The following is a 51,748-nucleotide window of genomic DNA, read 5'->3' as shown; positions in this document are numbered from 1 at the left end:
GATATACAGACTGCGTTCCTACACAGTGACTTGGATGAGGCGGTCTACATGCATCAACCTCCTGGATTTGTCAACCCCAATTTTCCAACTTACATTTGTAAGCTCAAAAAGGCCATATGCGGCCTTAAGTAGGCCCCTCGTGCCTGGTTCTCCAAGCTCAGTTCACAGCTTATTTTTCTTAGTTTTCACGAGTTCAGGTTTGATTCCTCCCTCTTTATTTTCAAACAATCTACTCATGTTGTGCTTGTCTTAGTTTATGTAGATGATATAATTGTTATTGGTTCACATCCTCTACTTATCTCTAATTTTATCACTACTCTAGGTAATTATTTTCTTGTTAAAGATATTGGTCATTTGCATTTTTTTCTTGGTATAGAGGTGACTTAAAATAGTCAGGGCCTCTATTTGAGTCAGTTAAAATATATCAATGATATTCTGCATCTCACTAACATGCACAACGCTTGAACCTGTTTCCACTCCTATGTTGACTTCCACCAAACTCACAGCACTTGATGGATCATTTTTTAAGGATCCTCACCTTTATAGAAGTGTTGTCGGATGTTTACAATATTTAGCGTTTACCCGGCCAGATATATCATTTACTATTAATAAAGTTTGTTAGTTCATGCATTGTCCCAAAAATTCCCACTAGCAAGCTGTCAAAAGAATACTAAGATATCTTCGTCTCACTCCTCAATTTGGTCTGCATTTTTAAACATCTCTCGGCCTTCTCTGATATTGATTGGGCTGGTTGTCCTGATGATAGAAAGTCTACTGGTAGGTTTTGTATCTATTTTGGTTCACATCTTATTTCATGGGGATCCAAAAAGCAACCAGCAGTTACTAGATCCTCAACTGAAGCTGAATATAAGGCTATCACAAATGCTACTTGTGAGATCTTATGGATACAATCTCTTTTAAAAGAACTTAGGATTTTTATAACCAAACCTCCAACTTTGTAATGTGATAACTTGGGTACCACGTATTTATCGGTCACTCCAGTGCTATATCCTTGTACCAAACATGTCGAATTAGATTATCATTTTGTTAGAGATCGGGTAGCTGCCAAGACTCTCACAGTTTCCTTTGTTTCCAGCAAGGATCAACTTGCTGATATTTTAACCAAATCTCTCTTCACAACTTGATTTTCCTATTTACGATCAAGTCTCACTATTTGCCAAGTGCCGCTTGACTCACAGGAGGTTGATAAGGCAAGTCAATCTTCAGAAAAATATGAAGTTGATTGCACCAAAAGAAAGGAAGGACCACATGGCACATGTCCAGAAACTTCTAAAATAAAAATACAGAAATTAAAGAGTGAGAATATTCTTGTAAAAACATAATGAGATTATGTGGTACACGTGTCACAATGATAGTTGGTTATGTATTGAGTTGTATAAATGATGTAAATGGCATGGCCAAAATGTAAGGAAATATTTTTTTCGCAAGGAAAAAGGGGAGCCCTTTGAGACATTTCAGCAAACACTTGGTCTGCACTCTTTCTTCTATACTTTATTACCACCAATAAAAAATAGTTTTTTTTATGTATATATTTTTTCAAGGTGATGTCTACTTTTTTATAAAATCTTGCGCGACATTTGTATATTTGGGACTTGTACAAATCATTTCTCCATGACAAAATATCAATGAGCGTATAAGATACTAATTAGTACGTTATAATAATTTTAATTTATAATATATTATGATGAAGATTAAAAGAAAACTAGTATCTATTAATTATGCAGAGAAATAAGTACAACCATCGTAGCATGCATGAATGATACATCACACGTATACATGAAACATATATATATATATATATATATAAATATGCAGTACCAGGAAGGCCTAATTAATTATATATATAATGTATATAAATCTCTAATTGCCAACATATAATATTGCAGCAGCAGCAGCAGCTAGCAGTAAGCTGCTTGGTTGATCAGCTAGCTACTAGCTACCTCAGTTTTTGCGAACAAAAAGGTATCTTTTGTAACATAAGATTCTTAATTCAATTCAATATATATATATATATATATATATATATATATATATATATTATATATATATATATATATATATAGTAAGAATATTCAAAGATAGTACCATTGAGTAGAGGCCACAGTACGTAGCAAGTGGACCATAGGGTTGGACCAAATGGCATGGCATGGCATGGCATGCATGTGATTGGTGCCCAGATTAATGGGGCCAGCTTATGATATATAGTGGCGTGGAAGCACGTAGACCGGCCGTGGACGGTTCGATTTGGTTGGTGGTGATGATGCATCAAATTCGCATGCAGCTAATTAATTACGATGCAAATCTTATCTGGAGATCAAATCTTGAACGTAAGAAACGATTGTTCCTTCAACTTGGATTTGCATCATGATCATCATGCATGCATGCATGCGGCCTTTGTAATGTCATGCTTGAGTTGTGTATCTCGAAGGCTAGGTACTTAATAATTAATTAAGGAGATCATGCTGATTATTTTAATTTGTGGCCGGGAGCTCAGTTATCTCGTTATTAATGCATGTTCAGAATATCCTTTATAAATATAGTAAAATTAATTTAATTTTGAGAAATGCGTGCTAGATTCAATTGTAATTTAGTATACTCCTTGGCTATATGCATCTCCTCAATCAGGCGATCGTATATAATATAAGTAATTGTTATAATGTGCATGATTAATTAGGATATTATATAGGACTTAGATCTATAATGCTTGTTTGAGCTTCATTAATGTATTAGAAATGATATTTACAGTTCTTGAGTGCGTAATTCTCACATATTCCCTTTGAAAAAAACGAGCAAATCTAGTATCCATATGAAAAAATTATTTTTTTAATAGTAATCTCTATTTTTTTTCAAAATAAGTACGTAAAAACTGCATACTCCATGACTATATATAGCATTATCCTGCATGTATGTTCGGAATTAGCTTGGATTCATACAAATTCTTACCCAAGTTGAAAAAAAAATAATAGCATGGGAATGCGAACAATTTACTGACAAAACGGTACGTATACTAACGAAGACCGAAACCAAAATCAATGCAGAAATAGATACGTATTTATACAACTATGTAAACTACTTGATTTAATTAACTCGATCGATGAAATTACTTGTACATACATAGAATTTATATATATATATATATATATATATATATATATATATATATATATATAAGACAAGTGTACTTCTTCTTCCGGGAAATTTCTTGCAAGCATATATATAATACAACCTTATTATCGCCTGTGTCCTAGCTAATCACGTTCATTAATAATACTAAGAAAGGGAAGTTTATTGACCGATTGAGGAATAATATTATATATATAATACAAGCAACCCTGCAGGCCGGTTAGATCGATCAAACAATTAGCTAGCTAGCTAGGGCATCATGCTACGTTTTTTTTTTCTGGGATTAAAAATAATTAATATATAGCAAATTGCCTTACGAAATTAGGGGTATACTATATATATATACACACACGTACGTACGTATACATGAGTACGGCCTCGTTTTAATACTACTTATTAATGATGCATGAGTACGTCCAGCTTTATAATCGAGGTCTAAATTATTAAGTAATTCCAAGTGCTAGGTAGCTAGAATTAGGTAGTACCGTTTGGATATATAATGAGTTGAGATAAGATAAATTAAGATTAAAATTAAATAAAATATATATTATTTTTAAATATTATTATTGTTTTAAAATTTAAAACACTTTCACTATCATGTAAAAGGGGCTTAAGACTACATGCATGTTATTAATTATTATCTAATGATCTCTGATCTCATGAACAAGTAAATTTAATTCCTGTTTCTCACGACGAAGTTAATTAATTTGTACTGAGAAGATCTCGATCCACAGGTTGAGTAGGTGATATTCATCAATGTTATGAAAACCGATCATTAGTACGATTTTAAAATCATAAATATTGGAAGGTATAAAGCTGGCCTGAGATAGATCAGTACGTACATGATCATCAGATACAATTTAATTTATATCCGAACCTAATATTTGGCTAGAAGAAATACCATTATATATATATATATATATATATATATATATATTAATCCAGGTACGTACTCGTGTGTGTGTGTTATATATGGAGCCTTATTTTCAAGATCTGTCATTTGTTTGCCAGGTGATCTGATCGCTTTGAAGCGAAACAACGTTCATTACAAGAAAAATGAGTATTTATGATGAATTATTTGCGACGAGAATAATTATTTGTGATGATAATATATTCTTTTTAATAAAAAATAGTCATTTTAACAGGAAGGGTAGCTCTACAGCTACCACTCCCAGCTCCTACTGGGAGCTACTGTTAATTATAGGATCACTTTTTTTTTTTTACTTTTTCATACATGTATTTTTTAATACTTTTAAATATTTTTTTAAAAAAATTACAATATTATTAAAAAATACTTCATTAATTACTAAGTAAAAAAAATAAAAAATCACAGTAATAGAATAGAACGGTGAGAATAGCATTTTCCTAATAGGAAATAATTAATAACTACTCACAAATAAGTCTTTTTTTGTAATTTCTGGAGACAATGGAGAACAATTAGGTCAGGCAAGTGTACTGATCTGCAATTTAAGATGATCTTTTTGTTACATGATCATATATATATATATATATATATATATATATATACCTAATCGATCGAGGGCTTTCGATCGTAAAATATAAGTGCGTGATCATGTTATAAATTAGGCCGGCCAGCTTGATCAATAACCCCAAACGTACAGTACTCGTAGGTAGTTGGATAAACATAAGGAAAAAAGAATTAGAAGAAGTGATCACATGATGATGGAGACTCGAGTAATAATTAATAGTACTGGGTACTGCTAATTTAGCCAAGTGATCGCAACTAGCTTTTCCATAGGGCCAAAGTATAGATATATAGTGCCACATGCATGTGTCATTATTATTATTACTCTTAATTTGGACCATATATCGCATAATTAATATTCCACCTTTTGTTAGCTAGCTAGGGATCTAAACTTATGAAGAGAGAGAGAGAGAGAGAGAGAGAATGGTGTTTCGCTATATATATATATATATATATATATATATATATATATATATATACACACACACTTGCTTTGCATTAATAGCTCTAATCTTTTTCATCTTGCTTGGTTGTCATATTTAGCTCATAGTCAGGATGGTCCGTACGGAATAATTGAAAGCAAGTCAAAACTCTTAAAATACCGTAAAATTATATATATATATCAATTTTTTAATTATAAAAATATTTTACAAAAATAAACTCATAAATTGACGTAGTTTAATATGAGATATTAGATTGTAAAATTATTTTTATTAGAAAATAAATTTAATATGTCATATAAAATCATATCAATTTGTCGATTTATTTTTATGAAATATTTTTATAATTGTATGTACGTAGCACTTTTCATATATATATATATATATATATATATATATAATAGCTACTTGTTTTTCAATAATAAATTAGTGATATTATTGATTTAAAGCAGGCAACCAAGACATGATGATCGATCCCCGGCCCCAAACACGAAGGAAGAAGATCGATCGAGTTGAAGCAAAAAACATAAAAATTGGAAGGATATAGCTAGATGATAAGGGGTAAAAAATAATATATGGTTCGCCAATTAAATCCTAGTTGGGGAATTCAATTACGAGCTGCTTGTTCCCTTCAAAACAGATGGCTGGCTATTTGGGCCTTATCAATAATATTAATGTTAGGGGGAAATTAGAGAGAGAGAGAGAGATTAAAGAAAGAGTATGATCAATAGCATGTACAGTACCGGCCAGGATGATGACAGGGACAAGCTCACATGAGCCCAACCAGATAATACATGGGTCCTACTTATACTTTCTCTCTCCCGGCCAGTCTCCCTTGTTCTTCTCACTCTGTTAAAGAGAAAAGATAGAAAGGAAAGAATTTATCCAGCGAAAGAAATCGCCCAACTTGAGAAGCTTCCAGCAGGGAGGAACCCTGGTAAGAAAATCACAGCAACACCTTACTATTTTCACTCTCTCTCTCTCTCTCTCTCTCTCTAGTCTCTCTCCTTTCCCAAGGTCAACAACAAGAGGAATTTTACACTCTTTGAAATGTCCATGGGGTGTATAGTTTCGTGTTCGAGTGTTCTTGGTCAAACAAGAATGCACCGGCCGTCATTCATGTATTGAGAGCTAGCTACCCTTCATGTGTTACTCTTTGGTCTGTCTCTGTGCTTTCGATCACAATCTTAACCCTACAAAACATTAATAAAAAAAAAAGATTTTACCTTGAGAACTGGGAGATCGAAGACGACTTGGAACGGTCGTCTTGCTCGCTGTAGCGCCTCCAAAGCCCACCGTCTTCTTGGTCTCTCCATTTTTCTTATTCAAATAACTTAAATTTTGCAGATCCAGCAAGAGAAGCTCAATTGGCTAGTACAAAACATGGATTTGAGGCCACCCAGAGAAGACTTGTCTTGTGAAGAACATGAGCACATGGTGAGAGGTAAGCTCCCTTTCTCCTCCTACTCCTCCTCCCCCTCCTACGAAGCTGCTTCCGATCATGTCAATAAGCTTCACGAGCTCATGGACATGTCCCCAAGAAACCAGGACGATGATGTCAGACGCGGGGACTCCCAGGACGATGGCCTTGGATCCGGGAGCACTATTACCGGGCGAGGCAACAACATCATGGAGAAAGAGCATATGTTTGATAAGGTTGTAACTCCCAGCGATGTGGGCAAACTCAATCGCCTGGTAATCCCTAAGCAGCACGCCGAGAAGTACTTCCCGCTCGACTCTACAACCAACGAGAAAGGCCTCCTTCTCAACTTCGAGGATCGCAACGGGAAGCCCTGGCGGTTCCGCTACTCTTACTGGAACAGCAGCCAGAGCTACGTCATGACCAAAGGCTGGAGCCGCTTCGTGAAGGAGAAGAAGCTCGATGCAGGGGACATCGTGTCCTTTCAGCGCGGTGTTGGTGAGCAAGGCAGAGATCGTCTCTTCATTGACTGGAGGCGCCGCCCTGACGCGCCTGACCCGATGGCATCTGTTCCCAATCTGCCGAGCCACTACTTTTCATTCCACCGCTCTATCCCCTCTGCCTGGAGTACTAGCAGTCCTAATTTGCTAATGCGACCGAGGGACCACTTGCACCTGTCGTCGCAGCAGATGATGAATGTGAACAGCAGCAATAATGTCAATTTTCAACATCCTTACCGGCACAGCTACGGCAATGGCGCTTACTGTAATTATATGGTAAACCCATCACTGATTTACATGAGATCGGCCGCAGCTGCAGTATCCCCACAGCACCACCACCACCACCACGGCCATCATGATCAACCACATGAACATCTAGGGCTGGTGCGGAATATTAGTGCGGTTGACCCACCCTTGGTGTTCGAGTCTGTGCCGGTCGTTCAAGGAAAAGTGGCAGCCAAGCGACTGAGGCTATTTGGGGTAAACATGGACTGCCCAATATCGGAGTCGGATGCATGCGACGTGATATTGTCCTCCACCACAATAGGAGGTCCCCATGCTACCATGACATTGCAGCCTTCCCAACTTTCGTCTTCGTCTCAATCTGTTCTCCCATTCAGGCCATACAATGGTACGCCACTACCAACCGTGCCCACGAACTTGCTCGATAAAGGGAAGGCTTCAATGTCCTTAGATTTCGATATCTAGAGACACCACCAAATTCATCAAGAGGTCTTAAACCGAGTACTACACATGAAGAGAATACCAGGACACATGCAGCCGAATCACTTTCAAGTTCGTTTAATTGGATTTGATTATTTTGTCCCTCAATGCTCATGATCAAGACCTACAAAATGCACAACGGGTTCGACAATGTTTGATTTTGATTCAGTTTCGTACAGAAGGCGGGTTTTGATCGAGGAGTAATGATCAGTACGTTCATGAAGAATTAGCTAGCCAGCATAAGCAAATTATTAATTAGAGGCCATTGGAGATCGATAGATCGAAGCTAGCCACTATATATTATCCATGATCAATTAATGTCTTCTTTTTATTAACTTCATGTAAAAATATTTATGACACATGATAATTTTCATGATATATAGATAAATATTATATATTGGCCGGATGAAGACGTAGAGTACCACCTATATATCATTGCTCCCCGATTTCATGCTTTGTTCCAGCTTCTTCTGCAGGGCCTAGTTTCCCCAATCTGTATCCCAGCCATGGGGCGCCATGGTTTCCCACTGAAACATTCGGATTATTTCCAAACATGTATCTTTTGTTCTCTTTGGCTACCAACTATAGATCTCTTGATCTCTCTACTGCCCTCTCTGTTTACATGAATATTAATGTTCTTTAATTAAGCTGCTAATTAATTATAACGACTTTTCCTGGCTGCTGATCAAGCCAACATGTGCAGTGGCCGGCAAGCTACCCGCCCGATGTTATTGAAGTCTTGTATTATACCCTGGTAGGTTGATGTTCTTGTCGCTGCTTCGTTGGGCACACCCCGCAGGTGTTGCAGAAAAAGTTTTCAGAGCCTTAAAAGGTACCATTACTATCTGATATTTCTGCAATATCTTTGTCTCTCTTTTTCTGGGAGGGGGTGAGTATATATATCCATTATATTATTATATCATTCCAGCTTCAATAAGTTTTGCTTTTATTACTATATATTTAGTTTGATCGATGATCTCTTCATGCCCTTCTCAACTCACTGTAGAACTAATTCCAAGTTCTTCCTCAAAAACTGTTCATTCACTGTACGCGGTATGCCCTCTCATTAATCAATTAGAAACACCATATATTATATATATGATCATATATCACTTGCGCTGCAAAACAAAAGTCACTCGCATATATATATATATATATATATATATATATATATATACACATGATCATGAGTACTAGGACAGACAACTCGAACTTTAGAATGTTAGCAGTCTCTTCATGCCCTTTTGAGTTTTGCTTCGTTTATCATGATCATCATTATATGCAGTTCATGTCTTTTGTCGTAACCTAGCTAGCAGCTTGCTGCTTGATGTCCATGTCGTCCTTGAAATTGAAAGTAAGGTTAAAGATTAATTATTCTGGTTGGTTCTAGTACTAGTACTACTAGTCACAAACTAAACAGTTAAGCAGCCTTTAATTTATTTTTTCCACCAACATTCCAAGCTGGACTTTATTATATATATATTATATTATATGTACAACGTCCTTGTACAAAGCCATCGAAATGAGGGTAAATATTGATGCATGAACCTCTCTAACCACGTTGAAAGTTCCTAATTCGCATGTGTTGGAATTCGATCTGTGCATGCATGCCGCACCAAATTATTTACCTTTGGATAACAGTACTAGTAGTTTATATACACGTACGTTCCTGTTAATTTGATCCCATCATGTCGCATCACATGCATTCATTATATGCTCAGAGGCAATATCAAATTGAAATTAAATTAGTGTATATATATATATATATATTATATATATATAGCTATATAGGATATTGTACATTCGTTATTGACTTATTGTAGCAGTACCTACTCGCGTTAACAACTCGTGTCAAAACTGATCAAATTAATTGATCGAGGACCTTATGATAATTAAATTGGATATTACGAATTGAACCATGCCTTGCTTTGATAATCTCATGAAACTGTACGTCTCGCCGATCAGGACAAAACTGACCACTATTTGCTTCATGATCTTAGAAATCACTCGGAGTTTTGTTTGCCTAAAATATATATGCAGATCTAGTATATATACATTCTGTAATTTGAATATTACTGCATAATTAAATTAGATGACATTAGAAAAGATGGGACTTTTTTTTTTTTTTCCTCTTATGACCTAATTATAATCGCCCATGTGTTGCATCATATATACTTGAAATTAACATATTATAACTAACTGAGTTCATGTTATTAAACTTGTTCATGTTTCATACTACTGCATGTGTGACGTTGGCGCTTAAGCCAATAAAGAGTAAAGGTGCCAAAAATATTAATACTTAAGAGGGCAGAGAATCATGTACAAGATCAACTTCATATATAAGGCTTGTACCTGGCAATATCTCTCTCTCTCTCTCTCTCTCTCTCTCTCTCTCTATATATATATATATATATATATACTCATTGAATGACTAATCAAGCTGCATATATATATATATATATATGAGACATCTTCCCCATTAAGGAGAATATGATCTTCTCCATTACACTTGAGATTAATGGATATAATACATATAGTGTAAAACATTGATCAGTCTTTTGATCATTTCAGATTATGTATCATGCTGACAAGTACTGAATTAATTAAAATACTTCATAATTTACACTAGATATAATATATATATATATATATATAGAGAGAGAGAGAGAGAGAGAGAGAGAGAGAGAGAGAGGTGACCAATGCATGCACTAGCTACTAGTTATATTCCTCATGTTAATTCTGCATAATATCACAGGTTGAACTATATCTGCAGGGAATTAGGGATCAATATTGCAATTAGTCTACAATTTATACGTACTAGCATGCATATTTGCCTTAAAAATTAAGAATGCTTTTCCTTTTTCCTTTCGTTTACTATACTAGAGGTACATAATTTATAATATCCGGCAGCTTGCATAATATATTGCATATATGGTAAAGTACTATTACTCATGCGGAAGCAGTATTATGTTTGAGACAGACTCTAGATCTACATTCAATCACAAGATTAATTTGTAATCCACGCAAGTATTAATTCAAGATATAGCTCTAGCTAGCTAGCTAGGTTGAAAACAGCTAATTGGTTTTACAATTCTCACTTACAGAAATGCATGGTAATTAAGTTATCCTCTTGTTTATTTTCTTTGACTGGAACAAGGGATATTGTTGGCGCCGAGATCAGAAATATCTGATTATGATTTTCATGAGTAGTACTAACTGATCATAATTAATATCTGCTCAAGATCATTAGGTTTTTATATGTTAAACAAGACCCATGCATGATGCATGAGCTTCCATGCATGTTGAAGCCAAAAACTCATGAAGGATTTCAGTGAATTACACACACACACAAACACAAACATATAGACATATATATATATATGTATAGGTCATGTGTATAAAGCATAAGCTGATTATCACTATATTATGCATGTTTATTGAGTATATATGAACTAGCTAGCTTGTCATGATTATCCAAATTAATTGGATACTTCTATATATATATATATATATATATATTCTGTAATTTTACTGGGGTTTGAAGGGGCCGGGCATGATCATTTGCATAAAGAATGATCTAATTAGATTACAACTTGAATACAATTCCAGTACCCCGGCCGGCCGCCTTTAATTGACTCCTGAATCTCGGACTAATTAGGGCTTATTAGATATTCAACCTATTCAAGAGATCAGATTGCCAAAATTGTACACTAAAATGCATGCATGGCATGCAGCTAGCACGCGAGGGCATTATATATATTAGTAGGTATCACAGTATCTCATCTCATCATGTACGTGGTGATCACTGATCAAGGAAATTTTCCTCCGATGATGATATTATTATATATTATTGCAAAGTCCACGTTTCTCTGTTTGATTGAGTTAAGGCTATTTCCTGCAGGTTCACGAAGCTGCCCGTGTGTGTGTGTGTGTGTGTTATATACCCGGCCATTTGTAGTACTACTGAAAATACTCGTGATATCTTGAACCAATGACCCTCATGCATGCATGGCCTCCAACTTTAACAACCAACCATACTTCATTTTGGGGATTAATTATATATATGATCATGTCTGATCAGTACATGATCAATATTTCACTACATGCAGCAAGATTTCACAACATACAACATCAAATAATATCATATTTATAAATAACCATTTATTGATTTGTTATAATGGTAACCTACATGACATCCATGCATCACCTTGCCATGCATGCATGGAACCATTTTCCGGAAAAATGATTATCCTCCATGAAAGATACGCGATTGAACTAAACTTTCGGTTATTAAATATATATACATGAAAGAAATTATTAAGCCCTATTTTCTTTAATTTCTTTTTTCCATTCTCTTCATCTTCAACCTGCAGCAACTTCCGGCCTATTGATCAGTATATATATGACTTTTCCATATTAATTAATGGCGGCCAATTGAAGCAATCCGCCTGCATATTATATTCCATCCCAATTGAGATATTCATGGTTACTCAACTTCATCTTTGATTTCAAAACTAAACTAACCAACGTCTTTAACCTTCTTTCCATGTACGTCCCATTTTAAATAATTAGTTGGGATTGATTGGCTTCAAGAAGAAAATTTCATATATGGGCATAATTAAAGGCTCCATAAATAAGATCTAAGCACGAGCAGTGGCAAAAGATTCATTCAATCCCATTTAAAACTGTAAAACATGCTCCTGTTGAACATAATAGGTCAACGTACGTACTGCTCCACAAGAACAAGCAGGAACATGTTTATAATTTGTTAACTCATCCCAAAGAACTTTTAGGCGGGTAAAATAAGTGCTCACAAAAAGTTTCACTCGAGATAGAGTAGATATGAATTTCTGTAACTGAAAAGTACGAGGACCCTTTTCTTGACAAAAATGTTCCTTAAGATCCAACCAAATCTCATGTACAATAGTTATGTACAAAATACTAATAGAGATATCAGGAGAAATAGAGTTTAAAAGCCAAGATATCACCATATTATTGCAGCAAAACCACGGGAAGAGAAGTGGATTAGCCGAATCCGAGGGTTTGAGGATGGAGCCGTCGACGAAACAAAGTTTGTTTTTCGCCGATAGAGCCATGGCCATGAAACGACACCAGGTATGATAGTTGTCACTGACGAGTGGCTGAGTAACAAGAAGAATACCGAGACTATCACTAAAATGGAAGGAAAAAATGACTCGTAGAATCCTCAGAGACCGATTTGTGACTCGGCTTCATAAGAGAAAACTTCTGATACCATGTAACGATGAAACCCTAGAAAGAGAGGAAGGGTCAAAGCCCTAGCAGAGGAAGAGTTTGGAACGTCTGAAGGGAAAAGTTCTCGAATATACATTTTTCACTTAGTCAATAATAGTCCGCTCGCTACAAGTAAAATGGAAAAGTAAAGAATTTACACTATGTACAAATAAACACTAGTTTACATGACACGTATATTAAGATATAAATTATGTGTGTGTGTGTGATAATCATGATCGATCCTATATATAATATAATATAATATAATATATATATATATATATATATAATTCAAGCATATATAGGAGGGATCGGAGTGAAAGATATTGTGCGAACTGAAGGGAATTTATTATATATACGAATCCTATATATGTAAGCTGTTGGGAGTAGTGATTGATTTTCCAAAGACACCAATGATCTAAACCTAGCCAGCATTCCATCTTATCCTTTGGATAGAGTACTGAAAACATGATGATGGCCTTTGACGGATTTTTTGTTCTTCATTTTTCCTCTCCTTAATAGAAACAATGGTCAACGGAATTACAACGTCGTAAATCATGTTGACAATCCCAAATGATGGATCTATTACAAATTACACCAAATTAATTTTGTTGGACAAAAGTCGCAGATTTTGTGGACTACTTTATAATTAGCTGCATCTGGAAGAATGACCCAATTAATATTAATATTCCATGTTCTTTTGAAAGTGCCTTTTCAATATTATTGTTATATATACCAACTTATAAGTCTTTGATCTAATTCTCATGTATTTATAGAATATATATATATATATATATTTATATATATATAATACATGATAATATACAGCATATATATACATATTATATATATATATTAATATTAATTTGATGGATGCAGTAGAAGTGGACCCTGACCCTAGCTAGTAAAGTAGTAGGTGTAGCATCTAGGATCTACTTGAACGTAGCCAAAGGCTATGATCCACAGACTCATCGGCATCCCGTGGATGAGTCAGTATTAAAGATACAAAATTGCTTGGTGCCATGTAGCAGCTACCATAACTCTTAAAGCTAAAGATGTATGTGTGTGTGTATATATATATATTGATAGAGCTGTGTACGACAAGCTGCTAGCATATTACGAAACCTTGCACAGTAATCCCGTTTTGCACATGTATGTATGTGTACATATATATATATATATATATAGAGAGAGAGAGAGAGAGAGTTAAAAGAGTTGCAAATGCATGGAAACTGCTCTGATACCTGCAGCAACCGAACTGCGTTAATTTCCGCATGCATATATCCACTTTTGACTATATATCACGCGCGCGTCTTTTGGCAAATCACTATTGTACGTACGTACAATCAGAAACTGCGAACCCATAACCCGCCGGCCTCCATCATCTTTTCTTTTCCGAATGGGACTGACTGCATGCCAGGAATTTGCGGTGCTGATCAAAGTCTTAAGATTGTTTTAAGTCATGTAGCTAGGCCAATCTTTACTCTCATTTTCTAATTAATTCATGCCAATTAATTTAATGCAAATTAAGGATTAATTTTATACAATACCTTCCTGATTAAAGTATTTATCTTGTGTGACATAAATTTGAGTACTTATTATATATACATGGATGGCCGATGTCTCCACATTTGATAAAAGGAAAAATTTAATTATAAGCGATTTTACATACTAATACGTATACTCATTCAATATGATTAGTCAGAAAATAGATTTTATTGAAAACAATGCTAATTTAAATTTAGAATATGAAGATAATAATATTACACTACAAGAAAAATAGATTTTTGTGATCATTTAATTGAGGCGAAAAGACTATTTATAACCAAAATATATTAATTTTGATTGTAAATAATTATTTCACTGATATTAACTAGTCACAAATAAATAATTTTCTTATAGTATTAATATATAGATTAATATATAAATTTATTTGTACACAATAAAATTCTAGACAAAAATATCACTTTCAAAGGGATTATCTTCCTAACAGGTGGTAGGTGATGAGCTGGATGATGATGACCACGCTAGCTAGTACAGTGTATATATATATATATATATATATACACACACATGGGAAGAGAGATCATGGATGGATATGGATGGATCAGCTTTTGCAAGTGTCAATATTTCTATATTTCTAGTGCTATGAATCGTGGACAGGCGGGCGGACAAAGAAGAAGGATGACACGTACGTATTTCGAGCCCAAAGTTTAATTTATAAAAGACATGAATACTAGAAGAAGTATTACTGGGCAGCAGAGCAAAGCAAAGCAAAGGATGACGATAAATAAAGTAATGAAACAAACAATCAAGCAGCTAGCAAGCTAGGCATTCGTACGGGCATGCCCTGAACAGAGGGAGTCAGGAGACTCATCCCCACCCTACCTATAAAGAGAGATCGAGCGACTGCTCGTTTTAGGGTTAATAGGCGTAATCAATGACGACAATAAAAAAGTAGCAAATTTATATATATACAATACGCGCGCACACACAAATGGTACTACTGTAAAGGAAAAGTGGGTTTCGTCGTTTAATTCTCTTCTTGCCCTGTCTCTCTCTCTCTCTCTCTCTCTCTCTGTGGAAGACTTTGGCTCCGCCCGCAGGACGCGTGCAATACCCTCCCACTCACAAGACTGCATGGACCACGTTGATATTTCTTTGGTTTTAATGCACCATATTCCCGTGATGTTCTCTCTCTTTTTGTCTCTACGTCCCTCTTCCTTGGGCTCTATATGTAGTTTTTTTTTAAAACATTTTTCGTGGTGAAAATAAAAGGTGTATTGAATCATTGATGAGAGATCGAATGGCATATGCCATGCCAAGCTTTCTTTCCTCGTATCTATTCATAACTAAATATTCCATGAACCCAAAAGTTAAAAAAAAAATAAAGTTGGATAAGATATAGAGAAATATTTTATATCCCATAAATTAACATGTTTTGATTTTGAACTTTAGATTATAAAATTATTTTAATTTTATTTTAAAGTAGATTTGATATATCATATAAAATCATACCAGTTTATAAATTTATTATCTCTTTATCGCCGTAACACTTTATTTTTTAAAGTTATATATATATATATATATATTTTAAAGACGTAGAAGAAGTGAATAATACATTTTGTTGTCAAGCCGTGAAACCTGGCAGGACATGTACTGATCATGTTCATGAGGTTTAAGAGATGATGATGAAGATGATCACATATATATAATTTTTTTGATCAGGGAATAACCAGCTCAAATATTGTTCAAATTAGTTATGAGAGGCAGCGAGTTATGAAGGAATTTATAAATTTTAAGTACTTGTGATACCTTTTAAGTGCATATTATATATCTTGTTGAACTAAATATATATATATATATATATATATTATGAGTAATGTTATTTTTTATTTTATATTTTAAAAATATATTTTTGTAGTCACAGATAATTTTACAAAGATATATAAACTAACAAACTAATCTTATTTGATGTAGTACGTTAAATTATAAAATTATTTTTTATTATAAAATAGATTTAATATATTATATAAAATCATATCAATTTATAAATTTATTTTTATAAAATCTTTTATAATTGTAGTATTTATTTTTTTAAATATTATTATATAATATTAAATATGATCCAACTTAAATGAATTATTATGGCAGAAATTACTTAAATAATAATTCAATTGAATACTCTACATCAATTGATATGGTTGGAGATGAGAAGACAAAAGAGATACAGTTATTCATAATTATTTCGATTGAGACGTATCTTAATTAGGTCTTTTTCAAGGGCTCGTTGGCGTAAAGTGGTTCGAATTCCTAGGTCTAAGTTTCTAACTTCAAGCTTTTTCCTTTCCTTTCTTATCGAGCTTCTTCCCTAATTAGTCTCTTATAATTGGCTCACACCTTGTGGGCTGGCCCTATTAATTCTGAATCATGATGCGATGCTGCAGATCAAAAGATCAAAGAAGATAGAAGAAGAAGAAGAAGAAGCAGCAGCAGCAGCAGCAGCAGAGAAACAAAAGAGGAAGCGAAAGGGTAGCCAAAATGAAGCAGCTAGGAAAAGAGAAAAAGGCTGGTGGGGGCTGCTGCTGCTCAATGTACTGCTACGGCTTTCATATTTCGTGACAGAGCATTAACAATGACAGTGCAAAGAGTGGCAGCAGATCCCAAAAAACAACCGTAATTATGGTGAAATATAAGGGGGCCGGCCGGACGATAGCTACATGTCATGGACTGCACACACTTCACAACACCACATGAACCGTATATATATATATATATATATATATATATATATAATTAATATGATAAGATCTTTTCGAGTTTTTGTTCTAATTCTAGAATTATGACTTAAAAAAAGAGATGTACATGTGATGATATATCTTATTAATATTTATTGTCTGTATTATAAATATTTTTGATAATATTAAGAAATAATAATAAATATTTTAAAACTCTCTGCACATATATCATATGTGTTTTAAGATATGATGCTAGCTCCCATTTATATATATTGATGATGAAGCAAAAGAAAGAAGGGGAAAAGAAGACAGGAAATGGCATGCATGGGGACATGATCAGGGTGGTGAGGGTATTCTGAGCCACCCACCTGGATGGAAGGAAGGAAGGAAGGAATGGGAATCGAGGCATTAATGATCTAGATGCATGGGTCTGATCTGATATATAATTTAGTCCTGATCCAATGCTCTCCCTCATTTATTGCCGAGCATGCACCCAGATTCATGCTAAGGTATCAAAAGTTCAAGAACTGCATTATATGCTGCAAATGCCTCATCTTCCCAGAGCTCCAAACCCTTTCCTTTTTCGTCTCGGCCTGAATCCTGATCTTAACCCCTATTGATCTTGCCTTCATACTGTTTGTATTATTTTAGCCACCTCTTTCCCACTCCATATTTCTCTTTCACTACTTTACCTACCTGCCTTCTTTCTCCTTTCACAATGCTTTATTCATCATTTATGTTAATTTTACTCTATTATTATTATTTTTGGTTCATGTAATTATGGAAGTGTAGATCTAGTGGACCTTTAACTAAATTAGTAATATGATGTTATAGATAGTACTTTGAGGTGTTATATACCGTAAAAATAAATAAATAAATAAAAAAGAAGATAGCATATTGCCAAATTTATAGGTCCCCCCACTTCCCTGACTAGTCACCTTTTTTTGTCCTGGAATGGCTACAATTAGGTGCTGTATCCAAGTACTTCCAAGTTCCAACTGGGTATTCGGCATCTAACCCTAGCCTGCAAGCAATGTTTCATGTGGTACCAGTCATTAAAGCCAGAAAGAAGTAAATACTCTGAATGTGACCATGCATCATGTTCCCAAACCCCCTCCCCCGCCATTGCCCAACCTCTAGTTGAAGGAGGAAGACCGGTTCGAAGGCTTTTTGAACTTAATTTGTGGGAGTGATATATATATATATATATATATATATATGCGCGCGCGCGTGCATTTCATTTCTCGGGATTTGTAAAAGTACAATGCTACTCTTCGTTCTTGATTTATCATTTTTAGTCAAATAGGCTGATATGATACATTTTAAGCGATTTTATAAACTAACAATGTAACACCCTCCTTATATTTTCCAACATTTTCTGCCAATAAACATCCATTTAGTTCATGGGCTAAACGGTAAGAGGTATTTTTCAGGGTTTTTTTTTTTTCAATTCCCTAATTAGATGTAGACAAACTTGAGCTTAGGCAATCTACTACTAAGCTTTAAGCTCCTTATGGTTAACCTATAAATAGTACCTACCTAGCACAGTGCAAACAGTACTCAATCCTGTAAATCACCACAAGACTTGCTATCAAACTCATCATCTGCTCAACTCAAATCCGAATCTATCTTGCCATTCTGACCTAAAATTGAACAACTAAAAAGTAGAAAAAACAACAGAGAAAACACTAAAAAAGAGGAAAAAAACTGAAAACAATTGGCTCAACACACAAGTTCTCTCCTCGTTGAACAAGAGGCCTAAGATCAGAGCCTGCCCACCTCAACAAAGAGAGAGGTTTAAGGTAAGGAAAAAGACTAGGACCTTGTTTTCTAGTAATAGGTTCAATAAACCTCCACTAGGCCCACCCAGAACAGAAAACAAACAGAAAAAGCATTCGTACCCTTGCCTAAGTACTTAGCCGAAGTCTGGTCCGTCCTTATTTGGGCAGTTTGGGCTTGTTATTTTCGACCCTGCACCTGGGTATGCTTAATGGGCCCGAACCGCCTGAATAAGGACAGGCTAGGTAGAAATGGCCAGTCAAATGGGCCTTTCCCAAGAATACTAATGTACCAGATTTCTGCCTATTGGAACAAAAAACGAGGTCCACACTACCTGAGCTATAGTCAATGCACTCGATTCTATCAATGCCATTCACATATCCAGCTTGTTGTGCCTATCCCAGAAGATGCAAGGCAAATCATTCTTCACCCAATCACAGTAAACCAGAGTTACAACTTTCATCATCACCATTGTACTAAAAACTCGGGGTCTAACTAGTAACTTTCCACCATTGTACTAAAAACCAACGATGTTGAATTTCAAGTTCAACTCCCATTTCCAAATACAGCCTCAAATTTTGTCATCCGTAAAAACTCCAATGGTTTGTCGCCTCTCTTAAGATCATGAAGAATCAAGCTTCCATGATTACCTGTGTTAGAATCAACCTGCATTTGCACCCCACATGGCCCCGACAGTATCTCCATTATACATGCATGACTGACTTATTATACACACCATCCCATCTTTAAACAAACTAAAGATAGTGATACCATTCTCATATATGGGAGCAGAATTTGTAGCTTTGGCCTCGAACAAGAATAACCATGCTTGGCTCGAGTGGAACATTACACACTCCATCATTCTCTGCGTTTGGACAACTTTCCTGATTCCTTTTTGTGTTTTTGAGCAAGCTTTCCTAACACCTAACAGAGCAGAGAAAGAGTCAAATTTATAAAATGGAGAGAAGATTCAGGATTAATGCAGTTCACCTTACCTCCTTTTGATTGATTCATATCCATCCATCCCATTAGATTTCATGCTCAAGGCACAAGTTCTATATTTCAGGCCACATAATGCTGCTTCAGCCTCAAGCCATAAATTCCTATACACTAAAGCTTGTGGATGCATATCTTCCACAATCTGATGGTTTTCTGTCAGACCCTTTGAAATAACCTGCATTTTATTATAAGTAACAAAAAGACTTTGTTTCACTGCAATCTATAAACATCAACCCCCCCACCCAAAAAAATATATATATCACAGAGAGAGAGAGAGAGAGAAGACACCAAGTACTAACATAATAATAAGTATGAGCGTATGACAACCAATTATACCTGGATGATTTCATTGCTCTTCTCAACACCAACATCACTGTATGAAGAAAAACAATTCAGCCCTTTCTCAGTGAAGGCAGTATAACAACTCTTTTGCCCATCGTGGTAATTCTGATTTTCAGGCTCATCTGGAACAGACATAGTCTTTGCCCATGCTACTCTAAATTGCATACTGGAGGACTGAAAATGACATCATTCAGGTTCTCACAGGCGAACAAAATATGTGTGTTTGTGTCTATGAACAACTCTCCCATTCCCCAGGAGATCCAGTAATAATAAAAATGATGGTGATGATCAACATAATTTTAATCACGTCAGGCTAAGAGATCTATCCATTAATCAATGCTAGAAAACTTTTGGACAAAACACTTTCCCTAGCCTTGAGCAAAATGAAGGTTCTTACCCTCAGAGAATATTAAAACTAAGTGGTTCTACCAGTAATCTGATCAATCATGCTAATATAATTCCAGCATGCTTAACGCACATTCAATAAGAATCTATGCCAGAGGAATTCAAATAGAAGTGTACTTTATAATCTTAAAAGGAGGAAAAGGTTCATTCTTGTTGGCAAATTGATGCACAACTTTCTTCAGATAAGTTCATTAACATATAATCAAACAAACACACGCACCCGCCATACCTTGCAGTGTTCTGTAGCCTTACAAGGAGAGTATGGGGTGCCTGTTTGAGTTGGTTCAGGCATTGGAGCCCCTTGCCCAGCCCTATTTGTGGAAAGCACATGAAGCTTATCGATTATAAGTTGGATTATGTCATGCTCATGCTCATTCAATGAATATAAACCATTTGAACAGTTTTGTACAAGCAACTCTGACAGATTACGCACTGTATTGATCACTGTCCGGACATCTATTTTAAGAGGTGCAGATAAAGACTTAGATACACTCTGATGTGTTTCATTAAGGTCATTAAGAAGACCAACGCCAGAAGAAGATGAAGGACCTAGGTCATGCTCCTTTGCAAGGACAGGCACCCTTGTTGAACCACTATGCACAACATCCTTGATACCATTTAAAGAGTCTTCAGCATTTTCCCCAATGACAAGCCTCCCGTTAGATGCGCAGCAATCTTCCACCAGAGATGGTTGAAATATGTGAGAAGAATTCAGAAAAGAGCTACTTCTCGAGTTGTTGACCAGAGAATATTCCTTTTTTGATTCATTGATGTCAATAGAACATTCAGTACCAATTCCACAGCTCAATCCAGAAGGATTTGATCCCACGTTGGTAGAACCCGCATTTCCAAAATACACAACTGAGGATTCACCCTTGTCAAAAGATGAGAAATCACTAATACCACATTCACTTTCATGGTAGTAGTCTATACTTCCTTTAGCATTACTGGGGAAAAAATGAGGCGCCAGAGGATTCAAAATGTTACTTGCTTTTAGCTTCTTTTCAAGACATTGTGAACTCACACATTCAGAAACTCCAAATGGAGATTGCCAACAAGCCAGGGTACCTTTCCAGCAGGGTGAATCCACGTCAGAGTCATTCTCATCCAGCGTCTTAGAAATTTCAATGGAAACACCGGGTTTTATCCCATGACGTTGCAGCTCAGATTTTACCGTGCATAAGGGTTTCAAACCATCATCAGAGATAAGCTTATCACCTTTTCTTTCATCACCATTTTCAATCAAGCTTTTATCTAGGTAGACCTCTTTGCCTTTGGTATTCAGCAGGACATGCGGCTTTTTTAGGCTGATTGGATTACAACCATTCAGCCCAGATAATTCTTCTGAATTACAACCAGACGAATTAACATTGTTGTTGAGGACATTAATGCCTGGTAAATCCGCATTCACTGAAAAAACAGGATTAAGGACTGAAACAATTGTGCTAGTGCTTGGTGATTCAAATGATAGAGCTGGCAATGATTTTTTTTTCAGTGAAAGAGAAACACTATCACAACTGCTCCCACTAAATGCTGGCATTGGATATGACCACTGACCTTGAGGAATGTTTTGGAGAGTTGCAGCAGAGCACGTATCTGATGATGTTGAGAACTCAAAAGGGGTGACTGTAGAATTTGGCTTTGGAAAAGATTCAGCAGTTTCCTGTTCCGCGCCTCCAGATTTCATCTGATTATCTCCTCCTAGGATCATAACGGTTAAGTTTCCACACTTGTTGATATTATCAGAAGTTTCATCACAAGGATTCAGCCCTTTAGCAGCATGCAATGCTTGTTGCGGGGCTGTCACAATAACTTTTTTTTGTGGGGCTGTCACATTTACTTTTTTTTGCAGGGCTGTCACAATTGCAAAATATAGTTATCATTTACTTGTACTCTTCATCTTTTGTTTTTTCCTTTTCAAATCAACTTCTCCAGTTCTATACAATCACATCACATTGCTGTCAAGATATGTACGTTTATACTAAAGGCCAAAAATAAAATTGAAAATGCTAATATATCAAAATTTTGTATGCTTTGATGTATAAGGACAAACGTTATATGATTTTACTTTATGATTTCATTATAATTCTTAAACATAAGCATTAAAGGCAACTCTTCAAGATTCTCTGTAGACAAGTTTCGGTGCATAGTTCATATTTTTCTTTTGTCCGTCTGATGCTAGAGAAGTCTGTTTACAGAAAGTCTTAGAAAATACTCAATGTTTCCAGGTCTCCCAAATGTACTTGTCATTTATTTAGCAATTTCTATCATAAATTTAAGAAAGGTAAGGTACAAGATGATGGCCTGATTATAAACATTGACATATTGAAGAAAACTCTGGTCATAAAGATAGACATATGGAAGATAACTCTATCTTCCTTAGATCACAGACCTACATATAGATCTCGAGGACCAGTATTATTTCTATCCATCTGCTAGTACCTAAATCAGATACCACGTCATGTTTCCTTGGTAATTAGTGTCCCTCCAAGACTACATTGTATCCACAACACCACCCTCCCCCCAATGTTCTCTTCATATTTAGGCCAAATTAAATTGTGGTACCACATATTGGATTGGACTACATTGTAAGGATGTTGCATGTACAAAGTCTCACATGGATATGTGGTTCTTAGGGTATAACGCATATGTGACTTAACTCTTCTCTAGATCATGACAAAAATGGTTATAATCCTTGTTTAATATACATGCAAAATAGAAGTACAACTGGAAGTATTATCATAGTAGATAATAGCAATCATGTAAAACGTGTTAGTCAGTATTAGTGACCGACCAAGAGATGCCAAAGTTCCAAATGAAGGGACACAATGGAAAACGTGTTGCTATAAGAATTAAAGCTATACATTGGCACATATATGTACTCCAAAAATATAGGAAAAAAAAATCTATTAATAAAAAAATTGGTGTACTCAGCTACCTAGCCGAAAAAGTTAAATCATTATTTGCATCAATTACATACCACACAAAAGGGAAAGCTGTTCTAGTTTAATCAATAAAACTATGTGCCTTCACGTCTCAAGACACCACTAAGCTACATCTATAGCAGCCTGTACATAAAGGTGCAACCAGACATGCAGAATCGGAATATAATCAACATGCAATATCATCGAGCTTAGCTATAAGAATGGGAATCCAAAGGTACATTCATATGCCAAATTGCTATGAAGTCACGCAAATAAGAGACAGATACCTTGTTTTTGAAAGTTCCCGCTGGCCTTTGAACCTGCCTTCCAGACGAGACTCCCTTGATTATCCCTCTTCTTGTCCTGTTCCGCATTACATGAGCCATCAGCCCTTTGGCAAACATAATCAAAACCCAACAAGTTCTGGGTGTAGCCAGGCACCGAGGACTCGGTTAATGACATTGCATCAAACTCCGAGTCATAAGGCACAGCAGACATACTGTTTTCTTGCAATGCTAACGATGGGTGACATGAAGAATAAATAGATTGCCCAACAAAATCAAAATCAAAACCAGGGGGATTATCAGATGGGAAATCCGTGATACCCATTTCAGACTGATGGCCACAATATTTATAGGCATCCCGAGGCGCATCCACCAATACCGAGTCTCCTTCCAGATTGAGATCATGAAAGGAACCGACCAAGGAAAAAGAAGAGTCGGAACTCAGAGAACCGTCTTGTGAAGGTCTACAAGGCTGCTGGCATGAGTTTGCCACCCAATTCGAAGAGGGTTGGGGATTGAAGGGCTGAGCAAAAGCTGACAAACTGGACGGTGGTGTCGAAGACCCTCTATCTCCGTGACCCTCCATTTTGTTTCAAAAGCTGAAAGAACGCAGCCAACCAACTGATCAAAACAACCCCGCCGCTGTAACGGAACAAAAGGAGAGAGAGAGAGAGAGAGAGAGAGAGAGAGAACGTCAAAAGTGGTTCGTTATAGTAGCAAACGAGCCATTAAGCTACAAAGGGCTGTTTTTTGTTCTGGGCATCATAAGCTGCAGAATTGCTTTCTAGTTCCTCGGACACAGACAGGCAAAAGATAATACAACAATCAAACATCAGGAAAGCAACATCAACAATGGCGCAAAGCCAATAATTGTAGCACAAATCATTTAAGCATGAATTAAAAAGTCGATGAAACAGAAAAAAAGAAAAAAAAAATCAGATTTTCTGAACATTCCGAGCAAATCAGTGAGCTAAAAAGAATATACCGAGGAGGTTACTGGGCTTTTCCTCTGCCTTCAAATTTTTATGGTTGCAGGTTCCGATGATGTTGAAGTTCAGAAGTCTAGACCGAGAAGGAAAGACAAGGACGCTTTCTGTGTGTTTTCATAAAGGGGCCTCCTACTTCTGTAAATCATATTAATCCTTCGTCATTAAAATTTTTTTAAATTTTAATACAAAATATAATAAATAATTTAATTTTATTAAATTATAAAATAATATTTTATTATCTCAACTCAATTCAATTCAACTTAATTTAACATCTAAACGTAATCTTATCACGACCCTTAAGTTTGTGTGATTATCATTTTATTCTTTGAATTTTTGTAATATTATTGTTTGAATTTTATAATTTTATATATTATCGTTAATTATAAATAAAATAAATTAAATAAATAATTCATACATATTAAAAAAACTCATGTTTTGAAAAGGAAAATAAAAGAAGGATAAAATAAATATTATTTAACTTAAATTTGACGAAGCAAACTAATTGATAAAATTATTAAAAATAAAATGATAAAATTAAAGAAATTACGGAGAAAGTTGAAAATCTGAGTAAATTGTTGGCATTGTTGCATTCCTAAAGAAACTGAGGGGACGGGAAAAAAAAAAATGCAATTGAGAATGTGGTCTGAACTGTGATTGGTAAACGGATGGACCTCTGACTAGTTCACACTCGTTGATTGCACCCACCGTCGATATACGTATATTTTGTGTTCCCTTTGAATCCATCGGCCAGTCTAGGCTCTTCCTGCCTTCCCAGCTAAGTTTCGAACAGTGTTAACCTTACTAATACGTTTGATTATCAAATTCATCTCAACTAATTATTACAATTTTTTCAAATTCTAATATAAAATATAATAAATAATTCAATTTTTTTAAATTTCATAATAATAATAATATTAAAAAATAATATTCTAACAATATTTTATCATCTCAATTCAACTCAACTCAATTCAGAATCCAAACACAGTTAATCTTCTTCTAAATTTCTTCAAAAAAATATTCACGGACTTTATATTAAGGAAAAAGTTTATAATTTTTTATATAATTATGTTTTAAATAAATGAAATGTGCGCCCCCTGGAAAGGGGCCGGGGGGTTGTTTCGGCCTCTCTCAACCTCAAAAGTACTTATAAAGTGATCATCAGCCCCTTCCACAATCGATGTGGGACAACCCTAACAATCACGCCCTTACACATCGGGTTATAGGCAATTTGTTCGGTCTAAAAACTGTTGGTAAACCTAGACTCTAATACTAGTGTTGAGTGGTCTTAGGCCTCTCTCAACTAGGGGTGCTACCTACATGGTGAGGGCCAGAGGCACGCCCTCGCCGCTCCCCACCCCTCACCATGCAGGGGGAGGGTTTCGACCCCGCCCCCAACCCGGTAGCAGAGGGTGGGGTTGAAACCAACAAGTCTCATATTGCTTAAGAATGACTATTGTATTACCTTGGCTTCCTATATAAAGGTTGGCCTAGGAGGCCAAGACAATCCATTAACTTCAATTCAAGTTTTTAAAAAAATTTTATATATTTATATACAATATATATTTATATAAATATAAAAAATAATATTTTTTATTATAAATTTGGGAGAGTGCAAAGCGGGATGCAGGGTGCGGGGTGCAGGGCAGACAAGAGAGGGCCCCCGCTGCCCACCCTTACTCTCAACTTCAAAAGCTAACTCAAGAGATGAGACTTTCCCTCACACTTACAAACTAACCACGGTCCACCAACCTCTTTCACAATTGATGTGGGATAACTCTAGCAATTTTTATAAAATAATTATATAAATAATATCACTTTATATAAATACCTTCATTTTAAAATATAATTATAATATTATATAGAAAGTGTCGTAGGTATATCATTAAGGCTTCATTTATTTTCGTATATGAGTTGAGATTAAAGTTAAAAGATGAATAAAATATTACTAGAATATATTTTTTTAATATTATTTTTGTTTTCGAATTTGAAAAAGTTGAGTTGTTTATTTTATTTTATATGAAAATTTGGAAAAGTTGTAATGATTAGATAAAACGAGATGAGTTAAAAAGAGTTATAAAAACAAAAGAGGTTATCTCGTTCACTTTCACAAAACTTTTTATCTCACATTACATTATCTCATATTATCTAATCATTACAACTTTTTCAAATTCTCACATAAAATAAACAAAAAATTAAATTTTTTCAAATCTCAAAACAAAAATAATATTAAAAAAATATATTCTAACAATATTTTATTCAACTTTCAATTTTTATTTTAACTCATATCATCTTATCCGTAAAAACAAACAAGATAGCCTTATAACAAAATCAATTTTCTCAGCAAAGACATCTCAAGACTATTTTATTGGCCTAACAATTTTGGTGATCGCTCGTCATCACCAATGAAAAAAATGTTGTTGGTGTCGAAATTTTTCTTTGTTTTTCTCTTTTCATTTTTCATTCTTTGGAGAAGATGGGGAACATGTGTACACGTTAATGATTAAAAAAACCAAATAAATAGTTAATTGGTTAAAAACGAGGATGGTGCTAACAGCCGGCCAACGTTTATCGAACGCGTACTGTTAGTTATAAATTTGTTATTTTTTTTTCTTTTTATTTTCTTGCAAATATTTTTTTAGTATTCTTAATCATTAAGAATAAAATAAAATATATATATAATTTCACTAATATATAATCAGCTCCTTAACCATTAAGTAACAGATTAAAAACTTAAAAAAAGGCTCCACTAGCATTTTTCAAAACTTAAATGTGCTCTATACTTCTCAAGTGTCAAGTTCTTATATTTTGCACCATAAACTATTAATATTGACACATTACACACCAACTACTACATCATTCATTTACACAACACTTTTTACAATACATGTTATAAAATAAGGATATTTTTATAAAATGATGTTAGTTTTATAAGATATTTTATAAAAATATCCATCCTTTTAAAATATTATTATATAAAGTGTTGTATAAAGTGCTATGTGTTTATCATTTTTCATATATACATGTATAATTAAAGAAGCTGGTAAAATATGTCAATATGTATTCTTATGTTTTATGATGTTAAGGTTTTAAAGGTATAAATTAAGAAATTAAAATTTGAGACCTTGGTATTTTACAACTTCTTTTTTTTTTAAAAAAAAAAAAAAATCTGACATTTTTTGAGAAAGCAAATACCAGAATTACTTTTATACCTCACTATCCTGCCGTAGAAATGAATTAATTAATGAAAAATTGTATTTGCAGTTCTGAGTAAGAATTGTGTCCGCAGTTTCATTGATAAATTGATAAATAAGAATAAAAAAAAATATATATCATTTTAAAAAAGATATTATTATAATTTTAAATTTTTTTTAAACATACTTTATATATGAACTTGCAATTGAGAACTATACGACTAACTCTTAATTAATAATACTGATTGCCCAACACAAATAAATTAATAAACACATGCGTGCAAATAGTCCTAAGTCGGAACCTTCCAGGCCTGAACATGATATTCCCCCACAAACCAGCAATAATGCAAATAAAAGCTTTGCACAGTTGTAGTACTGCATATATGCCTACGAAAGATCGAGAGCGATCCACGTGTCATTTCCATTCCAATATCCAAACCACACACAAATCATGCATGCATGGTTATATTACACATGATGATGATGTTCACAACGGCTGCTAAACATACATGCTTGCATACTGTCTACACATACATACATACATACATACATACACGTACATATATATTACATGAGTTAATTACATGAATTTACATGAGGCAGCAGGCATGGACATTGTCATCGTTGAACATGTTGCTGACCTTGTCGTCTCCTCGGTGACTGACGGGAATGTTCCCGTGCCGGTCCCCGACGTTGTAGCCATGCTTGTAATAGTTGTAACTCTCTTTGAACTCGTGGGTTGTGTCTTTGAAATAGTTATTGGAGGATGTGAAGTATAGAGGTGGTTCTGGGTAGGGCCAGAACTCGGCTCTCTTTCCAGCCCTCCTCACTGTTTTGAGCACCTTGTTTCGATCAACGTATCCCACTACTGTTACCTTTTCCCTTTCTAGATCCACCTCTACCGAATCAATCCCTGACAGATCATATACGTACACGTAATGCATCATGCAGTGCTTATAATATAATAATAATAATTTGTTAGCTCGGCTCCATGTCGGGTAAAAGGATCATGATCATGCACGCTGATCAGTAAATTCTAAATTAAACCTCAGAGAGAGTTAACCATGCAGTTTCTCTCATGAACTCCTACCACTGTCCATAGAAAACATTAATTTACTACATCCATGACATGATTGCATATTCACTATTAGAAAACTACTTATTTATGATAAGTTAATTATTTCATGCTAAAATAACTATTTTTTATTAAACTAAGTCTATTCACATCACAATTCGTCATTTTCGTAGCAAATAATTTGTTATAATGCTCATTTTTCTTATGGTGACCATTATGAAAACACTGCAAAAAAAAAAAAAAAAATTCATGACTTCATTCCTTAGATTTAGGAGCAATGACGTCCATGCATGCATGGTCCAAAAGCTTTTGGCCATGCGTTGATCTTTTCTAAGTAATGAAATCAACAAGACCAGACCAGGTAATGATATATATATGAAATTGGCCTTACGGTCTGTCTTCGTTTCAAATCTCAAATGAAATAGATAGGACCTAGCTATTTAGGATAAAATATGAAGTATATATGGAATAATATCGCAAATGTCTCTAACTCTAAGAAGGGGGGAAAAGAAGATTAATAGAAAGACAAATATATATTGATGATCATGATCATGTACCTCTAAGCTTGTGGATGGCTTTTTTGACCACTCTCTCGCACCCTGTGCAGCACATCCTTACTTTGAGCTCCACTGTCTGTAAAGTAAACAGGGTTTTAACACTAGCAATTTACCAAAGGGAATAACATGAGGTAGTACTACTTACGTACGGATGCTGCTAAGTTATTCATAGGTACTTCTAATTTCCTTTGATCTTCTTATTCCTTTGCAAATTATATAGCTAGGCCCCTTTAAAAACTTTGTACTTTGGGCGGTTGATTATAGAAAACTAAAGGGGACTAAGAACAGCCATGTACGGTGTAGATTAATCTTCTTGTCATGAGTTTTTATGTCTAGTAGCCTGGGAACATTGTCTTTAACTTTTTACAACTAAAGCTAGCGCGTGCGTGCATGAAAGGTATCGATGTGATTCCTTTCATGCTGGAGATTATAATAAACATGATCAACAAAAGTGAGAAACTGAAGTAGAAGGTTCTACCAATATTTATTATTTAATAAGTAGTACTGGGGTTTCAATTTAGATCAAAAGATCGTCACGGGTTTGTTCTCCTTTAAAATTTAGACTTTAGAGAGTTCATTTTTAATGGCGCGTATTTGTTTGTGTGACATCTATTGCATAGTTTGATATATTTAAAGATCACATGAATATATCGATCCCAAGTCCTGATCAGATATTTGTTTATATAGATCAATTGGCCGGACACAGATAATTTGGTTTAATTTATGATTGAAACCATGATCAGTACTATGCAATTATGCAAAGCCATATAATAATAATAATTTAACAATAATAGAGTAAGTAACGATAGATATAATTTCAGGGTGTGCAAAATATCGTGCAATAGTACTACTATAGTTTTGCCCACCTGCATTCAAAATGATTTTTTCTTGTAAATGATCTCATATTTGCCTATCTTTTTCTAGAATATGCAGGACTTACACACCTTAAGACTATATAAATTAATTCTCATAATAATAATAATATTATTATTATTAGTATTAATTCTAACACATATTAATTTATATAATTTTTGTGCATTTAATTTCCAAATTGGGTTTTGCGTAGTGATCATGCATGCATATTTATAACTTCACCATATCGAATAGGGTTTTTTTTTTTTTTTTTTTTTTGTCCCTATGTTTTCTCCTCTTTTCTCTTCATAGCATAGACAAAACAATGAGAAATAAATAATTAACTGCACACATAATCTGATGACAGGATATATATATCAATCGTTGACGAAATCACGAATTAAAGACTAACGTACAGTAAATAAATTGCGCACACAATGAAAAACAATAACATGAAGACTCATTCCCAGTTATGCATCCCTTATAAAAGAATATCAACGCTATATGAGAGAGAGAAAACAGCAAAAGGAAGAGGAGAAATAGCTAGCACGTTCATCCACTTTGTTTTCTTTTACTGTTCTCGTCTTCTACGAGAGACAGAAAAAGAAATCATCGTGAGTTATGACATGCAGATCGTGGCCGGGATGAAAATTAAAATACGAGAGAGAGAGAGAGAGAGAGATCCTACTCTTCTTCATATAAAGTAGAACATTAAAATAAGCATGCATGCATGGTACTCATGAAAGCTCATGAGCCAAAACGAGATACCTCAAAGGATAAAAAACAAAAGAATAGGGAAAAGTCGAGAACCTGCAAGGAGATCAGGGGTCGACCCCTTGGCATGTTGTTGTAGTTTAAGTTGTTGATGAATATGTGGTTGTCTCGATAGCAAAAGTAGTAACAGTATGCAATGGCAGAAATGAGGTTCTCAAATGCTCTCGATCGATCGGTAACCATGGCATGTGGATATGGGTTCCTTAAATACAAGGAAATTAAGAAGGGAAAACTGATCAACCAAGCCAAACGTACCAAACCCTAGAAGATATTCCTCGATCCGCATGTGCAGCCTTGGCATCGCTTCCTTAATGCCTAATCTCTTCCAGAAAAAATATTCCAAAGCAGTCTACTATTCCATGCCATCAATTTCTTGGGGTTAAATTCAGTGGAGTACTTATTATAGGCCGAGATGATCATAAAGCTGTCTCCCAAAATTATTTAAAACCTTTAGGCAGGGAATGGTATCTAACCCTCATGACATTAATGCTTCAAATGTGGGTCAAGCTAGCTAGCATGCATATATGGTTTTGCTTATACTTGGAATGGAATATCGGGTCTTATGGGGATATATATGGATCGATGACTCATCAAGGAAGGAAAGCTGGGTTTTGATGCAAAGGGAAGAAGATAATATTCTAAAATTCTTATTCTTCTTTTTATTTTTATTTTTTTATATGCAATATCTATATAGAAAGCATGCATGACAAAGTGATCATATTCCATTAGTATTGTAGTTATAGTTAACCACCTCGATCTTCTAGCTAGTTTTTGAGGTTTTAACAGTTTTTATAACAAGCCTCGGGAAAAAGAGAATCTTTCAATTATATTTTAATTGAGTAATATTAGATACAATCTTATGTGTAAGTTTTAAATATTCCTTTTAAAAAAATAAGACTTACTATATATTAAAAAAATAAATTTTCATGTAAGTTACAAATATACCAACCTTTTTAAAAAAGAGTATGTGAAACTTACACATCTTAAGACAGTAAATATGATTTTTCATTTTAATTTCTAGTAAAAAGTAATAAATTAAACTGGAAATTAATATACTTGCTGTACGTACGGCGCTAGTGTCAGAAAATTAAGCATTCTATTTGTAGAAATTGAACCAACTTGGACATAAGATATATATGCATCTTGCTTCTTTTTGGTTCAAGGCAATTATATATCACTTAATTCGTCAAAGAGTTTGATGACCCTCACCTGATGGTATATGACCCGGTTCTCCAAATGAAGAATCTGGGTTCAAAGCCCCCCACTTCCATTGTATAAAAAAAAAAAAAAAATCACTTATAAATTCCTTTCATCAACTTGAACTTTTGATAATTTACCATATATATACATATATATATATATGGTAATTTAACAATGGATCGTAGTATTGATCTATTCACAAACCTATACTATCGTAGGTTTTAAGAAAATTGAATTTCTTTTCTTATAAGAATTGTTGGGACAATATTAATCAGTGATCAGTAGTGACAAACACAATCTCGATCCCATTATTAAGCACATATGCAAGTGATCCGCTAGATTATATATTCAAATCCCACGAAGTGCGCTGATCGAAGAAGCCTATTTTCCACGTGTTAAATGAAGCGGATTATGATGGGAATTAAACTACTCATAAATTTTATAAGAAAATTATAAACACACATCATTTTTTACAACATTTTACACAATAATGTTTTAAAAATAAATTTATTTTTGTAAACTAACTATTTTTGCAAACTAACTTGTAAAAGTAATATAATTTTATCACAATATCCTTATTTTACAACATATATTGTAAAATATATTGTGTGGATATCATTACTCTCTTACTAATTAGTGGGCGGCGAAAGACACATGACCTCTTGTAATAATGGATGGTACGTAGTTACCAAGGCAGATATGCCGAGGAATGCTAGCTGAAAAATTCTACGTAAAAGTTTTGCATTGCACATTTTCATTTATGATTTAACATTTTTATTAGTGTCTTAATAATAAAATATGTATATTTTTTAATAAAAAGATAAAAATAATAAATTACATATTAATTAGATAGAAATATGTAATATAAGATTTACTTATAACATATCTCTTGCTAAATATAGTTTAGAGTGTACAAATTTTTGTGTATTTATGTTGACAAAAAAAAAAATAAAAAGTTATGTCAATAAAATGTTATTTTTTTATATGAACTTCATGTTTATCCAATTTTTTACAAGTGTCTGCAACTCTGCGCAAAATATACAACAAGATTTGCGTATTTTAAAATTGTATTAATATTTTTTTAAACTAATTACTACCCTCATATAACATTTAGAAGAATTAATTAACTTAGGACTTGTTTGTTTTTAAGAAACATCTCATCTCATCTCATCTTATCTCACCTCATCATTACAACTTTTTTAAATCTACACACAAAATAAAATAAACAATTCAACTTTTTAAAATTCTAAAATAAAAATAATATTAAAAAATATATTCTAACAATATTTTATTCAATTTTTTAATTTTAATCTCAACTCATCTCATCTTATCTCTGAAAACAAACGAGCCCTTAAACATCGTAATTTCAACGAACTAAAATGTTTTTTTGGTAAATTAGGTTAAAGATCAGATTAACCGGAGATCTTCGAGGAATTGCGTCAACAAGTACTGAAAAATCATGCATTAGACATACCCGAATCTGAGTCCTAACCCAAAATTAAAAACTTGCTTCCCATTATCTTTACCCGAATCTGAGTCCAGCCCATGATTCCAACCCAGCCCAATTTCTAATCCGTAACCAAGAGACAGGAACCACGGCCCCCACCCTACCCACGGCCGATACTCGATCAGACGCCAAGTTTGCTCGGGTTTTTCCTCTTTTCCCGTTCCTCCTGCCTTATCTCGCAGCTCCCTTGTGCCTCATACCGCTGCTGCTCGCCGTCTCGTTGTCAGTCCAGGTACTTCCTCTCTCTGATATCTCTTTCGGTCTCTCTCTCTCTCTCTCTCTCTCAGAGAGATCTTCATTAGGCTCAAATCAGAGCTATTTTTTGGTTTTTGTTTTGATTTAAAGCTCATATAAGATATTATAAGATTAAGCCTCTGTTACTTTATTCATTCGGCCAGAGGTCCATAGAGACTTTCTATTTCTAGTAATTTTGTTTTCTCAATTTTGGGTTTATTAGTTCGAAATTTTGATTTTGAGTTTTTTCTTTTTTAACATTTGGGGCTTCGGATCCCGGTTGAATTTCGCAGTAAGTGTGTTGATTTTGGGATTCTGAGTGGAATTTTTACGTTTTTTGTGTATATACAATCCGTCGGAAGGAGGATGTTTTCCTGTTATAGTTGCATATCTTGATCTTATTGGTTTTTGGAAATTGGTTTGTGGTTCGGCCAGAGCTAAAAAAAAATTTAATTGAAATGTCAGATCCGACATCCACTCCGTTTTGCGGAGCGGATTTTCGCCCGTCTTGGTGCTCATCTCTCTCAGTCTCACTTCAGCCTGAGAAAATATAGGAATAGACCACAAACTAAAACTCCAGGATGGTGAGATTCGCATGTATATAATTCGGTAGCTTAGAAACAATGGTCGCTCACCTAGTTCACGCAGTCATTGGAATTTTTAAATTTTCTTCGTTGATATGGAAATTAAAATAGCAGAAATGCAGAATTTCAGGTTTTACTTATTTCTTGCTTTCTCAGCAACCAAACATGTGGTATGTTAAAATCTAGATCATCCAACTGTTTAGGATTATTTGAATTTTTGTGCAAACCAGTTGAAAGGATGGATGGTTTTGAAATTCAGTGACCTTTCTGTTTTGAAGCAGTGAATAATCATAAAAAATGCCTTCACAAAAGATAGAAACTGGTCATCAAGATGTGGTGCACGATGTGGCTATGGATTACTATGGTAAGCGTGTCGCCACAGCCTCATCAGACCATTCAATTAAGATTATTGGGGTGAGCAATACGGCCTCTCAACATCTTGCAACCTTAACTGCCCACCAAGGACCTGTTTGGCAGGTGGCCTGGGCTCACCCAAAGTTCGGCCCTTTACTTGCTTCTTGTTCTTATGATGGGTGTGTGATAATCTGGAAGGAGGGTAATCAGAATGAGTGGACCCAAGCCCATGTCTTTAATGACCACAAGTCGTCTGTCAATTCTATTGCTTGGGCTCCTCATGAACTGGGTCTCTGTCTAGCATGTGGTTCTTCTGATGGAAATATATCAGTTTTCACTGCAAGACCAGATGGTGGTTGGGACACCTCAAGGATCGACCAAGCGCACCCGGTTGGTGTAACTTCTGTCTCATGGGCTCCCTCAATGGCACCCGGTGCTCTTGTTGGTTCCAGCTTGCTTGATCCGGTTCAGAAGCTCTGCTCTGGTGGTTGTGACAATACCGTGAAGGTGTGGAAGCTCTATAATGGGAATTGGAAGATGGATTGCTTTCCAGCTCTTCAGATGCATACAGACTGGGTTCGTGATGTTTCCTGGGCACCCAACTTAGGACTTCCAAAATCTACAATTGCTAGTGCCTCACAGGATGGCAGAGTTATTATATGGACTGTGGCCAAGGAGGGGGATCAATGGGAAGGCAAAGTTTTGAATGATTTTAAGACTCCTGTCTGGCGTGTCTCCTGGTCGTTGACAGGTAACATATTGGCTGTGGCTGATGGAAACAACAGTGTGACATTGTGGAAGGAAGCGGTCGATGGGGAGTGGCAGCAGGTAACTACGGTTGAGCCATAAAAACCATATTTTGAAACTCATGCACTTAAAAGTAATGGTTTCCATTCTGATTGTTATTTCATTCACATGTATTACGTCTTAATATTGTATCGTTACATAATCATGTATATTAGGACCCTGCTTGATAGTGTTGATAGGTTTAAACTGGTAGATTTTCTCAGAAGCCTAGACTAGCAAGAACCGAATGTGGCTTATAGTTTTGTTGGAAATTTTCTTTCAATTTGTTGGTTTTTGGTAATGGGGGATTTCTGATGTTGCTTTTGAGATTTTGTTAGTCTTTCATTTTTGTTTTGAATTATTCTACTTGCAAGTCTTGTATGTCAACAAACCACTTGTGGGACGTCACTGGTGTGTCTTGGTTTGTCAAATTATGGCATGCAAATAGAGTTTTTCTTTTGTTTTTGGGTAATCTATATTGATTAGAGCAACTGTCTGCCGAGGTAATGCCCATGTATGTATTTATATGATTCAACATAGAAACAATACCTCCTCTGCCCTTTATCATTTCAGCTAAAAGCGCTTTTGTTGTGAGAGACTACTCTTGGATATTTTAACCCTGTTTACACGCTGACCTATTAATATTGTATATACTGTGTCATTACACTTATTATAAAAGAAGTCAGAATCAAAAACTTTTATTATGCGAATTAATATGACGTGCTTTGTTATATAACTGGTGTGCTTAATAAGCTGGCTTTCAAAAATGCGTCGTGCAATTATATATATATATATATATATATATATATATATATATATTTTTAAAATACAGGCATTTCATCAAACCATGTCTTGAAAAATAGGTCAAACAAAGGGTTAAGAGACCTTCAAAAATCTTTATATATATTGAAAGAGAAGTGTTATATACACAAATAAATTACATAAAAACAAATCCACAAACTGATGTGGTTTCGTGGGATCTGTTAGATCTACTTTACAATAAAAGTAACTCTATAATCTGACATATTATATCAAGTTACATCAATTTGTGGGTTTACTTTTGTATAATCATTTTGTGTCTAAAGTATTTTTCATATTGAAAACCATGTCACAGTCATGGATAAAATACCTAAATTTTTCAATATATATGGAAAAGGATAACCTTTTGTTGTAGCAAATGAAGATTGATGCCGATGGGGATAGAGATTCAGCGATGGAAGCTTAGAGAGTTGAAGAAGCGCCTTAAAACAAGCGAAAGGGTGAAGAAGAAGAAGAATAAGATGGACAAGGAAATTGATTAATTACAGCTATATCCATCAAGAGTTCGAGTAGGAAGATTGTAAGATCAGGAACTGAACATGAAGATTGTAACAGGAAACAGGAAATTCTTGCAGCATTCGTTAGAAAAAAGAAAGGACCTATGTGTCCCCTTTGAGGATAGCAGTGATTCTTTCAAAAACGAAAATATCAGCTTTTTAACAGCAAGCATCTCTTCTAACCAGAAGAACCACTTGGCTGCATTTCAGAAATGTGGTGAGTGCAACAAAAGGGATCATCACTGCACATTTGGATCGAACGCCCAAATGCCCAATTAAAGAGAAACGGGAGTAGACTGACTTATCACTCGAATCTTGTATCGGTTTGATTCTTTCCCTCCAAATTAAGCTTTCCAAATCAAACCAGAAGCTTGAAACTCACAAAAGCATATAAGTTGCACCATGGAAAAGTTAAAACCACTTGTCAAGTAATCCTCCTCTTTTGAAGCCGAATAGGTTCAAGTTATTGAATTGCCATGTAAGCAACTCATCTCCTACCTTTATTCCAACACGCGCACACACCTATAAATACATGTATGTGTATATATATATATATCCAAGTAGTACCGGCTAATCTCAAGTTCCTACTCCAAATCTCTTTCTGCACAGCAGGCAAGTAAAATCATGAGCTCTGAATCAGCTAAGTCCAGCCAGGCTTCATTGGCTGAAGGAGAGAAGCAAAAGCAACTCGACCGTGGTCTCAGGGAGATGGTCTCTGCCATAACTCGTCGGGCTGCTGATCTTCATACATCAGACTCGATCCATCATCACCTGCAGCAGCAGGATGACAATGATCAGGATGATCATCATGGCGTAAGAATCGTCACCCTTGCCGGAACCAACACAGGAGCCACTCTCCGAAGCGAGATGGACGAGAAAGCCAATCCTCCTCATGATGGGCTTTCGCTTGGGGAGCCTGAGACGCTGAGCACCTACGTGAATAGCAACTTCCAGGCCATCAACAACTCAATCATGATGGGTGGCAGCTACGGCACCAACGACCCAGGTGTTCATTTGGACATCTCGGACTACTTCGACAACAAAGGCCATAGCCCAGACAAGCATGGAAAAAAGGGTAAGAAAAAGGATAAGAAAAAGGATAAGAAACAGGATAAGAAAAACCTTGAAAACGATCACCATCCCGTGCATTCTGATTGAGACCTCCTGAATAATAAGAGTACAGAGACAAAGAGGCCAGAAGAGCTAAAGAAGCTTTTATATATGTCCTTGCTATGGTTTCAAATAATAATTTTTCATAATTCAGTTTGTTTTATTCTGATTATGTATCACAAAAAATAGGATATTTATTTGTGGGTTGTTTTTGTATTATTTGGATTGTGAAGCGTATCTCCTACCTTAAGGCTGTATTTGAATGTTAAGCTGGGTTTAGTTTAATTGAATTTTTTTATAAATAATAGTATATGTCCTTGCTATGGTTTCAAATAATAATTTTTCATAATTCAGTTTGTTTTATTCTGATTATGTATCACAAAAAATAGGATATTTATTTGTGGGTTGTTTTTGTATTATTTGGATTGTGAAGCGTATCTCCTACCTTAAGGTTGTATTTGAATGTTAAGCTGGGTTTAGTTTAATTGAATTTTTTATAAATAGTAGTGAGTTGAGTAGTGAATAAAGTTATGTGGAGCCGTTTAAAGTGTGTTTGGATGTTGAGGTGAATTTAGTATTTTTTATGAAAAATTAAAAAAGGTTATGAGTCTCACATATAAAGATATTTTAAATTAAAAAAAGTTGTAGATCTCACATGTAAGAAGGTTTTGAGTTGGGATGAGTTTAGTAATTTGAGAGTTGGATGTTTGGATGTTAGACTCAATTTAAAATTAGACTGAACTCAACTGAGCTCAGCTGAGTTTGGGAACCAAACACAACTAGTATACATAAGAAAAAAAAAAAAAAACAGAACAAATACTGAGAAGCATATATGTTGAAGCAATGTTGAATGATTTCTACCTCATTATTACTTAAATAATATTTATAATATTAGGGTATTCAAATTTCGTGTACTCTTTTTCGAAAAAAAAATTGATAAATTTGGAATTCACATAAAAAAAATCAATTTTTTTTAATAGTGGATCCTATTTTTTTCAAAAAGAGTGCATGAAACTTGCGTACTCCAAAACTGTATCTAGCATTACTTATTCAATTAATCTACAACCAAAACAAGAATCCTGAGTGGTCATGGAGGATGCATTTTTCCGCATGGCCTGACAACAACAACAATATCAATAAACATGTAATTTATTATTTTTTAAAAGTACTCTTCAATGAGGGAATTTTTATAGAGTAACCAATCATTGATAAAATTTACTACTTTTTTAGTTTCTTATAAATAAGTTAAACTCATATCAACATATTCCATACAATCAAACATTTATCTAAACTTATTTACATTCAAACATATCCCAAATAGACCTACAAAATACTACTATTTACAGATCAATTCAAATTATCGGGGATCATTTCAACATTCAAATGCAACCTAAAAATATAGTCTAAGGAGAAACTAATTCGATCATCTAAATTTAATCATCTGCTCAATTCCCACATTTTATAAGCAAACAAACTTTTTTCTAAAAAAATCAACTCCATGCTTTGAATATGACCTCAACAGCTTTGAGTTGCCCGCTAAATAAAAGCAGCAAATAAGGGTAAAACGCCAACATGGTCGGAGTCGGATTTGTGAGATTCCTAATTTTCATGTGTTTTAATTTCCTAGTATTTATTTAATTATGTTATTTGTTATTTTATTTTATTTGTAATATTTTATTTATGTTATTATTTTATTTTTAATTGTTGGATGGGCTTGTGTATAGTTGTGGTAATTTATTTTAGTGGGGCTGTGTGTGTCTGTGTTTTATTAAAGCCCAGCCTTGTGATTTGAAATGAACCCAGCCCATGTTTTGAACCCAACCCATAGGTAATTTTACCCAGCCCGTGTAGTGTTTGGACCAACCCGTGCATCTTGAGCCCAGCCAGTGTAGCCTCTCAACCCAGCCCCTCATTTTACTCAAACGGCGCCGTTTTGGTCAAAAAAAACTTGGGCTTCATCACTTCCACTTTGGCGCCGCACGACTTCTTCTTCCTTCTTCTTTTTCTTCTGGTTTCTTCTATTTCCTTCTTCTCCCTTCTTGTTCCAGCAACTGCCGTGAGCCACCTCCACCTTTCTATGGCAGCTCCGTGTCGCTCAGTTGCGGCTCCGAGTACTCGTTGTTTAGTTGTTGCCCACGCCATGCGGCCCTTTAATCACGCATTTTCACCCGCTGCCACCACCTCCTTCTTGCTTGGGCTACTCAGTGTCGTGCGGCAGTGGATTCCGTGGTACGCTGTCAGCTGCCGTGCCACACGTCTGCGCCTTAGCCTTCCTCTCCTCCACAGCTTGTGTTGCCGTTATTCCCTTTTTCTATCGTGCGACACACAGCTCCTCAAACCGCCATTCTTGGTCTATTTATAGTCCACGGTTTTCCTCAAATAAATCTTCGAAAATCCTCATCTTCTCTCTCTCGCTTAAGCATTTCGTATCTCTTGGTATTTTGAGATTTGTTCTATATTTTTGTTGGTGAATCCGAGAGGTTGTGTTGTGTTTGTAGTGATTTTTCCTTGGCTGTTGGACCATCCCTGTGAGTCACCCGTGTAGTTTAACTTGTAATTTTACCCAAATCCATGAGTTGAGAGCCTTTTTGGCATTGCTCCGCCGTGAGCTCCGCCGTGTGCCGCCGTTGTGCCGCCACCTTGAGCAATGCCTCTTTCGCTTGATCTTCCAGATTTATTTCTCATTTTCGTGTGTATGTAATTTTCCAGTTTTATAATAATATTGTTATAATTAAACTGTTGATTTTGTTGGTCTGTTGGAATTGGGCCTTGGGCCGTTGAAGTGTTGGGTTGTAATTGTAATTGGTTTTGGTTTTGCTGTTGGGCCTTGGGCCAGATTGGAGGACGGGATTACGTGTGTAGTTGTGAAACCGTGTAATTGTAAATGGAGGGTTATTTTATGTAAATGAGTTATTTAATATTTCATCCAATAAACTATTGTAATGCATATTTATCGTCTTTAATAAATTGTGTTGTGATGTCACGTTATCTATTTGGAATTGTGACTGATTATGTGGGTGCGTGTGTATCACGACCCTAAGCCGAGATGACATTATCTCGGTGGAGCTCTTCTGGTTACTTGGGAGCGTAACAGACTGACGTGACGTCCCTGAGTTGTAGCAGGGCGACGACGGGAACGGACGAGATGGTAATGCTCTCGTACCGATTTCATGACCTTTTGGCTGGCGAGATCAGATGATGCTTAGCCATGTACGCATCGGGCGCGGAACTGGGCATTGCTCGTTACGAAGTCTCATGCACAGACGTTACCCATGATGTGACGATGAGAGCCAGGGTGTCCGGATGGTCTATAAGAGAGACCGTGGTGCATGCATAATTTTGTAATAATTATGATTAGGCCAAAATTGAGATTTTAGGCTTGAGTATTAAAATGGTATTTTTGAGAAAAAAAATGTGGTTTCATTTTCTGCAATATTTGTCCGTATGGGGACGCGTGAATATATTAATATGTTTTAAATCTCCTGGATGTTGTTTAGATTAATTACTTGCTGAGATGTCATAATCTCATTGTGGTGTTTTATCATACGGTTCTGTCTATGGTGCCGTAGAGTCTGACACAGAGCCCGAGGGATCAGCTCCGCCAGAGGTCTGAGTTGCTGAGATAATGTTCAGTGTTATGAGATTTGTTTCCCTTATGTTATTTCATGTCTTTAATTTATCTGTCGGATGATTGTATAATCCTTGTAAAATTATTTTTTTGTTTTTGAACAAATTTTGGTACTTAATAAAGAAAGACATTTTCATTTCTCCGTTGCGAATATTATTTTGTACACTTATTGCATATTGTACACACTCTGAGCATTGGTCGTTGGGGTGCGTGATCCGTATGGTCAACATCCCAGTGTCACGAACTCCACAAAAATAATACGTGGGGGTCAAAGGCGCCACAGGATTCCCCTAAATCTGACTCCGACTCCGACTTGTCGGAGTGGAATCGAATTTGGGCTTTGTTTTAGTTTCATAATTAGTCAATTTTAAAAAAAGAATTTCTTGTGGGCTTACAAATTTTAGTTTTTCCAAAGATTAAAAACTAAAACTAAACCATTCACTATTGATTTACTTCTATACTAATATCTAATTTATTTTGATACTAGATTTATATTATAGTGCCTAATTATATGTTATCATATTATAGTATTACATATTCTTTCTAATGTCTAATTACATATTATTCTATTATAGTATTATGTGTTATTAACTTATTATATTATACTTATTTCTACACTATGTCTAACTTATTTATATACTATACTTATATTATAATGTCTAATTACATGTTATGATACTATAATATTATATGTTATTATATGATACTAGTGTCTATTTACATGCTATTATTATATTAACTAATACTAGACATATTAGTTATTTCTATATAAGACTTATACTATAGTGTCTAATTACATATTATTATACTAATATCTAATTTATTTCTAACTTAATTGGATTAACTACACTTTGCCCTTTCAAACTTTCACTCAATTTACAATGTGTTCTCAAAACTAATAATTGCATCAAAGAGAACTCGCTTACTTTTAAAACTTATCAATCACCCATTCCGTCTATCAACAAAGTCAAATGTAATGGAAAGTGCCTCAACGTGCTGTACACGTATATAACATTCGTTGCAAATATGTAACATAACATTCATCTTTGCAGTGAATATTATGCACATTAGAAGTACGTGAAGGCACTTTCCATTACGTTTGATGCTGCTGGAAGACAAAATGGGGGATTGACAAGTTTTGAAAGTAAACGGGTCCACTTTGATGCAATTGTTAGTTTCGGGAGCACATTGTGAATTGAGTGAAAGTTCGAAAGAGTAAAATGTAATTAACCCAACATAATTATATATTAAACTTTCTAGTGTCTAATTACATGTTATTATACTTTGGTAAATTAATATTATGTGTTATTAACTTATTATACTAGGCTTATTTAATATTAGTGTCTAACTTATTTCTATATTTGATTATGTATGATAGCAATACTATGATGTTTAGATATATATATATATATATATATATATATTAAACTATTATTAGTTTATTTATATTATAACATAACTATATTATTTTATAATGATTAGCTTGTACTAGTATATTATTAAATTTAATTATATAAGTTTTAGTTATATAGCTATACTGGTATATATGATAAGTATATAAATAAATATATATTTTTATAACATATGTACAATATCAGAATTGGAGTTGGATTCAGAAGGCAAAGTTAGAGTCAGAATTCGTCCACAACACCTCCAACTTCGATTGAAAAAAAAAAAAATTGACTCCAACTTTGTCAACAGAATTAGAGTCAGAGTAGAGTTGAATTTTGAGATTTTTGCTCAGTTCTAACAGCAACAATAGCTAGTGTTCAAACTTCAAGGCCAAAATCAATTCCACAATTGTAATAAAAGAAAACAATTTAGCTGAATTATATCAAAATAAATTTGTAAATTAACGTGACTTTATGCGATGTATCATATTATAAAGTTATTTTATTCTAAAGTAGATTTAATAAATCACATAAAACCACATCCAGTTTACATGTTTACTTTTGTGAAATCCTTTTATATTTGTAGTATTTCTCTAAAAAAAATTGCGCGTGTTGTTAGCAAGCTGTTGTGATGGAATAGAACACTTGGTCAGGCGTAAATACGAATCTATCTTCACGAAGAAAAATGATATTTACAGTCATAAAGTGTATAAAAGTCGCACACTCATTTTGAAAAAAAGGATAAATATAAGATCCATATAAAAAATTTAATTTTATAATAGTAAATCTTACTATTTTTTAATAAGAATGCGTGGTACTTACACAACCATATCAATTATCTCTCATATTGGATGAAGTCTTTGTAAATATGAATTTTGCGTTTTTTCTTGAATGAGTATTGATTTTTTTTTTTTTTCCTTTTTGTACAGAATTAATCAAATTGTGGTATATAACTTTGTGCCATGGCACTGTCATGGGCCCTTTTTCTGCGTGGTAAATATTGAGATTGGTGGAAATAATAAATTATGATAAAAAATATAAACTCTTTAATTCGTAAATATTATTTTAAAAAATGTGTTGGATATGGTAATACTAAGATAATACATTTTAGAATGGTGAAAACATAAATGATGATATGATATTTATTCCTGCGTTTCATGAGCTGGATATCGAGCTCTATGAAATGCTACTTAAAAAGCCCAGTGAAAGTTGGGCCCTAGGCCCACGACCCGAGACACATCCAAGCCCTTTTAAACCGTAACCTTCTTTTTGTACTAGGGCATCTGCATCTCTGGTGGTGGCGTCGCAGCGGCAGCAGTAGCTGAAGTAGAAGCGTCGGAGATGAAGAGCATACTGTCTTCGGAGACGATGGAGATCCCGGAAGGGGTCAAGATAAAGGTGAAAGCGAAGTTGATAGAGGTGGAGGGCCCGCGCGGCAAGCTGACCCGTAATTTCAAGCACCTTAATTTGGACTTCCAGCTGATCACTGACGACGAAGGCAAGAGGAAGCTCAAAGTCGAGGCATGGTTCGGCTCCAGGAAGACCTCCGCCGCCATTCGGACCGCTCTCAGCCACGTCGATAACCTCATCACCGGCGTCACCAAGGGCTACCGCTACAAGATGCGCTTCGTCTACGCTCACTTCCCCATCAACGCTTCCATCACCAACTCCAACCGTTCCATCGAGATCCGTAACTTCCTTGGCGAGAAGAAGGTTTCTTTCTCTTTCTTCTCTGTTTCCAACTGTTTTGGACTCAATTCGATTGGATAACATAAAATCGAAGTCTTTGTAATAGAGTTGGATGCTACATCCCGATCCTTGTTTTGTGCTTGTTAACGTTAACGAATATATAGGAATATATATGGTTGTGCGGGACTTGCTGTTTTCTTAATGTCGTCAGACTGGAATAAGCGATATCTAAGTTTGATTCACATCCTGGTACATGTTCTCGTGTTTTTGTGTTCATGTCAGGTCAGGAAAGTGGACATGCTTGAAGGTGTCTCAATCCTTCGATCAGAAAAGGTCAAGGATGAACTCATTTTGGACGGGAATGATATCGAACTTGTTTCACGTTCCGCGGCCCTGATAAACCAGGTATTCTCATTCCCTCTTTACTTCTTTGTGTATGTGAGAGACCACCAAAGAGACTGCTTGCAAATAATTAGTGATAAAATAATTATTTATTAAGGGTTTTGTTTGTACATTATAAGGCTTCCCTGCTCTGAGAGAACTTTTTTCCATTGTTGAAAACAGAAATGCCATGTCAAGAACAAAGATATCAGGAAATTCCTTGATGGTATCTATGTCAGTGAGAAAGGCAGAGTAGCTGGGGAAGATTAATTCCCATTTTATTATAAGCAAGCAATGGCTTAATAGCGCTAGTCGTTTTTAATTCTACATATCAAGAAAATGTTGGCTTCCCCAAAAATTCACTCGAATAAGAATTAACCTCCTATATATATATGTACTGATTCTTGTTTCTACTCCATTAATTTTTGCTGCGGTAGGTTTTGGTTGGTAAGAGTTGTGCACTTCAAATATGGAGTTAATATTGCAATGTTTTTGGGACCTTATCAGAATAAATCCTAAATGTGTCTGCAATAGAGCTCATTAGCATGTTGGTATCATGAACGCTATGAACTATTCGATGAGAAGATTTTTTTTTTTTTTTTGTATAGACAACATTCTTGAGGACACGTGTTTGAATAATGAGATGAGATGAGTAATGAGATGAAATGAGAATTCGAAATGGTGTGAGTTAACATGTTTTATTAGATTTTGCGAATATATAAAAAGTTGAATTAAAATGTTATAAAGTTAAAAAATTGTTTGAATATTATTTTTGTTTTGAAATTTGAAAAAGTTGTATTGTTATTGGTGTTTTGTTTGAAAGTTTGGAAAATTTGTATTGAATTTTTATGTTTGGATACTAATTAGGTAATGATTAGATGAAAAAATTGCAGATTTGAAATTGAAAAGCGTTATGTTTGAGTGATGTTTGGAAAGAAAATTATGAGAAGTCTTGATACGAGAATTTGTCCAAACAAGCCCGTAATCCAAACATGTTCTTAGCTACTTGATAATGGCCACAGGGATTATTGAACTTTGAATTTGATGACTTGAAGAAGAAAGTTCAATTTGAGAAAAGAAGAAGGAAAAAAAAAAAAAAAAAAAAAAGAGGTCATTCAATACGTTCCACTGTGAAGTTTCGCCCTGTGCATATACGTATTTCTTCTCTCGTTCACTAAATTTGGTTTGCAGTGGAATGTATTGCTTGAAATTTACAATTTTTTAAGATAAAATCTATTTATAGCCTTATTTTTTACATCAATTATGCTAAAAAAGTATTGATTTTTTTATTTTTTAAAAATTATAATGAGTCTCATTAGAGCATCCTCATTGGATTAGTCAAATCCATCTTCAAAATTTAGTCAATATCACACTTTTTTACATTTGTCTATTCCATTTAAATTCAATCTCCACATTGGATTAGCCATTCACTTTCTATATAATAATAAAATATTATTAAATTAATAAGTTTTTTATTTAATTTATTTGTATCACATTTTATAATTCTACCAATTTAATATTAATAATAATTATATTCTAATTAAATTAATATTAAAAAAATCATATTTTCAAATGTCATTTAATGCTAATAAAAAAAAATTTGAGATTAAACTTATCTAAATTTCTATCCAAATTTCTTATTCACTAACTAAAGTGGAGAAAGAGTTACCGGTGAGAAATATTCCTGCGTTTTGTTACCGTTCCCGCGTGTGTAGTTGGAGTGAGAAATTAGTATTTTAATGTTTGATGAACCAATTGTGGTTGTCTATATTTGGTCAATCACTGTAGCAAAAATCTAAATTATTTTGGAGATAGCCAATCCAATGTAGAGTCTTTTTGATATAAATTATCTAAACTTTAGCTAACCTCCTCATTTAGCCAAGCCAATGAGGATGCTCTTATAAGTGGCGTGTTAACACACTAGTTAATGTGTAGCAAAACTCGTTTGTTATATATTGTCAGTCTATGAATTTTCATGTAATTTACCTTTGAATGCTGAGATTGCCTGAGATCTAAGCTGAATCGGTGATGAACCAATGTCTAATCTTCACGATTCTCTACAGGCTTGCAGCTCTCATGCACGAGCATGAAATGGGGCCTAATTTATAAAGCACCAAACTATTTTTGCAAAATAAATAAAAGAAGCATAGGGACGATTCAGGAACCTGCAAACCATGTTACCATCGTTCCAACATTAATAAATCTCCAAATCTTTTCCAAACCGAGGAAGTCCGTTCTCCACATTTCGGGTGCTAGCAGTCGTTATATTTTGAGGCCAAACGGAACCCACACCTCTTAGGAAGCACTCCTCCATCTACAAGGAATTAGATTGTGCCAAATCCATTTATCCCATCCCACCTTTTGACTGTGAATCCGAGAAAACTACCATGCAGATTTTGTTGAGAAATATCCATTTAGGAGACATAGTCCATAGTGGGACTGGGGATCCCTTCCAGCCTTTAGATTGTTCGCATAACAGTACTTGTCTTGTTAAGTCAATTCCAACCATCTCTTCCAATGTCTGTAGGTTCCAACCCGATTGTGAGCAAACATCAGCTCTCTGTAAATTCGATCGGTTGGTCTTTGAGCTTCACTTTTTTTCCGCAAGGGGGCATAAATGCGAGTACTTTACCTTAAAATCTGATCTCTCTTCAACCCCCCAACCTTTGCACCTAAATGCAGTTCTCTGCGTAAAATCCCCTGTAATCTCTTCATATTCTGCTCGATAATTACCCGAGCTAACAGAAAATTAAGCCTGCACCATGATCTGCCTTTACAAAGCTATAGAAGTAACAGTGATTAATCATCAAGCCTTTTGGGCAATGATATTCATACAATCTGCAAACGCAGGAATGGCCATAATCTCCAAGGCTGCGCTCAACGATGGTATCAGTCCTCTGGTGTTCAACGCTTATAGGCAAGCCATTGCTGCCCTCGTTTTGGCACCCTTTGCTCTTCTATTCGAAAGGTTGTAGTTGCTACTCCTTTCTGCACATAGTCTTTTGTTCTGCCATTTTTGGTCTCTACTTCCAAATAAAGAGTAACATGTTTCACTTCCACGTGCAAATCATAAGTATGATTTTTGTGAGTACATGTTATAGGAGGACCAACAATATGTGGTCATTCGGCCTCTTCTGCAAAATCTTCCTTGCTGCTTTATGTGGGTAAGTAGAAGTTGCTGCACAAACCTCAAATCAGCAACATATATAACTGGATACTATAATGTTTGGTTGCTATTTTCGGCGAACTTGTGTAACTTTTAAGAGCTTTCTAAAGCAATTCTGTTTGGGTGGTTTGGAAAGCCAATTACATAAAACGAAAGAATATCTAGATCCAGAAACACCACAGAAGGAAAAGGAAACGACCTTTAGTAGGCAATTTTCAGACATGCATGAGATGCAGGCCAAGATCATGACTGTGGTTTGGAAGCTGGTTTATATTTGTAGGAAATTTGTTTACATCTTGATCGAATTATTTATCTATTTTTTTGTTTCTTTTTTTTTTTGGTTCCGAAACCTTTTTTCCGGATGGACGATGACCAAACTCCAGACCGACGGTTAGCCTGGATCTATACTATCTTGCCCTCCAACATTCCTCCGCCACAAGTGCAACTGCGATTCTGAACACCATTCCAGTAGTCACATTTCTCCTGTCTGTCCTGCTGAGGTGAGCCAGAAATCTTGCGTTATATAATTACAGAACTGGAGCATTCATGAAACAATAATAACAATATTACGTACTGGTTGGTGATCAATGAATTAAAAGTTCCAGTTTGCTGCTATGCTTTACTTGCTGCGACTGCTTTTCTGCAGAAGCCAATCAATTTGGTTGATAATTATGCAGCATCCTCCTATTATAATAAGAACTGGATTAATGGTTTATGTAAAGTTTGTATCTGATTCTTTCCAACATTCACCTGAAAAAAAATGAAAATACAAAATGGTAGGATAGAGACTGTAGGTTGGGGCACATTTCATGGGATATTAAAGATCGTCGGGATATTCATTGCCATTGGAGGAGCCATGCTGCTTAGCTTCTTGGGTCTTATAGGAAGCAGCACAGCAACATCCTCTCATCATGTTGGGAATAATAAGAATAGGTTTCTCGGCCCTGTTCTTATGTTTCTTTGTTCCGTTGCTTGGTCATTATGGCTCATCGTCCAACCCCATCTTCTAAAACAATATCCTTCCAAGCTACGGCTCTCCACTCTGCAGTGTCTCCTCAGTTCTGTGCAAGCCACTGTGGCAGCAGCCGCGTTTCAGAGAAACTTCGACTCATGGAAGATTGGGGGGGATATTCAACTTGCTTCCCTCGCCTATTGTGTATGTCTCGGCTTAATCCTCTGCTTCATTTTAGCTTTATTACTTAGCCAAATTAATCATCTTTCCTTCTCGTAGTTTTCTTTATTTGTTGGATTAATGGCTAATTTGCAGCTTCTATGTCTAATATATATGAAGGGAGTACTTGGAACTGGGGTTTCATTCGGGCTGCAAGTTTGGTGTATAGAGAAGAAAGGACCCTTTTATGTTGCCATATTTTTTCCACTTGCGTTGGTTCTAACAGCCATCTTCTCCGCTTGTGTATGGGCTGAACGCTTAAGTTGTGTAAGGTTCGTATAACATATTACAGTGATTTTTTCAACACTTTCTACAATTAAGAGAGAAACACTACATGTAGATCTCTAAATGTTGGATCACATGTTATAGATGTTTATCTTGAGATTTTTCGATCACTTGGAAAAATTTGTAGAACAACTTCAATCCTTCAAAAAAGTTGTACCTTTTTTTTTCTTGAATTGTGTTGTCTTTTTGGCTCATATCTTAAAGTTGGTGTGCTTGCTGACAGTATATTGGGTGGCGTTATGATTATTGGAGGTCTTTATTCTGTTCTATGGGCAAGGAGCAAGGAGCTAGGGCAATCAACCATTGCTCATGAAAACCGAAACTCAGGGTGAAAAGAGCCAAAATCATGTTGAAAGTCACTCCACCAATACAACCCCATGATCACAATGCTTTCATCACCTTCAGAATTAGCTTGATCAACGCATATTACTAGCACTCTGGTACTCATGTTAATAATATTATTGGTTTCCATGTTAAGTTGTTCGTAATTCATTTTAAGTACTGCTATTGATTGATGATATGATTCTCTTCTTATATATGATCTCCTCTTTTGACTTAATATAAAATTCACATGCGAAATTGAAATAATAAAAAATTAGCCAAATAATTAAATTATGGTCGTCATAGAGACATTGTACGGTTATTGAAATAAGAAAAATGATATTTACAGTCGTAGAGTATGTAACAGTTGTGTAATATCTTTTAAAAAAGTAAGTAAATATGGGACTTACATAAAAAAATTAATTTTTTAATTAATAACATTCCCTACTCTTTTAAAGTGATTATGCAGTATTTACGTATTCTACAGTTATATATAGTATTACTCTTAAAATAATCCATTGGTTACGTTGCTTTGAATTAAACGTTTATTACGAGACGACTCTGCCTATAATTTTTTTTTATTTTTTATTTTTTTGATGGAAAGACTCTGCCTATAATTACGTTTAAATGATAGTTGAAGATCTCCAATCCCGCATGTTTTTTTTTTTTTTTTTTTTCCTTTTATGCTTGTACCTGTAGAGAGGTATCCCGACTATCATCATATACTATTGAAGGAGTTGAAAGGTTTGAAGATGCGGGTACTCGTCATTATCTCCATCAATAACATTGGAGGTCACTGTAGTCGAGTTGCCAACATCAACAGGTCAACTCTCCCTCTAATATATATGACGCTTCACTCTACCTATATATATAGCTTACTGTTCCAAAGGCTTTTTCAGTGCCAATAATTGAAAAAGGTATTTGCCGTTTTCCGAATTGGAAAGTAATTAAAAGTGAGTAGTATAATATTTATTTAATTGATTGACGATGTCCGAAATATTTATAAATGTAATAATAAAAAGAAAACTTGGACACCAACCTATTTGTTGTTAGAAGAAAACCAACTCTCCAATAGAAGCCTGCATGTAAGCATTTTTATCATCATTACCATGCATTTGCCTACACCTGAATAGCAACTTGTATCTCGCTTTCTTTCTATTCGAATCCAAATTTATCATCACCCAACTCCATCTCAACATAAACTTGACGGCACCCCACTCATCTCCGACGATAGAGAACATAGCAACTGC

The 51,748-nt window shown here is 35.0% G+C and overlaps 7 protein-coding genes across 20 annotated transcripts; 5 read left to right on the top strand and 2 right to left on the bottom strand.

Moving 5' to 3' along the window:
* Positions 1–5,779: 5,779 nt before the first annotated feature.
* Positions 5,780–8,112, top strand: LOC121237944 (B3 domain-containing protein Os03g0120900). 2 transcript variants are annotated; one of them, XM_041134882.1, is made up of 2 exons: positions 5,780–6,007; positions 6,418–8,112. In XM_041134882.1, exon 2 carries the CDS (start codon positions 6,454–6,456, stop codon positions 7,696–7,698), a length of 1,245 nt encoding a protein of 414 aa, XP_040990816.1. In that variant the 5' UTR covers positions 5,780–6,007; positions 6,418–6,453; the 3' UTR covers positions 7,699–8,112. The 2 variants fall into 2 exon arrangements, with proteins under 2 accessions (XP_040990816.1, XP_040990815.1); XM_041134881.1 differs by lacking the exon at positions 5,780–6,007 and adding an exon at positions 6,108–6,229.
* An 11,274-nt stretch (positions 8,113–19,386) lies between these two features.
* LOC121236873 lies at positions 19,387–25,076 on the bottom strand. Of its 11 annotated transcripts, none has more exons than XM_041133365.1 (7): positions 24,923–25,070; positions 24,631–24,721; positions 23,941–24,536; positions 20,959–22,583; positions 20,319–20,498; positions 19,979–20,157; positions 19,387–19,907 (listed from the first exon to the last, which is right to left on the bottom strand). In XM_041133365.1, the coding sequence occupies exons 3-7, from the start codon at positions 24,521–24,523 to the stop codon at positions 19,901–19,903; spliced, it is 2,574 nt and encodes an 857-aa protein (XP_040989299.1). In that variant the 5' UTR covers positions 24,524–24,536; positions 24,631–24,721; positions 24,923–25,070; the 3' UTR covers positions 19,387–19,900. The 11 variants fall into 11 exon arrangements, with proteins under 11 accessions (XP_040989299.1, XP_040989301.1, XP_040989302.1 ...); XM_041133367.1 differs by having other exon boundaries at positions 24,935–25,070; XM_041133368.1 differs by lacking the exon at positions 24,631–24,721 and having other exon boundaries at positions 24,935–25,076.
* A 3,425-nt stretch (positions 25,077–28,501) lies between these two features.
* On the bottom strand, positions 28,502–31,713 carry LOC121236429 (heavy metal-associated isoprenylated plant protein 30-like). Its single transcript, XM_041132857.1, has 3 exons — positions 31,412–31,713; positions 29,750–29,825; positions 28,502–29,030 (listed from the first exon to the last, which is right to left on the bottom strand). The coding sequence occupies exons 1-3, from the start codon at positions 31,556–31,558 to the stop codon at positions 28,708–28,710; spliced, it is 546 nt and encodes a 181-aa protein (XP_040988791.1). The 5' UTR covers positions 31,559–31,713; the 3' UTR covers positions 28,502–28,707.
* Positions 31,714–34,164: 2,451 nt separating this feature from the next.
* Positions 34,165–36,341, top strand: LOC121237320 (protein transport protein SEC13 homolog B-like). 2 transcript variants are annotated; one of them, XM_041134011.1, is made up of 2 exons: positions 34,165–34,314; positions 35,182–36,341. In XM_041134011.1, exon 2 carries the CDS (start codon positions 35,198–35,200, stop codon positions 36,101–36,103), a length of 906 nt encoding a protein of 301 aa, XP_040989945.1. In that variant the 5' UTR covers positions 34,165–34,314; positions 35,182–35,197; the 3' UTR covers positions 36,104–36,341. The 2 variants fall into 2 exon arrangements, with proteins under 2 accessions (XP_040989945.1, XP_040989946.1); XM_041134012.1 differs by having other exon boundaries at positions 34,169–34,314; positions 35,179–36,341.
* A 1,639-nt stretch (positions 36,342–37,980) lies between these two features.
* LOC121236661 lies at positions 37,981–38,514 on the top strand. The gene has a single exon (XM_041133097.1). The coding sequence runs from the start codon at positions 37,981–37,983 to the stop codon at positions 38,512–38,514; it is 534 nt and encodes a 177-aa protein (XP_040989031.1).
* A 6,245-nt stretch (positions 38,515–44,759) lies between these two features.
* On the top strand, positions 44,760–46,133 carry LOC121237219 (60S ribosomal protein L9-like). Of its 2 annotated transcripts, none has more exons than XM_041133855.1 (3): positions 44,760–45,198; positions 45,457–45,579; positions 46,063–46,133. In XM_041133855.1, exons 1-3 carry the CDS (start codon positions 44,827–44,829, stop codon positions 46,072–46,074), a joined length of 507 nt encoding a protein of 168 aa, XP_040989789.1. In that variant the 5' UTR covers positions 44,760–44,826; the 3' UTR covers positions 46,075–46,133. The 2 variants fall into 2 exon arrangements, with proteins under 2 accessions (XP_040989789.1, XP_040989788.1); XM_041133854.1 differs by lacking the exon at positions 46,063–46,133 and adding an exon at positions 45,739–45,911.
* LOC121237220 (WAT1-related protein At1g43650-like) lies at positions 45,827–50,713 on the top strand. The gene is made up of 7 exons (XM_041133856.1): positions 45,827–45,842; positions 48,406–48,523; positions 48,657–48,719; positions 49,105–49,221; positions 49,502–49,877; positions 50,013–50,164; positions 50,401–50,713. The coding sequence occupies exons 2-7, from the start codon at positions 48,408–48,410 to the stop codon at positions 50,507–50,509; spliced, it is 933 nt and encodes a 310-aa protein (XP_040989790.1). The 5' UTR covers positions 45,827–45,842; positions 48,406–48,407; the 3' UTR covers positions 50,510–50,713.
* Positions 50,714–51,748: the final 1,035 nt, after the last annotated feature.

Source organism: Juglans microcarpa x Juglans regia, chromosome 6S, assembly GCF_004785595.1.
Source record: "Juglans microcarpa x Juglans regia isolate MS1-56 chromosome 6S, Jm3101_v1.0, whole genome shotgun sequence".
Classification (NCBI taxonomy): Eukaryota; Viridiplantae; Streptophyta; class Magnoliopsida; order Fagales; family Juglandaceae; genus Juglans; species Juglans microcarpa x Juglans regia.
The sequence above is the reverse complement of the archived record's forward strand: the minus strand, read 5'-3'. Positions and strand labels throughout refer to the sequence as shown.

Bases quoted from the DNA above. Each gene is read 5' to 3' on its own strand.
- LOC121236873 (XM_041133368.1), bottom strand. From the start codon at position 24,523: ATGGAGGGTCACGGAGATAGAGGGTCTTCGACACCACCGTCCAGTTTG. The intron at 22,584-23,940 runs GTATCTGTCTCT...CAATTGTGACAG, and splicing joins CGGGAACTTTCAAAAACAAG to CCCTGCAAAAAAAAGTAAAT. The intron at 20,499-20,958 runs GTATGGCGGGTG...TGTCATTTTCAG, and splicing joins AGGCTACAGAACACTGCAAG to TCCTCCAGTATGCAATTTAG.
- LOC121236429 (XM_041132857.1), bottom strand. From the start codon at position 31,558: ATGGTTACCGATCGATCGAGAGCATTTGAGAACCTCATTTCTGCCATT. The intron at 29,826-31,411 runs GTTCTCGACTTT...TTTACTTTACAG, and splicing joins GACCCCTGATCTCCTTGCAG to ACAGTGGAGCTCAAAGTAAG. The intron at 29,031-29,749 runs GTACATGATCAT...ATGATCTGTCAG, and splicing joins AGCCATCCACAAGCTTAGAG to GGATTGATTCGGTAGAGGTG.
- LOC121237320 (XM_041134011.1), top strand. From the start codon at position 35,198: ATGCCTTCACAAAAGATAGAAACTGGTCATCAAGATGTGGTGCACGAT.
- LOC121236661 (XM_041133097.1), top strand. From the start codon at position 37,981: ATGAGCTCTGAATCAGCTAAGTCCAGCCAGGCTTCATTGGCTGAAGGA.
- LOC121237219 (XM_041133854.1), top strand. From the start codon at position 44,827: ATGAAGAGCATACTGTCTTCGGAGACGATGGAGATCCCGGAAGGGGTC. The intron at 45,199-45,456 runs GTTTCTTTCTCT...TGTTCATGTCAG, and splicing joins ACTTCCTTGGCGAGAAGAAG to GTCAGGAAAGTGGACATGCT. The intron at 45,580-45,738 runs GTATTCTCATTC...TGTTGAAAACAG, and splicing joins CCGCGGCCCTGATAAACCAG to AAATGCCATGTCAAGAACAA.
- LOC121237220 (XM_041133856.1), top strand. From the start codon at position 48,408: ATGGCCATAATCTCCAAGGCTGCGCTCAACGATGGTATCAGTCCTCTG. The intron at 48,524-48,656 runs GTTGTAGTTGCT...TACATGTTATAG, and splicing joins TTTGCTCTTCTATTCGAAAG to GAGGACCAACAATATGTGGT. The intron at 50,165-50,400 runs GTTCGTATAACA...GCTTGCTGACAG, and splicing joins GAACGCTTAAGTTGTGTAAG to TATATTGGGTGGCGTTATGA.